Source organism: Peromyscus leucopus, chromosome 9 (genome assembly GCF_004664715.2).
Source record: "Peromyscus leucopus breed LL Stock chromosome 9, UCI_PerLeu_2.1, whole genome shotgun sequence".
Classification (NCBI taxonomy): Eukaryota; Metazoa; Chordata; class Mammalia; order Rodentia; family Cricetidae; genus Peromyscus; species Peromyscus leucopus.
The window spans coordinates 67,902,930-67,970,592 of record NC_051070.1 but is presented as its reverse complement, the minus strand read 5'-3'; the positions used below and the strand labels follow the sequence as shown (position 1 = coordinate 67,970,592).

At 51.1% G+C, this 67,663-nt stretch overlaps 5 protein-coding genes across 12 annotated transcripts in view; 3 read left to right on the top strand and 2 right to left on the bottom strand.

Annotated features, from left to right (window-relative positions):
- Nfatc4 (nuclear factor of activated T cells 4) overlaps window positions 1-5,542 on the top strand; it is a 12,831-nt gene extending 7,289 nt beyond the window's left edge. The window contains exons 5-10 of the mRNA XM_028892217.2: window positions 1,097-1,269; window positions 1,655-1,795; window positions 2,833-2,888; window positions 3,638-3,764; window positions 3,920-4,501; window positions 5,162-5,542. Coding sequence (XP_028748050.1) covers window positions 1,097-1,269; window positions 1,655-1,795; window positions 2,833-2,888; window positions 3,638-3,764; window positions 3,920-4,501; window positions 5,162-5,229 — 1,147 coding nt within the window. The 3' untranslated portion in view covers window positions 5,230-5,542. The remainder of the gene's footprint in view (window positions 1-1,096; window positions 1,270-1,654; window positions 1,796-2,832; window positions 2,889-3,637; window positions 3,765-3,919; window positions 4,502-5,161) is intronic.
- Window positions 5,543-22,016: 16,474 nt separating this feature from the next.
- On the top strand, window positions 22,017-41,167 carry Nynrin (NYN domain and retroviral integrase containing). Its single transcript, XM_037208514.1, has 9 exons — window positions 22,017-22,120; window positions 22,260-22,474; window positions 29,472-30,127; window positions 30,238-32,208; window positions 32,684-32,814; window positions 32,997-33,093; window positions 34,523-34,624; window positions 34,837-34,938; window positions 36,470-41,167. The coding sequence occupies exons 2-9, from the start codon at window positions 22,277-22,279 to the stop codon at window positions 39,330-39,332; spliced, it is 6,120 nt and encodes a 2,039-aa protein (XP_037064409.1). The 5' UTR covers window positions 22,017-22,120; window positions 22,260-22,276; the 3' UTR covers window positions 39,333-41,167.
- A 6,216-nt stretch (window positions 41,168-47,383) lies between these two features.
- Cbln3 (cerebellin 3 precursor) lies at window positions 47,384-51,332 on the bottom strand. The gene is made up of 3 exons (XM_028892226.2): window positions 50,474-51,332; window positions 50,063-50,182; window positions 47,384-49,774 (listed from the first exon to the last, which is right to left on the bottom strand). Exons 1-3 carry the CDS (start codon window positions 50,747-50,749, stop codon window positions 49,577-49,579), a joined length of 594 nt encoding a protein of 197 aa, XP_028748059.1. The 5' UTR covers window positions 50,750-51,332; the 3' UTR covers window positions 47,384-49,576.
- Window positions 51,333-51,498: 166 nt separating this feature from the next.
- Khnyn (KH and NYN domain containing) lies at window positions 51,499-60,875 on the top strand. 4 transcript variants are annotated; one of them, XM_028892140.2, is made up of 8 exons: window positions 51,503-51,737; window positions 52,365-52,582; window positions 53,048-54,177; window positions 54,316-54,446; window positions 54,529-54,625; window positions 59,122-59,229; window positions 59,410-59,511; window positions 59,989-60,875. In XM_028892140.2, exons 2-8 carry the CDS (start codon window positions 52,382-52,384, stop codon window positions 60,245-60,247), a joined length of 2,028 nt encoding a protein of 675 aa, XP_028747973.1. In that variant the 5' UTR covers window positions 51,503-51,737; window positions 52,365-52,381; the 3' UTR covers window positions 60,248-60,875. The 4 variants fall into 4 exon arrangements, 3 of the variants coding, with proteins under 3 accessions (XP_028747973.1, XP_028747974.1, XP_028747975.1); XM_028892141.2 differs by having other exon boundaries at window positions 51,505-51,610; XM_028892142.2 differs by lacking the exon at window positions 51,503-51,737 and adding an exon at window positions 51,802-52,271.
- Window positions 60,876-62,381: 1,506 nt separating this feature from the next.
- On the bottom strand, window positions 62,382-65,234 carry Sdr39u1 (short chain dehydrogenase/reductase family 39U member 1). Of its 5 annotated transcripts, none has more exons than XM_028892144.2 (6): window positions 65,187-65,234; window positions 64,839-64,945; window positions 64,666-64,748; window positions 64,267-64,388; window positions 63,338-63,481; window positions 62,382-63,086 (listed from the first exon to the last, which is right to left on the bottom strand). In XM_028892144.2, exons 1-6 carry the CDS (start codon window positions 65,200-65,202, stop codon window positions 62,674-62,676), a joined length of 885 nt encoding a protein of 294 aa, XP_028747977.1. In that variant the 5' UTR covers window positions 65,203-65,234; the 3' UTR covers window positions 62,382-62,673. The 5 variants fall into 5 exon arrangements, with proteins under 5 accessions (XP_028747977.1, XP_037064407.1, XP_028747978.1 ...); XM_037208512.1 differs by having other exon boundaries at window positions 64,271-64,388; window positions 65,187-65,208; XM_028892145.2 differs by lacking the exon at window positions 65,187-65,234 and having other exon boundaries at window positions 64,271-64,388; window positions 64,839-65,158.
- Between the last annotated feature and the right edge of the window lie 2,429 nt (window positions 65,235-67,663).

Sequence of the window (67,663 nt, the reverse complement as noted above, 5' to 3'; positions counted from 1 at the left end):
TATAATTTCTGTACTATATCCACCCCTCTTTTCCTTTGAGAAAGAGATCCCTGAATCTAATTTCCTTGGTTCATTTTTTTCCTGACCATTATCATCAATACCTTGTAATCAACCCCCGCTAAATGTTTGATGATAAACATCCATAATCCACTGAATGCCCAAAAACCATCAACCCCACCTCTTGGGAATGTGGGTGTTGTGTTCTCTAGACTGCTTCCTGTTGTCTGGGAGCAACAGTATCTTTGGGGGGACCCTGAGAAAATTAGGATAATGGTCAAGTCTTGGGAGAGCTAGCTGTATTATTTTTTGTTTAGTCTCTGTGTAATGGGAAAGTGTAGAGCTTATCTGAAGTCTTGGCTGGATAGTCTGTGAAACCTTATGTGGATACACGTGGACCCACATTGGGCTCCATATGTAGCAATCTTTCTTGTCAGACTGTCTGCAGATCATCAGCCTGCAAATACTGATCTGGAGACTTTTTATTAATTATGAAAACTTGGCCAATAGCTTAGGCTTGTTCCTAACTAGATCTTTTAACTTAAATTAACCCATTTGTATTCATCTGTCATGTGGCCTTACCTCTCTTCCATCTTGCATCTACTCTCCAAGTCTCCTGGCATCTCTCTCGCCTGCCTCAATTCCTCCCCTCTTCCTTTCTTCTTGCCCAGAAGTCCTACCTATCTCTCCTGCTTATCTACTGGACATTCAGCCTCTTATTACACCAATCACAGCAACACATCTTCACACAGTGTACAAAGAATCTGTGACAGTTTTGTCCCATTGAGCTATATCCTCAACTCTCTCCTCCTTCCTAAAGTCCTGGGAGTTGAACCTAGGGCTTTCTATATGCTAGGCAAGTGCTCTGCCACTAAGCCTCATCCCCAGCCAGTTTCTGGCCTTAATATCTATGAAAGTATTTTTTGAGGCTGGGGAGCTTTCTGCGAAGGCCATCTCTAGATTAGAAAACAGTCTCCTTAAGCACCTTAGACAGTCTGGTGGCCTTCGACTGGGAGTGGGAGCTTCCCCTCTAGAAAATGCATCTCTGTCGCACCTTTGGCTAGGAAGGCTTCCCATCCCATCTCTCCTTTGCCTTCAGCATCGACTGTGCTGGAATCCTGAAGCTTCGGAATTCAGACATTGAGCTCCGGAAGGGTGAGACAGACATCGGGCGCAAAAACACACGTGTGCGGCTGGTGTTCCGTGTCCACGTGCCCCAGGGCGGCGGGAAGGTCGTCTCTGTGCAGGCCGCGTCCGTGCCCATCGAGTGCTGTGAGCAAACAGGCCCTGGCCAGTTCTCTGTCCTGCCGCTCTTTTGTCTGTCTGTGTCCCCGTTTCCTCTACACAGCGCCCCGCGCCCTGTGTGTCATGGGTAGCCCTGTAGCGGACTCAGCTCTTGTTCTCCCCATCCTGTGGGAGAGGTGAAGGTGGTGTTTGAGTTGGCCCCTGCTACAGACTCTGTCTCAGGGATGGTCCAGATTCACCTGTCTGCTCTGTCGCTGCTTCAGGAGTGGTCCTTCCACAGTCTGTGTGGTTTCCTGGTTACTGTTAGTTATCTTTTGTATTTGCCCCCGGAAAGAGGGCTCCCCTAGTGGTGGAGACGGTTGTCCTTTCTGCACCCAGCCCAGCCAGGCTTCTTTATTATCCTACCTTGCAGCCCAGCGCTCAGCCCAGGAGCTGCCCCAGGTGGAGGCCTACAGCCCCAGCGCCTGCTCCGTGAGAGGAGGGGAGGAGCTAGTGTTGACTGGTTCCAACTTCCTGCCGGACTCAAAAGTGGTGTTCATTGAAAGGGGCCCTGGTGAGTACCCCCTGGGGAGAGGAGAGAAGCAGAGCCCACAACCAGCAGGGCAGACTCCGACACTGTCACATGGCCACCAAGCTGAGCGTCAGTCTCTTTATCTACCTCTCCTCATCGCGTACAATCAATTTCTCGTGGAAGTGGCCACAACCGAAAACACCAAGGATAGTGAGCAAAAACAAGAAATACGGCTGGGCGGTGGTGGCACACTTCTTTAATCCCAGCACTCGGGAGGCAGAGGCAGGCGGATCTCTGTGAGTTCGAGGTCAGCCTGGTTTACAAAGCGAGTTCCAGGAAAGGCGCAAAGCTACACAGAGAAACTCTGTCTCGAAAAACCAAAAAAAAAAAAAAAAAAAAAAAAAAAAAATACACATCCTGCTTAGTAAAGCATTAGAACTGGCTTTGAGATGTTCACCCTCATGGAAAAAGTATATGAAGTGATGAAGAGGGCACTCAACAGCCGTCGTAGATTCTCCTGGGCCAGTCCTGAGTTGTGAGATAAAAGCACAGCTGTGATTATGAGAGCCTATGGGGCGCCCCAAGATGGAACTGTAGGGGTGCAGAAATGGGAGATAGGATTCGGGATCCGGCCACCAACCTGTGGGCTTCCCCTTCCTTCAACGGTTCTCATGGATGGCCCAGCCCGGAGACCTACATTTAGCACCCTGGGGTCTACATCATTAGTCTTGGTATAGTGCCTCCCTTCAAGATGGGACCTATTGCTCCCCCACTGTCCATCTTGAGGGTACCATAGGAGGGGATGTCTGAGTCTGAGGTGGGAGGGCTCCAGGGCTGCTTCTAACACGAACTCTCTCTAGGTCCCTGCCATTTCCCTTGACCTTTGTTTACCATTTGTCTTCAGTGGGGGCAGTTTTCACCCCGTCTTTTTCATCGGGTAAACATCTGGTATACTCTGTGTCAGACCTGCTAAGGATCTTTTGAATCTGATGTTGACTCCAGCAGGAGGGGGAAAGGGCAGGGGACCGGGCCAGGGGGTGGACCCTAGACCAAGGTGGAGCTCTTCTCCTCCTGCGCAGACGGAAAACTGCAGTGGGAAGAGGAGGCTGTGGTGAACCGGCTGCTGAGCAGTGAGGTACGTGCCAGTGTCCCCGGGGTCCCCAACCTGGCTGTGGGGGGAGGGTGGAAGAGTAAGGAGTTCTCAGGGGGGCCCCTTAGAGCCTAAGGAGTTCTCAGGGGGGTCCCTTAGAGCCTAAGGAGTTCTCAGGGGGGCCCCTTAGAGCCAGGTGGGTCTCTCTCTGTGAGCTCCAGGCCATCGTGGTCCACAGAGAGAGTTCCAGCACAGTCATAGAGAGACCCTGTCTCCAAAACAAAACAAAACAAAACAAAACAAAACAAAACAAAACAAAACAAAACAAAACAAAAAGGTCTTTGCCTGGGTGGTGGTGGTGGTGGGGTGGGGGGGCACCTTTAATCCCAGCACTCCAGCCTGGTCTACAGAACGAGGTCCAGGACATCCAAGGCTGTCCTGTCTCAAAAAACAGAAAGAAAAGGAAGGAAGGAAGGAAGGAAGGAAGGAAGGGAGAGAGAGAGAGAGAAAGAAAGAAAGAAAGAAAGAAAGAAAGAAAGAAAGAAAGAAAGAAAGAAAGAAAGAAAGAAAGAAAGGGAAAAAAAAAAAGAGGGCCCCTTACTTATGGATTTGGACTCCAGAGTATCTTTTTCTGGCCTGAAGGGTCACGGTGCTCTAGTAGAGAGCTTCCTCTCCAGGGAACGGATTTGCTCCTCAGCCGTGGAACTAGGGGATAAGAGTTGGTTGGGTCCATGGAAGGGCTGGGCTGATAGAAGGTCTCTAAGGACTTGTGTCTTATCCTCTGTTCTCACCAGGTGACGCTGACGCTGACCGTCCCCGAGTATAGCAACAAGCGGGTATCCCGACCAGTCCAGGTCTACTTTTACGTCTCCAACGGGCGGAGAAAGCGCAGTCCGACCCAAAGTTTCAAGTTCCTACCTGGTGCGCTCTAAGACTGCCTGTGGTGGGGGCAGAGGGGGGCCCCCATGTGAGGGGAGAAGGGGTGGACGAACCCTCGGAAGGGAAGGAGGTTGGAAGGTATACTGGTGGAATGGCCAGAACCTCACCAGCCTCCTCCTGCCTCCTCATCTTCCCAGTGGTCTTCAAGGAGGAACCCCTGCCAGACTCATCTCTCCGGGGCTTCCCTTCCGCATCGGGTCCCCCCTTTGGCACTGACATGGACTTCTCACCACCCAGGCCCCCTTACCCCTCCTATCCCCATGAAGACCCTGCTTATGAGACTCCTTATCTGTCAGAAAGCTTTGGCTATAGCACACCCGCTCTCTACCCCCAGACGGGGCCCCCACCATCCTATAGACCTGGCCTGCGGATGTTCCCTGAGCCTGGAGGAACCACGGGTTGCGCCCGCCCACCTGCAGTCTCCTTCCTTCCCCGCCCCTTTCCTGGTGACCCGTATGGAGGCCAGGGCTCCTCTTTTGCCCTGGGGCTTCCGTTCTCCCCTCCAGCCCCCTTTAGACCTCCATTACCTTCCTCCCCACCACTTGAAGACCCCTTCAATCCCCAGAGTGCTGTCCAGCCCCTGCCTGCCGAGGGCTACAATGAGGTGGGGCCAGGCTATACCCCTGGGGAGGGAGCCTCGGAGCAGGAGAAATCCAGGGGTGGCTACAACAGCGGCTTCAGAGACAATGTACCTATCCAGGGTATCACCCTGGAGGAAGGTGGGTGTGGGACTGGGGACTGTGAACCTGAGTGAGTGCAAGAGATCGATGTGCATGTGTACTGAGGGGCGTGGCTTGTCCCAGGACTAGTCAGACGTCTCCGGAGCAGGTTCTTGGTGTGTGCGTGGCCACCTGAATTCAGCACCTTAATTCTGAAGGGCACATGGAGTATCTATTCCAGCTTTTTTTCTGTCTCTGCCCTAATCACAAAATTTCAGCCCTAGAAGTATTTCAAGACCATTCCATCTAGTTCCCTGAACTGTAGATTCAAGCATTGAGTTTCAGGGAGGGCCGGTGGCTTGTGGAAAGCTCCCCTTATCTTTCCCCGGAGACTGTAGTCTGCTTTGAGGACGAAGACTTCCCTATTTTGTCCCTTCTTTGTCCGGCTGATGACACCAACGTCTGACCTGCTGCCATTGGCACAGGCCGAGCTGACGGGAGAATGCTAGATAATGATGCAGGGCCGGGAACCCTTGTGGATGGAGTTGGACCAAACCTAGTTAGGAGCAGATGTTAAGAGACATTGGGGAAACTGAGGCTCGGCAAAAGAGGAATCCAGATATGTCCTAGCTGGAGGCCTGCTTGGAGCTGAAGGGGGGGGTCTCTGAAAAAGGAAAAGACCTGCCTTAGCCTTTCAACTGCCCCCCCCCTCCTTTACAGTGAGTGAGATCATTGGTCGAGACCTGAGCGGCTTCCCTGCACGTCCTGGAGAAGAGCCTCCTGCCTGAACCACATGTACTGGCCCCAGAAACCCTGCCTCCTTGCCCTCTTAACTGGGGTGCTGGCTCCAGAAGCTTGGGGGCCAACCCTAGTTTCTCTTGGCCCAGCTTCTATCTTCCCGTCTCCTCTCCCAGCTGAGGTGTGGCCCCCAGACCTGGTGCTGTCTTGAAAGGGAGTGAGAGTGTGGGGGATGGGGGCCGAGGGTGGAGACAGAGGCTGGATGCCAGAACGGACTGGGATGAAAATAATGTCCAGGCTGTGCAGGCTGTGATGTGGGCAGGCTGGACAGGTTGATGGGTAATAAACTGCTCACTGACCAGCGCTTCAGCCTCCAGAGCTCTTTGGAGAAAGGGGTGATACGAGCTTACTCCAGCTCTGGCCCAAGGAAGCTGAGAAGTCGGGAAGAGGTGGGGCATGGCTTGGAGCAATTCATCTTAAGGGTCTCCCAGATGGAGAGGGATGAGGGTATACCGAGGCGCTCCTGAGGCTCCCTGGCTGGAGCTGAGGTTGGGATTCAGGATCTTCACAAACTTCTTTACGTTATCCTCCCTGGAGGTTCCGGTTCCTTAGCTTTAGAATGAGGCCTAGGAATCCTTGTGTTCCCAGGCTCCTGTGTCTTGCCACCCTTGATTTATAGTCAAGGTGGGAAAAGGCCAGTCAAGTTTCTCACTCATTTGGAGAAAGAGGAATCGGAGGTTCAAAGAGAAGCAGGCTTGCCTAAACTCACAGAGTGCCAGCAGCATGCTGGACGTCGCCTTCCTGGACTCCTGCTCCTTCTGCACATTTGGACGACATGCTAACCCAGAAGATTCAGGCCCCTGAGGCTCGTTCTTTGAAGTGAGGGAGGGGATGAGGGAGAGTTGGCATGGGCCTACCAATGGAAGCTCCTCTCCCTTGAAGATTGTGAAGACAGTCTGGAAATATTTATACTTTAGGAGCAGACTGCAGGAGGTCTAGCAGCCTTCCTAAGAGCTCTGAATTCTTGCGGCGTGCACGAGCTCCAGGCTCATCCCGCAGGTATGCCCACGCCGGCCTTCTGCATAGGGGCATCCTTTGTCATTACCCGATCAGGCAGGAAGCTTGGTCTGTTCCTTATCTTGATGGTCTCTGAGACTAAGGCGCAATGAGCCAGGAAGAGGCAGACTACTGCTTACCTGGAGCCTGGTACACAGGTATGGAGCACAGTCAGCTTGATGGGTTCCATTCACCTTCAGAGGGCACACTTAAGACATTCAGAGAGCCAGTCCTTGGAAATCTTGACTCACCTCAAGGCTGTTTGAGTCTCTGCATGCCCACTGAATCTAACCAGGCCTGGGAGTCCCAGGAAAGCCACAGAAACTGGCTTAGTGCTGGAGGATTGAAGAACCCAAGCGACCTCTTCCCTCGGCCCATTGCTGCTTTGTAATGAGTTTAGCCACACACAGTTTGTCTCCTAGAACACAAGCTGCTGCAAACCATATTGACATCAGCTGATCAGGTCACCAGGCTCTAGCAGGGTTTCCAAGAATCCCCTCCGACCCCAATCTGGAGTCATTGCCCTATAATTTTCATGTTGGAGGGGACCATGGGGCACACAAGTTATTTATAGCATTACTCAGTTCCACCTCCAACCTCTTATGGGATGGGTTAGCCTCCATGTGGATGAAGGGCTGTCATGACAGAGATTTGCTGCCTTGTATGGGTTACTTTTCTGTTGTTGTGAGGAAATACTATGGTCAAGAGCAACTTAGAAGAAATCATTTATTTTCATTTATGGTTCTAGAGGGCTGGATGTCCATAATGGTGGGTGAAGTGTGGAGGTAGGTAGGAGCAGGATTGCTGAGAGATCACATCTTAACCACATACAGGAAGGAGAGAGAGAGAGAGAGAGAGAGAGAGAGAGAGAGAGAGAGAGAGAGAGAGAGTGAGATCAGGAAGTAGGGTGAGGCTGTAAAAACCCAAAGCCTGGCCCCAAGGATGAACTTTCTCCAATAAGGCTCTTCCTTCCAAAGGTTTCATCAGTTCCCCCCAAGGGTACCCTTAACAGGAGACCAAATGTTCAGATATATGCACCCATGGGGACATTTCTCATTCCAGTCACCACCACATACCTCCTGAGCAGTTTGTTTCATTTCCTTATGGGACACTAATGCTCAGTCATGGCCAGATAATTATTGAGCAGCTGCTAAGTGTCAGTCTGGAGGACTTCTTAGTCTCCTGGGCTGGACTCGTGTTGTATCAAAGGCATGTGTCACCACATCTGGCATTCCTCTTCTTTTTTGAGAATCGAGTCTTATTTAGCTCGGGCAGGCCTTATGGCGAGAAATCCACGAGTCTGCTTAAAGGGCGAGGAATTTATTAGGGGATAAAACTCACAGCACGGGAGATTTATTGTAGGATCCTGGAAAGCCGAGCTATGGTACACGCTGTTCTTCCTGGCCTGTCTCAGCATCCAAAACCATGAAGGAGAGAGAGAGCGATGCCTATGTGCATCCCAGGTCTTAAGGGTCCGAGAGGCCACGCCCCAGGGGCATGTCCTTCAAGGTCATAGGCAGAGCAGCTACCTACTACAAGGCCTGGAAACTCACTATGTAGTTAAGGATGGCCTTGAATTTCTTATCCTTCCTCCTCCATCCCCTGATTGGGACTATAAGCGCCTGCTACCATGCCCAGTGCCATGCAGTGCTGGGAGTAGAGCCCAGGGCTACGATCCTAGTAGGTAAGCATTCTACCTACTGAGCTGGAGCGCCAGCCCTCGGTCATTTTGTTTTATTTTCCGTGCAGACTTCTAAGCAACCTCCAATCTACTATACAGCTATATTCTTGAAGTTCAGGCCCCAGATCTCTGCATTTTGTTTGTATTTATTTGGGGAGGTACCTGCGATGAACTTGCTTATTTGACAAGCCAGCCTGGAACTCACTATGTAGGCCAGGCTGATCTTGAACTTGCTGCTGCTTCCCTGGGGTTACAGACCCGACGAGTCACTACGCCCATTGGGTTCATGTGCTTTAAAGACCACAGTAAGTACTTCCTCGGCTCCGGAAGGTTGAAAACTAAAAAAGTGTCCGATTCCAGAATGGCTTCGCCTCCCCCATCCAAACCCTGTCTGTGTTGGTCTGAGGGAAGGGTCCTATGGAAAAGTGAGCTAGAGCCTCTTATTGCAACCCATTTCCCCCCTCACCTGGCTCTCTGCACCCATCCAGCTTTGTCCCGATGGGAATACAAGAGAGTTTATTTTGAGACAAATATGAGTGACCACGGCCCACAGATAAGGGTCCGGGATGTCTTGAATGACATTTTCTACTATGGAAGAGGTTATCTGAACTTAAAGTCACATGTAAAAGAAACTTTAAAAAGGAAGTTATAAATCGATGTATTTACATGGGTAGGTACGTGAGGTAGGTGGGCTTCGGCAGAACAGGGGCATTTCTGTTGTACGTTATAAAATTCTTAGTTTTAGGATTGGTGGACCCTGGTGGTCAGCTGCGTTCAACAGTGGATTTCAAGAGCTTTACCCAGAAGCCACAGAGATGCTAGGTCAGGCACAGAGATTTAAAACAGCTATGAAGGGAACTAAAGATAGCCCAAGATAATTTCGCCTCTTGGCCAGCAGCATTCCATCTCTCTACAGGGTGATGCTCTAATGGGTCTCAAGGGTCTTTACCAGAGACGACATTTCTTTAGAGAGCTCCCTTTCACAAGATAATTCAAGGATGGTCCCAAGCGAAGCCTGGAACCCTGGTGCTGTAGCAGCTGCTCTGGGGACTAGCCGAGCTTCCTGTGGCTGGAACTCTGGGCCTTCAAGGTACTCAGGGAGAAGCATCTTGGGCTGCCTTCCGGATGAGTTTTTGGCTGTGCTTGGAGCCAGTTCTGCGAGGCCTGAGATCTCGCTGCTGGACTTTCTGAGTTGTGATGGAGAGAAGGGTCACACAGAAGTATCATCTCACAACGTCCTAGAAACTGCAGGTGCAAAGTGTGTAAGGACTTGACTGCTGTTTTGGTACCCTTGCCCCTCCCAAACTTCTACAAGGCTCTTGTGCAGCTAAAACTCTGTGTTATGCAGTGGGAACATGAGGGTCAGTGTCGTATTACAGCCTTGAGCTAGAATGTCCAATCATGTCCTAGAGGGAAGACCTAGAGGGAAGACCTTCCTGCCTAGAGATTAGGGTGAGGTGGGCGACGGAAGCTAAGAGGCAGCAGTGATGGAATGCTCTGGAAATACTGGGGGGCTGAGCCCACTGGCAAGTTTGAAGAGTGTTAGATGAGTTTAGGCTGGCTGCTGAAGGAAGAAGGAGGGTTTCTGGGTCCACAAGCTAGAGAGGAGAGTGAGGGATGTGCTTGGTTATGAAGTCAAACCCTGATTGGTGGACACACCTATGATATCAGCACGTGGGAGGAAGAGGCAGGAAAATCAGGAGGAGGAGTTCAAGGCCAGACTCGGTAACATATGGAGTTTGAAGCCAGCTGGAGCTACATGGAGCACTTACTTAAAGCAGACAGATAGACAGACACACAAGCAATAATGGGAAGTCAGATCTGGACAGGCAGAAAGGAGTGAGACCCTAAATGCTTTAACTGACCAGATGAGAAGCATTTTGTGATAATAGAGAGGCATTTATTCATTTGAACAGAGAATGTATCTCTGTGTGTGTGTGTGTGTGTGTGTGTGTGTGTGTGTGTGTGTGTGTGTGTATGTGAGTGTACATGACATTTAGGAGTTAGAACCTGTTTGGAGAGGTGGTGTCAAGAAGAGCGGAGAGAAGCGTTTCGCGGTGGTTTGGCAAACAGCAATCAGGTTTCTGCCGTTACCCGGCTGAACAGGATGAACTGAGGTTGGGGTCAGAGGACAGGAAAGGTGGAAGTTCTGGCTCATCCACCAATGAGCCATGTGACCTTCGTGTCACTAGATGGTACCGGACCCTAGCTACATCATTTTTTAAACATTTGTTGATCTCTTGCTGTGTGCCAACCTTTGGGTTAGAGTAATGGACCAGCAAAAAGAAATTTCTCCCTTTTAAAAGTGTAACAGACAGAGGCTTTGGGAACTCATCAAAAGGGCAACCAAGCTGCCTTCTTCTGCTTGTATATAGTGATGATATGTGACTATACTTTGAGATGACTCCCTGGGTCCATCTCTTGTGGGGGGCAGTGGCAGGGAGGGTCGATCATACATTGTTTGAAAAGAAATATATTCCTAATGTCATCCTGAGCCAAGGAGTATCTAGAGTCAAGACTATAGATGTAGACATTGGGTGGAGTTGAAGGAAATAGCTTTTGCTGATCTCTCAGATGCATGCTGAGGGATCTAGTAAGGGCCGAAGACTTCTTTTTTTTTTTTTTTTTTTTTTTTTAAAGATTTATTTATTTATTATGTATACATTGTTCTGTCTGTACGTATCCCCACAGGCCAGAAGAGGGCACCAGATCTCATTACAGATGGTTGTGAGCCACCATGTGGTTGCTGGGAATTGAACTCAGGACCTTTGGAAGAGCAAGCAGTGCTCTTAACCTCTGAGCCATCTCTCCAGCCCCAGGGCCGAAGACTTCTAAGCAGCCTCTACTACAGTGAGCCAGGTATCTGGACGGGGCTGGCAGCCAGGGAGCCAATGTTGGACAAAGTGCCCCAGGTGGGTGCTTTTCTTCTCAGACTGCCCCAGAGGTTAGCATCCAGAAGTGCTGGGCAGGTGACAATCCCCACCCCTGGTAACACACTTCCTCCAATAAGGCCACACCCCTAATCCTTCTAATCCTTTCAAACTGTTCCATTCCCTGGTGACTAAGCATTCAAATATATGAGCCTATGGGGGGGTCATTAAAAAAAACTTTTATTGATTCTTTGTAGATTTTACATCACGTGCATCCCAATCCCACTTATCTTTCCATGCCCTAATATCCACCCTCTGCCCTTGCAACCTCCCCCACAAAACAAAACCAAATTTAAAAGAAAAACCAAAAAAACCAAGCAAAACAAAGAAACAAAGCAAGCAAGCAAGCAAACAAACAAACAAACAAACAACAAACAAAAAAGGATCTTGTCATGGAAGCTGTAGTGTGGCCTGTTGAGTCACACAGTTCACCCTTTAGTCCATTCATCTTTACTTGCTAGTGTTCACTGCCATGAATCATTGGTCTGGTTCGAGGCCTCCGGCTTCTGTTATACCCTCGATAATGGGCTCTCACTGGGGCTCCTCTTAGACATCCTGTTGTTGTCCTGTGTCATGGAGATGTAGATGTAACCAACCGTCTTATTAAATAAGAAACATAGAACCAATGCAAAGAAGAAATCCAAGATATCAGAGCTAAGAGCCTTACCCACCTGCTGCAGCTAGCCAAGAGACCTCTCCGAAAAAAGGGGCCTACTTCCTGTGTGTTTGTCTTTATTTATATAGTCTTTCTGTTCTGCCTTCTCATTGGTTGTAAACCCAAACACATGACTGCCTTGTCACTGTCTGTTTGTACAGACCTCCAGGTCTTCTATGGTATTGAGATTAAAGGCGTGTGTTTACAATGCTGGCTGTATCCTTGAACACACAGAGATCTACCTAGCTCTGCCAACCAAGTGCTGGGATTAAAGGCGTGCGCCACGAACGCCCAGCTCTGCGATGGCTTGCTATTAGCTCTGACCCCCAAGCAACTTTATTTACTAACATACAAATAAAATCACGTTTCAGTACAAATAAAATACCACCATATGGAGATCCTGCTGCTTTGAATATGTAGGTTTGTTCCCTTCACAAGTTCCAATAGTTCATAGATGAGGTGGATGTTGGGGTGGGCCAACTCATGGTTCTGGTTCTGGGCCTGGGTGGTAGCTGGGTTGGTCAGCTCACCAGCTTCTCCTCCTCATCACTACGTACACCAGCTCTCCAGCACTGACCAGGCTAGCTCACCCAAGGCAGCCTACAGCAAAGAGCAGGGCCAGTTCCCTTGCACTAGGGGTCATTTTTATCCAAACCACTACAATCACATTAACCAATTCTAGCAATAAGTCTCAAGGTCTCCTTTGCCTCTGTTTTGTTGGTTTGTTTCTTTGGAGAACTCTGACTTGGATGGGATTGTAAGATGAGGAAAATAGAGGTTCCTGTGGGCTGGAAGGCGGAGTTTGCTCTGCAGCTGCTGTCGTTATCACAGGAGTCTGTGGTACAGCTGTATGAATTTGCTCACAAAGAATTTATTTACTACTAAGTGTTGGAAATGTCAGGATCTGGAGATATCCACAAAAATATGTTTCCCATACTCATGGAGTTGATCTTTTCAAAACAAGATTTCTCTGGGTATCCCTGGCTGTCCTGGAACTCACTCTGTAGACCAGGCTGGCCTTGAACTCAGAGATCCGCCTGCCTTGCCTTGCGATGCTGGGATTAAAGGTGTGAGCCACTGCATCTGGCTAGGAGTTGATCTCTTACTGTGAAGTGTTTGCTTGATTGGCAGGTGCATTAAGGACCTCTGTCTGTTGTGGTGGCTGCATAATGACCTACTTCAGTTCCGTGGCTTACAGGAACATTGATTCGCCTTTCCTCACGGCTTTGTGGTTGATCCTGGCGCTTCTGCTCTAGTCAGACGGCACACTCCCACACAGTGCTCAGTGCCTGGTTCCATTGTTGGGTTCTGTCTCTCAGATCTGAGGCCAGGCTTTGTTTTCTGTGATGATGTGTCCTCATTTCTTCAGGCTCTCTTGGCTCGCTTAGGTGAGGGCAGAACATTCCAAGACAACCAAAGCCCAAGTTGCAAGGTCTCTTAAAGTCTTAGTTCAAGTCACCCTCACAACATCCTATTGGTCAACACAAATCGAAAGCCAGATCAGACTGGGTGTGTGTTCAGTGGACTCCACTCTGAATGCAGGAGGTGTGTGTGTGTGTGTGTGTGGGTGGGTGGTCCAACAACATCACATTGCAAAGATGTATGTATCAGGATGGGAGAGATCTGGGGCCATATTTTACCATTAGCCAGAGCTGCTAACATAAAAATAAAATGAAATTTCACAAGAACATCAAGTTTACTGTACTTTTTACTTTAAAAATGGAGAGACTTAGTGACAAGTCACCAGGATGAGTGAATTTTGACCTGTTTAGAGTGGACATCCCACCTGCAGCTCATCATCGAATTCATGGCCCTTTAAGGCTGAGGGAGCTGGGATTTTTAGAGTGACGATATAGATTCTGGAGAGCACATCTTGGTAGATCAAGTTGGCCTTGAATTCATATAGATCTGCCTGCCTCAGCCTCCTGAGTACTGGGATTAAAGGGGTGCGCACCACCATGCCTGGCCACCATATAGCATTACTTTTTATTCATAACATTTAATGTAGTTATGGTGAAATCATTGTGCAGTTACTACCTTTTCAACTCTGAGACAGAGGGTCCATGAGGGCCCATTCTGGTTCCTACTGGTCTCCTATAGGCTCTCTTCCAGATGCCTGCCTACACAGAGCTTGGCCTGTGATGGGCGCTCTGTAGATGTTAGTTGAAGGAAGGACAGATCAATCTACAGGGCTTCATGTGTGGAGAATGAGAGCTGGGGATGTGAGCGCCTCTGCTTCAGAGTGGCCTTCGATAATCGTTGACACTCTGCATGGCGCCTCTCCCTCCCTACAGTGCTCTGCTTAACTCTGATGGCTTCCGACCTCTGGTCCACACTGGTCTCTCGCCCACCCTCAGGGGCTGCTGTAACCTTCACTCAGTACACCTTGTCCCTTCCCCAGAGACCTCCAGTGTCTACTCACCCTTAAAGTGTCTTCTACTTAGCCCCAAGGCCCCAGCTCAGCCCATGTGGCGCTCCGAGGAGCTATAAATCTCGTTCTTTTGAATCAGTTGTTCAAAGCGCACCAAGGGCTTCATGGTTGTAAATTTGAGGTAGGTATGGGGAGATACTGAGGTCTTCGAGTGTCCTGGTACTTGGGGAATAGATCCTTGTGAGTACAACACCATGACTCTTTCTTTCTTTCTTTCTTTTTTTTTTTTTTTTTTTTTTTTTGGTTTTTCGAGACAGGGTTTCTCTGTGTAGCTTTGCGCCTTTCCTGGAACTCACTTGGTAGCCCAGGCTGGCCTTGAACTCACAGAGATCCGCCTGGCTCTGCCTTCCCAAGTGCTGGGATTAAAGGCGTGCGCTGCCGCTGCCGCCACCACTGCCCAGCTTTCTTTCTTTCTTTCTTTCTTTCTTTCTTTCTTTCTTTCTTTCTTTCTTTCTTTCTTTCTTTCTTTTCACAGACCAAGCCTGGACCCTTATTATTTAAAAAGCTGCATTTTTATTTCGCTTTCTGACTCTGTGCTTGTGCCTTCAACACCTTCACAACGATTTTCTGCTCCTCAATAAGGAAAGCCCGCTATCCTGTCACGGACACACTTGGCACACATGGACCACCATAGACCCTGCTGACATGCTTCTCTGTCTTAGACAATCTCATAAGGACTTTCGGTCTCAGCAGGAACCCCTCGAAGCCTGCCTGGGCACACACCACATGTGGATCCAGGTGCTTTCCCAAGCTTCTTGGTGTAAAGGTAAACAATCCTGTTGTCAGGGGTTCGAGACAGCCCAGTTTTGCTAGAGGCTGTGTATGTCAAACGCTGGACTGTTCTGAGTGCCTCTAAGCACTGTCCCTGGAAGAGGAAAAGGAGGGGGCGGGTGAGTTCAAAGGTCAAGTATCACACCATGACTCTTTTAACAAGGGCTAGAAACAGGCCAGGACAGAGCCAAGGCAGGAATCACTGAATCTGGTGTGCTACCAGGACAGACAATCTTGCCAGCTCAAGCAGACGATAATAGTTCAAGGTGTCTGATTCAGAAACGAGTTGTGGAGAAAGTAGTACAGTGCCTTCATGTCAGTGTTAGAATTCTTTCTTTGCTTGTTGGTCTTGAGACAGGGTCTCATGCTGTAGCCCAGCTGGTCTGAAACTTGGGCTGGGTCCTTTCTGCCTCAGATTCTTTAGAGGGTTACAAGTTGTGAGCCATCACACTGGCAAGACAATTATTAATGAGGTATTTAGGTACTGGAACATTTTGTAATAACACACACACACACACATTGTAGGTGTAAGGGTCTTATTAAATAAGAAGCACAGAGCCAAATGCTGAGTTAAAAGCCCAAGAGGTCAGAGCAGTAGCTGAGAGCTGAGACTAAAAACCCTTTCTTACCCTTCACTGCCGCTGTCGTTCTTCCCCTCCGAAAGAGACCTACTTCCTGTGTATCTGTCTTTTTATTGACTTTCTGTTCTGCCTTCTCATTGGTTGTAAACCCAACCACATGACCTCTGAGTCACTGCCTGTCTATACAGACCTCCAGGTCTTCTATGGTTGGTATTGAGTTTAAAGGCGTGTCTCTCCAATGCTGGCTATATCCTTGAACACACAGAGATCTCTGCCTGTCATGTGATGGGGATTAAAAGTGTGTGCCACCATCACCCGGCTTCTGCTATGGCTTGCTATTAGCTCTGACCCCCAGGCAACTTTATTTATTAACATACAAATAAAATCACATTTCAGTACAAATGAAATATCACCAATTTCTCTTGTTAATATTAAAAAATATTACTGGGAGGTGGTGGCTCACACCTTTGATCCCAGTACTTGGGAGGCAGAGGTAGGCGGATCTTTGAGTTCAGTTTCATACATGGCTGGTGGCTCTTGTCTGTGATTCAGCACTTGAAATGTGAAGGCTGGAGGCTCAAGAGTTCTCCCCAGCAAGTCTGAGCTATGTCAGACCCTGCTTCAAACAAACAAACATCAATAACAACAAAAAGCCATGTAATAATAATTTTTTTTTTTTTTTTTTAGTTTTTCGAGACAAGATTTCTCTGTGTAGCTTTGCGCCTTTCCTGGAACTCACTCTGTGTAGCCCAGGCTGGCCTCGAACTCACAGAGATCCACCTGCCTCTGCCTCCCGAGTGCTGGGATTAAAGAAAGGCATGTGACACCACCACCCGGCTATAATAATATTTAAAAATTATAGCTGTGCCTGGTGGTACCAGCCTTTCATCCCAGGCAGAGGCAAGAGGATTGCAAATGAAAAGCCTGCGGAGACTACAGAGTGAGTTCAAAGTAACTTGATGGGATCTTGTCTCTGATTTAGAAATACAGCAGGGTGCAGTATCACACACCTAAAACCCCAGCACTTGGGAGGCAGAGACAGGTGGATCATGAGTTCAAGGTTACCTTCAGCTATGTAGAGAGTTGGAGGCTAGTCTGGGCTACAGGAAACACTGTTTCAAGAAACAGTAAATAAGTAAGTAAAAAGGTAAAATGTGTTAAGGATGTAGTTCAGTAAAAAGAAATTATAAATATAGAACTTACTTATAAAAAGTCTAAAAACAAAGCATGGTGTTGTAGCATGTGCCTATAATCCCAGCACTTTGTCTGGGGTAGGAGAACCACAAGTTCAAGGCTAGCCTGGACTACATAGCAAGACCTCTGAAAAAAGAGCAAATTAAATTAAATAACCTAAAAATAATGGAAAGGACTTGGAAGCAGGATGATGAACCCTTACACTTCTCCCCCCCACTCACTCTAAAATCAGCACTGTGCATCTAGAATGTGCATCCCTCTTCCCTTAGGAACTGGTCTGTCGTCTGCCTTCACAATTTCCCACAGTTCTAAATGACCACAGTTCCAGAGAATCAGCCTTTTATCTGTGTCTTCTACTCTAGCAAGTCCCTTCCAGGGACTTTCAGGCAGGACACACAGGAATATGAGTTCCAGGACTGCTTGTCAATAGTGACTCCTTCACCAAATCTGTGGAACTATGACCAAAGACAGATGAAGCCAACCGCTTCAGTCGAAAGACATTTATCATTTGAGACAAAAGGCTTTATCATTCAGTGTACACATGTTTCCTACTAATAAGTTTCCCGTTGGGGCAAAATAGACAAGGAAGTCAGGCTATCTGACCTATGAACTAGACTCCTAAGGTCCCAGCAAATAGCAAGGCTGTTGCTGATAATAGGTCTTTTTTTTTCCCCCTTAAAAAAACCATACAAATAAACAAGGCAGGGACTGGGGATGTGGTTCAGTAGGTAGAGTGCTCATTCAGAATGCATGGAACCCTTGGTTTGGTCTCCAGGACCACATTAACCAGGTGAAATCAATCTCAGCATGCAGGTGGAGGAGGAGGATTCGTGGTTTAAAGTTATACTTCAGGGAGACGGAGGCTAGCCTGGGCTACACGAGACCTCTCACCAAAAATTAATAAGTGAGTAGATACAGTAAAGGTGGGGTTGGAAAGAAGGGCTTAGCCAGTAAAAGTGCTGGCTGTTCAGGCCTGATGACCCGAGCGTGAGCCCTAGACTCACAGTGAAAGGGGAGCGTCAGCCCTTCAAAACTGTCCTCTGCACACCTGTGCTGTGGCACAAGAGCGCCTGTACGCACGCACATACCATAACAATAAGTAAAGCACTAACAGCTAAGGGCAGAGTTAGAATGGTATCCTGCATCTTATCTTTGACTTTCAGTTTTAAATTTAAAAAAAAAAAGGTACATTTTATGTGTGTGTTTTACCTGCATGCATGTATGTGCACTGGTGCACGCAGAGGTCAGAGGAGGGTATTCGATACCCTAGGGCTGGAGTTCGGGGTGGTTGTGAGTCACTGTGATGCTAGGAACTGAGCCTGGGTCCTCGGCCAAGAGCAACAAGTGTTCTGAACCACTGAGCCATCTCTCCAGCCTCTTGTCTTTCTTTCTTTTTTTTTTAAGCATAAAATTGAAAAATATATCTAGAACTGGGTGTGGCAGTGCACACCAGAAATCCCAACACTCAGGAGGGTGAAGAAGGAGACCCTGACTCAGAAGGGTTGTGCCTCAGTTTCCTGGAAACTGGTGCATGCCTTTAAGCCCAGCACTCAGGTGTAGCTAGAGTTTTTCTCTCTGGGTCCCGCCGGTCCCACCAAGCCCCGGCAGTCCCGTAGCCCACTTATAAAATAAACATACAGACGCTTATGCTTATATTACTTAAACTACTCGGCCATTAGCTCAGGCCTACCATTGCCTAGCTCTTACTCTTATACTTAGCCCATTTCTGTTAACCTATATGTCACCACGTGTTGTGTGGCTTTACCTGCTGCCTTTACATGATGCTCCCTGGATGCATCATGTAAAGGCTGGCGGCTCCTCCTCTCTGCCTTCCTGTTCTCTCAGTTCTCCTCTCTGTTAGTCCCGCCTATACTTCCTGCCTGGCTACTGGCCAATCAGTGTTTTGTTTATCAATCAATCATCCACAGCCCTCAGGAGGCAGAGGCAGGTTGATCTCTGAGTTCAAGGTCAGCCTGGTCTACAGAGTGAGTTCCAGGATGGTTTACACAGAGAGAACCTGTTTTGGAAAAAAAAGAAAAGAAAGAAAGGAAGAAAAATACATCTAAATTATAATTTTTAAAATAAAAGCAAAAAAATAATTTAGAACCCCAAAAACTTGAACCTTGAACTCCTGATCCTCCTGCCTCTTCCTTGGGAGTGGTGTGTTACTGGCTGCAGCCACCATGCCTGGAAAGAGCCCTTCTATAAAGCATCCTCAGCCACCTTTTCTGAGAACAGTATGCTTCCCACCTAGGTGCTGAGCACTCTGGGAAACCGCCCATTTACTGACAACTGCTTTCTTTGGCTCTTTCCTCTAGCTGCTTGTTGGAATCTCCTTCGACTCATGATTCTGGATGCCTCCAGGAAGCCACTTGTGTTCCGATGGGAGTCCTCCATGAATGAAAGACACCCAGTGACTTCCACAAAGTCCAGGCGACGCCTGCCTCCTCTCTTAGTTACTGTCACAGAAAGGTTCCAGGCAGGGCCATGTGGTTCATTTGCAAAGCTCCCCACCCCATCCCTAGGGACTAGATGGGTGTGGATCTGGGCTAGGTATTTGAGTGACAGAACTGCCTCTCCCTCTGAAGCTTTGCAAGGATAGGATCTGTCAGTCAAGCTCACAATGCAGGCCCCTCCTTAGTCATGCTGATCTTCTGGCTTAGAGGCCTCTTATTCCTCACACAAACATCTCGGGGCTTCTTACACGGCGCCAGACCTGCTTTTTACTTTCTCTTAGCCAGGATCCTTCTACTCCAGGTTGATTTGGGCCAGGTTTCAGGAGGCCTCTAACACAATCAAGCAACTTTTAACCTAATGTTGTAGGTAAAGAATTAATGAATGTAGGCCAGGTGTGGTGGACAGCCTGGTTTAGAGTGAGTTCCAGGACAAGCAGGGCCACACAGAGAAACCCTGTCTCGAAAACCCTCAACCTTCAGAAAATTAATGAATGTGGTTAAGCTGGAGCTGGGAAGAGACTTGGTTCGAAAATTAAGGGAAGGTGGGTATATTGGAGCATGCAAGTGATCACAGTCCTTGGAAGACAGAGACAAAGAACCGTTTAAAGTTCAAGGCCAACCTGAATGAGATAGTGAGTTCTAGGGCATTCTGAGTCATGTAAGACCCATTCCAACAAGCAAGGAGATAACCCAAGTCAAAGCTGTACCCCAAGAGCCTGGCTCACAGCCGGTAATAAGTAAGTGTTGAAATTGTTGAAAGAACTTGGCCCAGTGAATGCACTAAGAGAAAGAAGCTCCAAAGGCCTGGGAGATTTACTGACTTGCTCAAGGGTTCACAGCTCATTGCTGACAAAGGGGGTGATAACCAAGCTTTTTGGCCAAATCCTTTGCATCCAAGTGGATGGATGAGCAGGCAGTAAGGGGTGAGTCAAGGAAGAAGAGAATCTCTAGGACAGACTGGCTTGAGCTGAGATGGGGAGGAAGACAAGATCTGGGAAAGAGATGTGACCAGTAAGCAAGTGCCAGGTTCTTTACCTGGTCCATAGTGTGCAAATGGGGACTGTTATCCCTATTTTTATGAGCTAAAGCAACTGAGCACAGAAGTTGAAATAAATTACTTTCTTTTTCTGTTTATGAAGTGTCTTATGCTTGGCTTCTTTCTGCCCTCCACATGACCTCTTTGAACAGAGGATTAAACCTGGGGCCTTTCCTTGACAATAGTAACTGTGCTTGAAGTCCACAGTCAGTAGTGGAGGTCAGAAGGACTTTAGCATCATTTATAGAAGGAGTGGGGAAAAGGCTGTGTGGCTGTGACCTTGCTAAGGAAGGGAAACTGAGGCACAAACCTTCATCCCCTTCTGAGTCAGGATCTCCTTCCTCACCCTCCTGAGTGTTGGGATTTCTGGTGTGCACTGCCATGCCTGACCTCGGCTAAACAGAGCAGCACAGGTAGAGATAAGTCTGCAGGAGGGGCAGGTCTCGGGGGTTGACTAGCCAGAACCCCACAGATGGCCTTTTCCTTTTCTGGATTCCAATACAGGCATAAGAATTAAAGGTAGGGCTTGACCATCTAGTCTAGCCTGGAAGTAACCTGAATCTTTTTCTCTGGTTGGCCTTTTCTTTACAGCATGTCCTGCCCCACTGGCCTGGGGACCCTGGTCTCTCTCTCCCTCCCTCCCTCCCCCCTTACACACACACACACAAACACACACACACACACACACAGCTCTGTAACACATATGTCCCAGGTATACACACACACACACACACACACACACACACAGAGCTCTGTAACACATATATCCCAGGTACACACACACACACACACACACACACACACACACACACAGAGCTCTGTAACACATATGTCCCAGGTACACACACACACACACAGCTCTGTAACACATATGTCCCAGGTACACACACACACACACACACCTCTGTAACAGACATCCCAGGAAAGGACTTAGTTAAAATCAGCTACCCTTTGTTAGCCTGGGTTGGGCCACACTTGTGTCTGTCAGACTGCTACTCTTGGTTTGTTTGGAAAGTAAGGTCCCCCTGAGGCCCCACATGCAGACTCTGCTTTCACAGCGCCAGGCGACTTCAGGCTACAGTGCATAGAGTGTTCTTTGTACGGAGGATGCCTCCCAGGGCAGCCAGGGTTTTGAAGGTGTCCCCAGCCAGGGGCTAGTCTTGGACCACTGAAGCCAGCCAGCTGGCGGTGGATAAGGGCGGAAGGCGACCCTGCCTCCTCCCACCGGCTCCTCACAACCTGACTCACACTGGTTGAAAAGGGGCTCTCACAACTCAAGCCTGAAAACTCGGGCAGCTAACTCCCTTGCCCCTCCAGCCCCGGGGGGCTTCCGCAGGGTCTGGGCTGTGGGCCAGTTCCAGGCAGTCCCCAGACTTGAGTCGGGGGTGAGAGAGCTCGTACCCTTTACTTCCTGCTTGGTCTCCAGCCCAGAGTTTCTAGAGGCCCTAGCCTCTGTGGGCTCTCCACCCCGTTCTCCTTTAACCCTTTCCTGCCACAGAGGTGGGTCAAGTCCGGGGTCTATAGGGAGGTGCAGATCAAGGAGTGGGCTGGTGTGTGTGTGCGAAGGAGTGGTGTGTGTGTGTGTGTGTGTGTGTGTGTGTGTGTGTGTGTGTGTGAGTGTGTGAAGGAGTGGTGTGTGTGTGTGTGTGTGTGTGTGTGTGTGTGTGAAGGAGTGGTGTGTGTGTGTGTGTGTGTGTGTGTGTGTGTGTGTGTGTGTAGAACCCTGCTTGAAATCTCAAAACAGGGTCTCAGAGACCAATTTTTCTTTCTCTCCCTTCCTTCCAGGAAAGGGGAATTGGAAGGAAATTCACTTGGACCCCTGGTCACAAAGCTTGGGTGGAAGGCAGTTGTTTCCACGACCCTGCCTGGCCTTCTCCCTCCTCCCCAGCCTCCCCAGCCTCCCCGCCCCCTGCTCTCCAGCGCCCCTTTAAGCCATCCAGCAGCCTAGGCGCGTTGATCCTGGGGGCCTGGCTTCGAGATCGAGGGGGAAGGCGGGGTAGCGGGGTGGGGGATAGGGGGCGGAGGAGGAGGGCGGCGGGATCCCGCCCGGTCCCACCCCCAGCTACAACGCCGAGCAGGAAGGGCTTGTCTCCTGAGCAGCGGCGGAAAGGGACGACTGAGCTGGGAAGGCGGGCGCGGAGCGCTGGCGGGTGGGTGGCAGAGCCCGCAGCAGGGAGGCGGTGGCGGGGGGCGCGCCGCAGGGAAAGGGAGGCGTGGCTTAGGCTGCAGGGCTAGGTGGCTGGGGGGCCTCGGCGCTGCGATCGGTGACACTTGTCTCTCGCTTTCCAGGGGCAGGAGGGGCAGCCATGCTCTTGTCTGGGGGTAGACCCCCGGCGCAGGAATGGTTCATGGTGCAGTCAGAATCAAAGGCTCGGGTACACCGGCAGCGGCTCCAGGTCCAGCGCATCTTCAGGGTCAAGGTGAATGCCTTCCAGAGCCGCCCCGACACCCCCTACTTCTGGCTGCGGCTGGAGGGGCCTCCGGAGAATACCGGCAAAGCCAAGGTAAACCGCTTCTCTTCAGCCCCCCCCTAACCCTTCTAGTCAACCCCTCTCCCTCACCCCTGGGGAGTCAGTGGTCCACAGAGGTCTTCAGCTTGGGTTCTGTCGTCGTTTGGCTGGCAGGTACTGGGCCTCCCTCCCTCCAGACCTGCTGCGCCAGCTCGGGCCCCGTGCTTTCTTCTTTCTCTTCTGCCCCACCCCTCTCTTGCCAGTCACGTCAGCCCCCTTCTCGTGTCCCTTCTGTCCTCCAAGGGTTCCGTCTGTCCTTTCAAGTGTGCTGGGAGAGCCCCTGCCCAGCGAACATCTCTTTCTGGAGCCCTCTCCGGCCAGGCCTCAGTGCTCAGAACCCTGATTTTTCCATCTTGGGATCATTTAAGGGCCTGCATTTTTTGTGGCCTCTGCAACACGCGTCTTTGTTCTCCTCAAGACTCTGGAAGGCCTCCATCCTTTCTGTCTGCTTAAATCCTAGGCTGCTTCTCTGGGTCCTGGGACTGGAGGAGGGCCCTAGAGACACTTTGAGAGCAGTGTCGGCATTTTCTCGATGAGACATTTGGGCTCAGAGAGGGTGAGGGCCTGAGTCCTCAGAGTCAGGTAGGAGGAGGTTGGTGGAGGTTGGATTAGAACCCAGGACCCGGCCCCATTTTCTTGCTGTGCTCAGCAACCTCTCACAGGGGTTCAGGGTGGAATGCATCTGTTTGGAAGGCACTGCCTTGGGAAGCCAGGGAGTCTGGGAGGAGGACTGTGGACTTTTGAGATGAAAGGGCCTGCTCTGTGTAGCTGGGTGTTAGACAGGCCAGGGCACAGCTTGTAGTTCTTGTGCTGGGCTAGGCTTCTCTCACCAGCTTCTCTGCTTGGGCTCCTCCCTCTGCCTCCATCACACCCAAGGTCCCCCACTCCCTCAGATTCCCTTATCTTTTCCGGTGGGAATGGCCTAGGTTCCCTTCTCTCAGTCTCTGGCTGGGGCTTTACCCATATCCCAGTTAGAAAAGGCCTCGGTCGGTCGGGGAGGCCCAACCATGCCAACAGGAAGACAGGGAGGCTGGGAAATCTCTCTCCTAGCGCTTGTAGGGAGCTGCTGCATCAGCAGTTCTCCAGTTCTGCCAGAGGTGCTGGGGGAGGGGAGAGGTGTCTGTCCAGAGAACAGATGTGCAGGAGCCCGTGGGCTGCAGAGGGTGGGGTAGGGTAACAAGAGGCTTTCGGGTTCTTTATAGTCTTAATCTTTCCGTTACTGTAAAGTACAACGGCTCAGTCTTCTTGGAGAACCAAGCAACTAAGTGCGTCCCTTTTAAAGGCCCCTGCCTTGTGATGGGGGCAGAACTCAGAGCCTGTATACGTATACTTACAGGCCCTTTGCCACCGGGCCACTGCCTCCCCTGCCCATCGCCTCCCCTGCCCACCACTGCCTCCCCTGCCCACCGCCTCCCCTGCCCACAGTCCCAAATAGCACTGTTCGGGATGCCTCACTTGGTGCTTTGTTTGAACCTCAGGTCAGCTTCTTCAAGCTTGGCAGCTCCAGTCTGCACTGCTGTCTCTCGGGGCCACAGAGTCTCACCCCCAAGGCTCTCACTCCAAGCCCTGCCAATCCAGGGGCCCTGCCAGCTTCCCCATGCTTCCCTCATTGCCCTGGAGAGAGAAGCATTGCTGCTGGTGCGACCATAGTTTGCAGAGATTCTTTCTTTCTTTTTTTCAAGACGGGGTTTCTCTGTGTCGCCCTGGCTGTCTTGGAACTCGCTCTGTAGACCAGGCTGGCCTTGAACTCATAGAGATCCACCTGCCTCTGTCTCCTGAGTACTGAGATTAAAGGAATCCTCCCCTCCCCACCAGCTACCTTGCAGGGATACTGGGTGACTTCCTTTCTTGGACTGGTGGTGAACAGAAGGAAGGATTTCGGGGGCAGGAGAAAGTGGAATGTGGGGAGGATGAAGTTTTGTCCTAAGGGTTAGGAGATCTGGATGTGACATGCTGTCACCACATCATGGCCCAGATAGAGGAGCCAGGTCTTTGAAGAGGCTTAGGTCTAATCATCTTGAGCCTTTTTCCTCATTTTTTTTTTTTTTTTTTTTTTTTTTTTTTGGTTTTTTGAGGTAGGGTTTCTCTGTGTAGCTTTGTGCCTTTCCTGGAACTCACTTGGTAGCCCAGGCTGGCCTTGAACTTACAGAGATCCGCCTGCCTCTGCCTCCCAAGTGCTGGGATTAAAGGCGTGTGCCACCAACGCCCGGCCAATGGCAACTCTTATAAAGGAAAACATTTAATTGAGTGGCTTACAGTTCAGGGGTTAAGTCCATTATCATCATGGCAGGAAAGATGTTGACATGCAGGTGGACATGGTTCTGGAGAGGTAGCTGAGAGACTGCCACGCCAGGCCTAGCTTGAGCATGTGAGACCTCAAAGCCTGCCTCCACAGTGACACACTTCCTCCAAGAAGGCCACACCTACTCCAACAAGGCCACACCTCCCAATAATGCCGCTCCCTGTTGTCCAAGCATTCAAACAGATGAGTCAATGGGGGCCATGCCTATTCAAACTACCACGCGGGCTCTGTGAGCATCTCCTAACGTGAGGATGTCTTGTTTTTCATATGACTGTGGTATAGCCGAGTCAGGTTGTACTGTAGGGCCTGGAGTTTTGCATTCTGACAGTGGCCTTTATATATAGGTCACCTGGTTGGAGGACTTGTGGAAATTAGAAGCCTAGGGAGTGGTGGAGGGGGAGCAGTGGGGTCATTTGTTTTGGTCTAAGTGGGAGAGGGGTCAAGAAAGATGCAGGCTCACTTAAAGAAGGACCCGGGTGTGTTTTTATATGACTTGTGCTTGCCTTTCCAGAAAATGTTCTGTTAAACTTGTGTGTTTAAGTTCTTGTGCTTGGCAGGATTTAGAAAATATCAGAGATGCTGCTGTGTATCACACTCTAGGTAGAAAAACAAGCCCGGGGGAAGCCGCTTCCTCGAGGTGAGGTCAACAAGAGGAAAGGGGAGTCGAACAGTGATTAAATGAGCCAAGGGCTGAAGCCTGTACATCCCTTCGGTATTATTTGTCAACTAACTGCGGGAATAGGTTGAGTGCCAGACAAGAGAGGTGACGTGTTTGCTTCTCTTATTTTTGGAGAAGATGGATGGAGGTGACAGGGAATCCAAAGACAGTGGCCATAAAGTGGCTTCTGGAGTCTGTGTTCTGGAGCTCCAGCTTAGTTCTGAGATGGAAGCTGGCCTGTCCCTCGTACAGAGCAAGCAGAACCATGGTTGTGGTTGGGTGTGTGCTGGATTTGGCTCACACACACCCATTGCTAAAATGTTAGGAGCCGTGTCAGCTGGTGGAAGGTTAGTTACAGCCACTGTGAGGACATTTACACCACAGAAATTGGCAAACGCTCTCAATAAGGGTTGTGCTCCTTCTCCATGTTGGCCTACATATATGTGCTGTGACTGAGCACCTAATCTCTCTTTTTGTTTAAATGTAAGCTTTTTTTTTTTCTTAACCAAAGAATTTACATTTCAAAATTCTTGTCCTCTTTCTAAAAGTTCAAGTCCTTCAGGACCCTTCTGGCATTCATGGCTCTCCAAGTTCCTCATACAGCATGTAGATAGCCTTGTCTTTTGACTTTGAGGCTTCAGCTTACTTCTTTCTTCAGTCAGCATTCTGTTGGCTTTCTTTCTTTCTTTCTTTCCTTCCTTCCTTCCTTCCTTCCTTCCTTCCTTCCTTCCTTCTTTCCTTCCTCCCTCCCTCCCTCCCTCCCTCCCTCCCTCCTTTCTTCTTTCTTTCTTCCCCCTTTTTTTTTTGTTTTTTGAAACAGGGTTTCCATGCGTAGCTCTGGCTGTCCTGGATCTTGCTCTGTAGACCAGGTTGGTCTAGAACTCACGGAAATCCTCCTGCCTCTGCCTCCTGAGTGCTGGGATTGGTGCCCCTGCCTTGTAAATGCTGGGATTGAAGGCATGCATCACCATACCTGGCTAACTCTGGATTATTGCCTACTCTTTTTTTTTTTTTTTTTTTTTTTTTGGTGGTTTATTGCTGTTGTTACATTTAAATGTCTCGGAGTTTTGTGTGTTCTATATTCACACGGTGAAATGGCATGAAAACTAAAAACTAAAAATTTTCACACTAAAAACAGTGTCCTATTTACTGTGTCCATATTGTTTAGTGTGTTTCTGAGAAGAGTAACGGTAGTAAGACTTTTGAAGGCAGAGAAGTCTGTCTGTCTGTCTCTCTGTTTTTGTAGTAATAGGTTTTCAGATTGATCTCCTCGAAGAGCTTAGCCTGTTTTCCTCACTCCCTTCACTCTTTGAATTCAAAGCTTCTTGGTTCTGTCATTTTTCTTAGCCTTTTTAGTTTTTTTCCATGTAAATTGGGGTGGCCCTTGAAGGCAGATGATGAATATTGACTTACAAGAAGGAAGGAGAGCCAGGCAGTGGTGGCACACACCTTTAATCCCAGCACTCAGGAGGCAGAGCCAGGCGGATCTCTGTGAGTTCGAGGCCAGCTGGGCTACAGAGTGAGATCCAGGACAGGCAGAACTACACCGAGAAACCCTGTCTCGAGAAACCAAAAAACAAAACAAAAAACCAACCAAACCAACAAACAGAAAAAGGAGAATCCTGTGAAGTTGTAAGCACTCTGACACCCATAGACTGGTATAATATTGTTTGGTGCTAATATTTTATTTAATTTCAAAGTGACAAAGGATCTATGGAACATTAGGCAATATATTTTTATAAATAATATCACTCCTTTTTGATGTTTTACCTATTTTTCTGGGTCAGTTATCTATAGATGGGTCAAATCATTTTCTGGACTGTAAATGTCTGCTGTTTCCTTATCTGTTTTTGCTTTTTCAGTGTAGGTAACATCATAGGTAAGATCCTAGACTTTGGGGTCACTGTGCTGGGTATCCCTGCCTGTAAGTGAGCTTGAACACGTGACCTTCCTTTCTCATCAAAAAGGAAGATAATGAAGATTTCCTTTGTAGGATGGAGAGAGGAATATATCAGATCATCTATTGGCCTGGCATAATAATGAAATACTTGTTCATATTTATTACTTTAAAAATTATCTCAATTGCTATACTTTTCATAAACATGGTGAACTGTTGATGGAACAATAACTATTTAAGCTCTGTGTGTGTGTGTGTGTGTGTGTGTGAGAGAGAGAGAGAGAGAGAGAGAGAGAGAGAGAGAGAGAGAGAGAGAGAGAAGAGAAAGTGTACCATGTGAGTGTGTGACGGTGTCCTCAAAGGCTAGAAAAAAGTTGTGAGATGTCAGATGTGGGTGCTGGGAGTTGAATCTGGGTCCCCTGGAAGAGAGCAGCAAGCACTCTGAGCCTCTGAGCCATCTCTCCACCCCCTTCCACCTTCCTACCTTTTGAGGTAGCGTTTTTTCATTGAACATAGGACTCAGACTGGTTGGCTGGTGAGCCTCCAAGATCCTCTGTCACCCAAGGGGCTGGAGCTCTGAGCTCAGGGCTTCATGTTCGTGCAATAAGCATAGCACCCCCAGGCCTGTATCCCCAACCCCATTTAAAGAAACCACGCACAATCTTCTTCCTTAGCTTGCCTCTTTGACTTTATACATGGTTTTTGTGTAGTTGGAATGTAGGGCGCATGGGCTGGGGAACATTTGTGAAGATGAGAGTTATCTGCACCCGGTCACGTTTGCTCTTGCTTGGTAGTGGGACCAGGTGAGGTTTGGGTGGGATAGGTTGGGGTGTCCATCATATTTTGCTGAAAGAAATTATACTTGGGAAGGAGGTAAACACAGGATAAGCAGGAGAAAAATGTTCTCTGCCCTGAGCAGAGGTGCTAGTGTGGCCTTCAAGATGGCTGCTGGAGATTTAAAAAAAAGTGTGTGTGGGGGGGAGGGGCATTTGTCACTGAATGTAACGGTCAGGGAAGGCAGGAAGAGGCGTGATTGTTAAGGACATGGATGTGGAAGGACATGAGAGTGAACTCAGTCCACTCGGGCTAGTGCTTTAAGAGACTGTGTAGGAGTTCGCAAAGGTCCTGGGATTATGCTGGTAGGTAGACAAAACCAGCTGCTTTCCTTGAAAGCATGAGGGCTGGTCAGCCAGAGAACTAGAGGCTTTTCTTCCGGTTAGACAAAATGTGATTCTGTGTGTGTGTGTGTGTGTGTGTGTGTGTGTGTGTGTGAGAGAGAGAGAGAGAGAGAGAGAGAGAGAGAGAGAGAGAGAGAGAGAGAGAGAGAGTCCTCTGGACACTAGCCCCAGCAACTTATCTACATCACTAGGCAACAGTTACCATGGTTACGGGTACAGGTTGTGCCTGAGAGCTTCTGGAAGGGGATTAAGGCAGAATCCTACAGGGTTACCTGGAAATCATGTGTGGTCAGCCAGAGGAGGTGCAGAGAGCTCTGCTTTTAGTCAGGTAGACATAGACTGTGATGCAGTGCAGACGCGGTGGAGCCGTGTGCACTTGGGCAAGCTCTTACGAGATGGGAGAATGGGAACAGGCCATGCCAGGCACCATCCTAAGTAAGCAAAGCTCACTGAGCTCACTGATGCTTGGCTGATGAGGCAGGGACGGACGGGAGACACCCATGGGAGGAGGGAATTATTAACTTGCCCGAGGCTGCCCACGTTCTCGGCACATGAATGTAATAAATAGTGTGTAGCTCCCTTCCCCCAAGGTGCCACGCAGCTCCGCAGTGCCAGGGGGGGCCAGGACCCAAACATATCTAGTTTAAACTGCCATGCTATAGGTGAAGAGGCCGAGGTCCTGAGAAGATGGCGCATTTCCTACAATCCTTCCCCGTCGAGTAAGGCCAAGTCAGAGCTAGTGTGAGGTCTCTTGATGCCACACTTGGATCTTTTCTCGTCTTTCCTCTGCGTCTCTTTCATTCTGTCACCGTTCCCTGGAAAGAGGGGGCGGAGGCAGGTGGCGGTGTCAGCTGTGGGAGGCTTAAGCTTAGCAAGGGGTTGGCCTTTGAGGGGCAGAGGACAGACTAGGGTGAGCCGCTCACAAATGGCTCCCTTTGTTTCTCCTTTCTGCCCAGGAATATCTGAAGGGTCTGTGCAGGCCAGAGCTGTGGAAGGAGGTCCGCTATCCACCGGTCCTGCACTGTGCCTTCCTTGGGGCACAAGGCTTGTTCCTGGACTGCCTCTGCTGGAGTACTCTGGCTTACCTGGTGCCTGGTCCCCGTGGCTCCCTGATGGTGGGTGGGCTGACTGAGTCTGTCACCATGACACAGAACTGGCTGGAGGAGCTGGTGGCCCGGCTGTGCTGGGGGTCTGTCCCTATGGTCACCCCCCGGGGGGATTGGGAGACAGAGGTGACCCGGGCCTTTGGGGCCCTGGTGTGGATCTGTGGTGACAAGTATGCCGGAGACCTGCTGCAGCTTCCCCCCACAGTCCAGGAGCTGCTCCTCCGCCTGGTCCGAGATGCCGCTGGCAAGGAAGACATCATCGAGTGGCTGGGCCGCTCTGGCATCTCCAGTACCTGCTCCATCCCAGAGGTGCTGATCTCCCCTGCCCAGCAGCAGAAGGAAGGCTCATCCCTGGGGACCATAGGAGAGAGCCCTGAACCCTTCCTAGAGATAGGAACCTTCGATCAGGCTTCAGAAAATTCAAAGAGGTTAACTAGTGTGGGAGCAGCTGGATCCCTGATGCCAGCCCGGAGCACTGAGCTGGAGACAGAATGCCAGCTAGTACAGTAAGTACTGGAGCATGGGCCTTCTCCACCCCTGCCCCTACTCATGATCCCAAGGAAATAGGAGCCAAACTACCTTTCTCACCTTTTCAACCAACTTGGCCTTTTTCCAGGATCCGTTCCAACAAGCAAGGTGAGGTGAACCGTGCTCAAGAGGAAGGGCCCATTGTGCAGGCCATCAGCAGCCAGGACTCCACAAATCCCACACAAGCCCTCTTGCCGCGAAGGCAGGTACAGAGGATGGAAGATAGAAGAATCTCATTGCAGTCACCCGTGTCGGCTTTGAGTGTGTGTCCATCCTGGAAGTCCCGGGCCCCGAGGCCAGCCTTTGGGCTGTTGTGGCCAGGGACCATTGCAGCGACTTTCAGGAAGATCAATGAGCTACATTCCCTTCACCTGGCCTGGCTCCTATCCCAGGCTTGCTTCAGTTTGCCGTTCTGGCAGAGATCCATGGGCCCCATTCAGCTGAGGCTGCCAGGACCGAGTCCTCTGCCCTTACACCTGGAGTGGAAACCGAAAGAGCTGACTCCTCTTCCCAGTATAGAAAACCAGCCTTGTGGAGAAGATGGGGAGCTAGAAAGGGAGACAGCCCTAGAGCATAACCCGAGGCCAGAGGACCCCCCAGAAGCCGTCTGTTTATCGGTGGTGCCAGTGGATTGTGCCATCAAAGAGGCTGTTAGCTCAGGACTTCCACAAGCAGGGCCATCCTTGACATCTAAACCCCAGGATGCAGTCGAGCAGGAAGATGAAAGAAGTGCGCCGTCGGATTGCAGAGGCCTAGAGAAGTTGTCCTCGTCTGCACTGCCCAACGAGCAGAGGGGACCCGCAGCTCAAGAGAGGCCAGTGGCTCTAGCGGGGATGACAGGCCAGTCAGCACCCAAAGCTCCAACCGTGTCTGAAACTCTTGAAATGCCCGTGGCTACAGCAGTGTCCAAAGCTGAACACCCACCCGCTGCCGAGGAAGGGCTGCCTGCTGCTCCCAAAGGGCTTCCAGCCCTAAAGAAGTCAGCAGTGTACGCGGAGCCTCCAGCTCCCACAGTGCCTCCAGCGCCACCAACATCAGCAGTTCCTGTGGCACCCACAGCCCAAAAACCAACGGAGGGTCAGCCAGCAGCTCCCGTGGCACCCACAGCCCAACATGCAGCAGCGGATCAACCAGCAGCTCCCATGGCACTCACAGCCCAACATGCAGCAGCGGATCATCCAGCAGCTCCTGCGGCACCCACAGCCCAAAAAGCAGTGGTGGGTCAACCAGCAGCTCCCGTGGCACTCACAGCCCAACATGCAGCAGCGGATCAACCAGCTGCTCCCGCGGCACCCACAGCCCAAAAAGCAGCGGCGGTGGGTCATCCAGCAGCTCCTGTGGCACCCACAGCCCAAAAACCAACGGAGGGTCAACCAGCAGCTCCCGTGGCACTCACAGCCCAAAAAGCAGCAGCGGCGGCGGCGGCGGCGGCGGCGGCGGCGGTGGCAGCGGTGGCAGCGGCGGCGGCGGCGGCGGCGGGTCAACCAGCAACTCCTGCGGCACCCACAACTCCCCAGACTCCTACAGCTCAGAACATGCCTGCAGTCAAAACCCCTGCAGGTCCCCAAATCCCCAAAGTTCAAACTGGAAATGCTGCTAAAGCAGGTTCTGCGACTCCCAACACACCCTCGACCACCAAAGCACCCGGAGCTTCTAAAGCCTCGGGAGCATCTAAAAAGTCTGCAGCCCAGACGGGGTCCACAGTTGCAGGACCGGCCTCGGATGCAGCCAAACTCCTGAGTGAGGCCCAGGCTTCAAAGAGTAGAGCTGCCACGCCGCCGCCGCCGAAGGGCCAGGGAAAGGCTGGAAGGCAGGCGCTGCAGGACAGTAGCCCCGTGGCCTCCGGAAATAAACATCAGTTCCTGAAGGAAGGAATTCTTGGGGCTTGGGAGGAAGCCCAGAGGCAGTCACCTCACCACCCACAGGCCAGCAGCACAGTGACCAGCTTCCAGAGGTACCACGAGGCCTTGGACACACCCTTCGAGTTGAACTTGTCCAGCGAGCCTGGGAATCCGGGGCTGCGGAGAGTGGTCATCGATGGCAGCAGCGTGGCCATGGTGTGAGTAGCCAAGGGCTGGGTGTGCAGGGGTGGGGGTGGGGGTGGGGTGGGGGTGTGGAGCTGGGCAGGTATTCCTCGCTGACCTCATATGGGTAACAAAAGATGAGGCCACTGGCATGTATTGAATGGCTACCGCATGGCAAGGAGTGTGCGCAGTGGGGCTGCAGGCCAGGTGTGGCGGGCGCATCTACATTTAATCCCAGTGTTCCGGAGGCAGAGGCAGGAGGATTTCTTTGAGTTCCAGACCAGTCTTGTCTACATAGTAAGCTCCATCCAGGACAACTAGGACTTCATAGAGAGACCTTGTCTCGGAGGGTGGGGGTGGGGCGGGGGGATGGCAGGAAGTGGATGGGGGAGGGTATTGCTGGCATCCTTGGCACTCTTGGGACATTACCTGCTTGGGTCCCGGCGCGAGGGGATGAGTGGTGAGGCGTGGCCTTCTAGAAGGAGTTCCTTCTCTTCCACCGCCCCACAGGCACGGCCTCCAGCACTTCTTCTCTTGTCGGGGCATCGCCATGGCGGTGCAGTATTTCTGGAATCGAGGACACCGAGAGGTCACCGTGTTTGTGCCCACCTGGCAGCTGAAGAAGACCCGGAGGGTGAGAGGTGAGGTGCCCGCTGCTGCCAGCCTTTCCAGCACCACCGGACTTTTCTCCCCCTTGTCTCTCTGCCCTGTTCTTCCACACACACGCGTGCACACACACACACACACACACACACACACACACACACACCCTGCCCCGTTCTCACTCAGCCCTCCCGCTGACTCTGTGTTCTGTCACCCCCAGAGAGCCACTTTCTGACGCAGCTCCACGCACTCAAGATGCTTTCAATCACTCCCTCCCAGCTGGAAAATGGCAAGAAGATCACCACCTATGATTACAGGTGCGCCATGCCCCAGGTCCCTCTGTGGGGCTCGGGGTGGTCTCGGATGGTGTCACGTCTCATCTTCCCAGGGGGGAAATGGGAGGCAAATGCCATGTCCGAGAGGAGGTATTGGCGCACAAATGAGATGGCTGAAGGTTGGCTCTTCCCAAGCACAAGGTCGCTGACATCTTTGGAACTCTGGTGCTGTGCTTTCCTCCAGCATGACCTGTGGGCCCAGGCTCATCGCCTTGCATAGGATGAGCCCCATCCTTCAAATAAGTGGCAGTGGTACCCTAGGCTTTCTGGCGCCAGTTTGGGTTAAAGTTCATATCTCAAGGAATGCCTTCAATCTTCCCTCCCCAAGCTCGGATGCTGGGAGGCGGTGTATGTGACCGCATGTAGATGGATCCTTGGGCAAGGCTCTGGAAATGCAGTTAGATGGACCTGGTTTGCCTAAACATTGACATCCCCTCAGGATTCATTGTCTAGCATGGCTATAGCGCTGTTGTGTGTAGGGGAGTCTGTGACCCTGCCTGAACTAGGGCAGTCAAGCAAGGCCCTGCCATAGTCCTAGGCCAGATGCTCAGCCGACTGTTCTTGGCTTCACTTGGGCACCTCGAATGCTGGGTGGGGAGAGGTTCTGTTTCTTCCCTGTGTTCCCCACAATCTACCCAGGCTTCAAGGTTGTGAAGGGCTGGGGCAAGGCCACTCCAGCATCCCAAGCTTCCAGAGCTGAGTCCTGGGTGAGTTTGTTAAATCCTCCAAATCCAGCCAAGGCAAAGGTTTAAGGGGAAATGGCTTTTTTGTAGAAGAGCCCTCTGCTGGGCACTTGGGGAACAGCATGTGAACATTCCAGGGAATGCTGAGAAGGAGGTAGGTAGCTCTTTTTCCTGGTCACAGCCCTCCTTAGAAGGAGAGTGATCCTCAGAAGAATGGATTTGTTTATTAAGTCACGTGATTTTATGTGTTAGTATATATGTGGATGTACACGTTGGCACAAATGTGAGTATTGTGCTTCGATGAAGAATATTGTGCGCTGTGTGCTAGGCGCTGAATTAGACACGTAAGCATCACCTCGGTTTAATTATTGCAGCAATATGGGGTGGGTATTTTATCTACATTTTACAGATGCAGAAATGGGAGCAGAAAATACCTGTACGTGAATGCGAACCGGAGGATGGGTTCTGTGTTGTGTGAGCCTGTGTGTTTGGGAGGAGTGTGTGCTTGTATACACGTTTGGGGGTCTGTGCAACCAGGTACACCTTCTGGGGGATGCTGGGATCCCAGATGGCCACATGGAAGAGAGGATATGCTGTAGAGCCTTGTCTTGGTTACAGAGGGTCGAGTCTCTGTCTGGCCCACTGGGGAGCTCTAGCTCATTTTCCAGAGGGTCCAGAAAGTGAGAGGGTAGTTCCTAGATGGTTAGTGATTTCCTTTTCCCTCGCAGGTTCATGGTAAAGCTGGCAGAGGAGACAGACGGAATCATCCTCACTAACGAGCAGATTCACATCCTAATGAATAATTCCAAGAAAGTGATGATCAGAGATCGGTGAGACATTCCTTGGGACTTGTGCCCCTATTTCTCAGTGATGTCAGGGCAGCCCGTGGCAGAAAGAGATGCTGGGCCAGGAAGAGGAGCCTTAGGACAGGGCTCTCCAGTACCTGCTGGTAAATGGGGAGTCTCGGCCCCTGTGAAGGCGAGAGAGTGTGGCTGAATCTTGGGCTCAACAATGTTCTTGCCCCTTTCTCTTGTGGGTCTAGCCTGCTGCCGTTCACCTTTGCGGGGAATCTCTTCATGGTACCAGATGACCCCCTGGGCCGTGATGGCCCCACCTTGGATGAATTTCTGAAGAAGCCGAACAGGTAATTTCTCAGGTCTTCTCTACCTCCCAGACGTTCCCGGGACTGACCAGAAGCTCCTCTTGGTGTTAGCCAACATTTATCTAGCAAACAGAGTGGTTGGACCGTTTTATATCCTTATATATCCGCCACATTTTGATGCTTCTACCCACTATTCATATTATGATTTTAACATTTCACACACACCTTTTTATGTATTTCGCCACAACTGGCATTTGTGCTTAATCTTTTCTTGCTGTCTTCAGACCTACACCGTGCAAATTTGTGTGGTGCACTGTTGCAGCCAGGTAGCATTCCACTCCACGCAGAAGAATCTCTTCTCTGTCTGGGGCCATTTGAGTGTTTTTGCTTTATGCTGCTGGTGATGTGTGACAGCAACTTTTTTTTCTTTCGTTGTGTCCAAGAGAGCTGTGTGTACACACGTGCTGTCATGTTCATTATCTCCGTTGGTCCTTGCAATCTGAGTTAGATGGAAATGACCATATTCCTCATTTTGTAGACGAGGAATCGGAGGCTCAAGTGACCTTTTCAAGGTCATTTTGGCGGAGCTGGTTTGTAGCATCTCGGATCCTCTGGCTTCTATGTGCCTTGGGCCACATTTGCTGTCCCCCTGCCCCCAGTGTTCTGAGACCTTCAGGGGAACGTGGTTGGGATCCTGTGGACAGGGCAGTGCTTCCTAGACCCCCTCTCCACACTCCCCCACCCCCAGCTCATCAGTTTGTCCCCCACCCCCAGTTCATCAGTTTGTCCCCCACCCCCAGTTCATCAGTGTGTGGAAGTGAAGCCGAGGTTTCTCCATTGTGTGCCAGGCCTCCTCTCCAGGGTTGACCTTCCCCTGGAAGGTTCATCCTGGGGCAAGAGCGGAAGCTGCCAGTCATCTCTTATCAAGCCATTGACTCAAAACCAATTTAAATGTTTCACGGTCTTAGTCTATGTAGCTTTGTCACCTGTCGTTGTGATAAAATACCCCAGCAAAAGCAACTTTAATGGAGAAAGGTTCACACTGTGGGGAGTCACAGGGGCAGGAGCTTGGGAAGAACTGGTCACGTCGCGTCTGCAGTCGGAAGAGAGCAATGGATGTGTGCTTGCTAGTGCTCAGCTCACTTTGTCCGCATGGCACAGTCTAGGAGCCTCTGCCTAGGGGATGGCACCACCCAGGGTGGGAGGGTCATCAAGATGATCCCTCGCAGATCTGCCTCCAGGCTACCCGATCCACACAGCCCTTCACTGAGCCTGCCTTCTCAGTTGATTCTTGATTGTGCCAAGCTGGCGATTCAAAGTGACCATCACAGTCAGTAAGATTTTGGCTTGATAAACTTTCAAAGCACGGAAGAATCCTTGTTGAAGTTCTAGCACGTCTTAAGCTGGAGAGCAAGTAGTTATGGGCTGGCTCCTGGCTGATCCCTGCCATGTACGAAGGACTCCTAGGAATGAGGTGGGTTTCTGTGGGGGGACCACACATGTGGCTTTCCCCACGGATAATCTGTGGGGGTGGGGCTGCCCCCTCTCCTCCTTCTACTTGTTTTGGTAATAGGTTGGACATGGACATCGGCAACTTCTTGAAGGTGTGGAAGACCCTTCCTCCCAGCTCAGCCAGTATCTCAGAGCTGAGTGATGATGCTGATCCTGAGCCGTTGGTGGCTCCACAGAATGGGGAAGCCGTCAGGGAGAAGAGGGAGGAAAGCCTGGACGAGGAGCTGATGGAGGAGCCAGAACTATCAAAGCCTGAGGAGCAAGATGACCACGGCTCTTCCCTGGGGTCGGCGTTTGGAGTCGAATGCCTTGCCTTTCCTGAGGAAATCCTCCGGTGTCTCAGCCTGCATGACCCCTCTAAGGGGGCTTTAGACATTGACCTTCTGCCAGTGGTATCCTCCCCCTACCTGGATGTCCCCTGGGATGGAAAGGCTCCCTCTCAACAAGTTCTCGCCCAGCTTGCTCAGCTCACCATCCCTAGCAACTTCACCGCCCTGTCTTTTTTTATGGGCTTTATGGATTCCCACCGGGATGCGATTCCTGACTATGAAGCCCTCGTGGGTCCCCTGCACAGCCTCTTCAAGCAGAAGCCAGACTGGCAGTGGAACCAGGAGCACGAGAAGGCCTTCCTGGCCCTGAAACGGGCCTTAGTGTCCGCCCTCTGCCTGTCAACCCCCAACTCCCATCTGCCCTTCTACCTGGAAGTGACCGTCAGCCAGGTGTCACTGACGGCCATCCTGCAGCAGGAACACTCTGGAAGGAAGCACTCCATCGCCTATACTTCGAAACCTCTCCTCCCCGATGAGGACAGTGAGGGTCCTCAGTCAGGCGGGGACAGCCCCTATGCTGTGGCTTGGGCCCTCAAACACTTCTCCCAGTGCATTGGAGACAACCCAGTGGTTCTGCGTCTTTCCTATGCCGCCCGGACCACGGCGGACAATGAGGCGTGGGAAAGCCGTCGGGTTTCCAAAGCCTGGTTGATTCGATGGTCTCTCTTGGTGCAGGACAAAGGCAAGCGGGAATTGGAACTGGCCCTTCTCCAGGGCCTGCTGGGGGAAAACCAGCTGCTGACACCGGCTGCCTCGATGCCTCGTGTTTTCCAGCTTCTGCCTCCTTTGACTGACCTGTCTACTTTTATCTGCATCCATATATCTGGCTATTGCTTCTACCGTGACGACGAGCTGTGTGCTGGCTTTGGTCTCTACATCTTGTCTCCCACCAGCCCCCCGGTCTCGCTCACCTTTTCCTGTTCCCCTTATACACTCACCTATGCCCACCTGGCAGCTGTGGCCTGTGGCCTAGAGCGCTTTGGCCAGCCCCACCAGCCGGTGGTTTTCCTCACCCACTGCAACTGGATCTTCAGCGTCCTCTGGGAGCTCCTGCCACTCTGGAAAGCCCGGGGCTTCCTCTCATCCGACGGGGCTTCGCTACCTCATCCAAGCTTGCTCTCCTATATTCTGTCTCTCACTTCCGGCTTCTCATCCCTTCCCTTTATCTACCGCACCTCTTATCGGGGCTCTCTGTTTGCTGTGGCAGTGGATAATTTGGCCAAGCAGGGTGCCCAAGGGGGCGGGCAGTGGTGGGATTTGCCGAAGGATGTGCCAGCACCCATGGTGACCCCCCATACTAAAGGCAGGAAGCCTAACTTGCTGTCCTTACAGCTGAGCGACAGCACCTTGGCTGATATCATCACCAAGCTGCAGACGGGGCAGAAATTGCCCGGGTCGTCGCCGTTCAGTTCCGCCTTTCATTCCCTCAGCCTCGACAAAGACACTGGCCTGCTTATGTTCAAGGGGGAAAAGCATCCCAGGGTCTGGGTAGTCCCAAGGCAACTTCGGAGGGAGCTGATTTTTTCTGTGCATGACATCCCCTTGGGGGGGCACCAGAGGCTGGAGGAGACTTACAAGAAGTTGCGCTTGCTGGGATGGTGGCCGGGGATCAAGGAGCACGTGAGGGATTATTGCAGGAGCTGTTTGTTTTGCACTCCCCGTAATCTCGTAGGTGGTGAGTTGAAAGTAATTGAGTCTCCGTTGCCTCTCAAGTCAACGGCTCCCTGGTCAAGTCTGCAGATCGAGGTGGTGGGTCCGGTCTTTGCGAGTGAGGAGGGTCATAAGCACGTGCTCATTGTGGCAGATGCCAATACCCGGTGGGTGGAGGCGTTCCCTCTGAAGCCCTATACGCACATGGCTGTGGCCCAGGTGCTACTGCAGCACGTGTTTGCAAGATGGGGTGTGCCCCTAAGGCTGGAGGCAGCCCAAGGTCCCCAGTTTGCCCGGCATGTCCTGGTGAGCTGTGGGCTGGCCCTGGGAGCCCAGGTGACCACGCTGAGTAGGACCCTCCAGTTCCCCTGTTGGATGAGTTCCGAGGCCTACTGGGAATTCAAGAGGGCCCTGAAGGAGTTCATCTTCCTGCATGGCAAAAAGTGGGCAAGCTCCCTTCCCTTACTGCACCTGGCCTTCAGGGCCTCCACCCCAGATACCACCCCATACCGGGTCCTGACTGGGGATGAGACGAGGCTGACGGAGCCCTTGTGGTGGGAGCTGAGTGGTGCAAACATTGAAGGGCTCAAGATGGATGGTTTCTTGCTGCGGCTGATGCGGGAGCTCTTGGACCTCCACTGGCGGGTGGCGGAAACAGCAAGTGAAAAAGCTGAGAACAGACGTCTCAAGAGGGAGACCCAGGAGAAGGAGTGGAATGTGGGTGACCAGGTCCTCTTGTTGTCTCTCCCCAAGAACGGCAGCAGTGCCAAATGGGTGGGTCCCTTCTATATCGGGGACCGGTTGAGCCTATCCCTCTATCGGGTGTGGGGTTTCCCGACCCCAGAGAAGCTGGGGTGTGTCTATCCTAGCAGTCTAATGAAGGGCTTTGTCAACAGTGACACAGCCCTGCCCCTCAACGAGCCCCTCAACGACTTGGAGCAGTGAGGTGGAGCTCTCTGCTCCAGGGGTCCTGGGTTTCCGCTGCTAGGGCCTCCCTCTGCTCTAAGAAATGCTCTTAGCTCTTTGGGGGCCCTCGGTTGTGCCTTTTGTGGAGAAGTTGCTTCATAAAGCTTTGCTGAACTGCCTTGACCTTGGGATGAATGTCCCTATGGAAACATCCCCAGCTTAGGGTTTTTGGAAACCTTGCCAAAGGTTGTCATATGTGGGCTCTGGCAGTTTTTACACTTGGGAGCAGAAAGTCTCCTTACTAATGTAGGCCAGGCTCACAGTCTTCCCCAAGTGACGTCTTGTCCCTTCATACACATGTAGGCGTATATTGGTGTGTGCACCCCTCCCCCCAGTATCTTAAACCTGGTATACTTAATAGTGTGGATCTGAACTTCACAGTGGGTACCACCGCTCGCTCTCATGTGAGGGCCTCCTCTTACACTATGGGTTTGGTGAGCCTTTGCCCTTGGAGTTTTCAGTGGCACAGACCCATGCTGGCAGCGGAGTGGCGGGGGTGAGGTGGGGGTGTGGGTGTGGGGTGCGGGACACACACACAGCGGCTCTCCAGTCAGCTTCCTTTGCCTTCTCAGCTGTCAAGAAAGGGTTTTAGCCTTCGTGTGCCTCCAGGACGATGGCACCTACCTGTGTAAGGGGAAGGGAGGGTGGCCTACCTCATTTGATTCCAGTTAAGGGAGACGACGGCCGCCCCCTGCTGTGATGGTGATCACCTCACAGAAATCACCGACCTCGGTGCCAAGTGTGGCACCTCCACCAGAAGAGCTGCTTCTATTAGGTCAAGTGGTGCCCAGGCTTTGCTTGAAGAGGAGGGCATTGGCATGGGTAGTTTGACACGTGGCCAGGTGCTGGGTAGCTTTTACCTCTTATTCTTCTCATCCCCTCCCAAAGCCTACAGCCCTCTCCTGCCCGCATGGTCCCCATCTCCTTAGATGCCTTTGTGTAGAGTTCCCTTAGAGCCAGCCGCGCCGTGGGCGCTCCCGCGTGGGCGCTCCCGCCGTGGGCGCTCCCGCCGTGGGCGCTCCCGCCGTGGGCGCTCCCGCCGTGGGCGCTCCCGCCGTGGGCGCTCCCGCCGTGGGCGCTCCCGCCGTGGGCGCTCCCGCCGTGGGCGCTCCCGCCGTGGGCGTGGGCCTCTCGTAGACATGAGTGCTTCTCACCCTTCTGCATGTCCACACTGCTGAGCTGTCAGTCTGCAGAGGAAGGCAGCACCTTGCCACTCGGGCTCATTTCTTCAGGAGCCAGTCCAGTTTCCCAGCGCAGCGCAGGTCGCCAGACAGGACATCGCCGAGTGCCGGGTCCAGAGAAGTTGCCATTGAGTCCAGCTTGTTTCACGGCAGAGGAATGAGGGCCACAGGGGGAAATGACTTGTCCAAAGTCATACCGCTGGGTGGTGGCTGAGGTGGGACCCGGACGAACCTTCCTGACTTCCAGTTCATCACGGACAGGAGTTCTAGCAACAGGTTCAAGCGGGAGAATCCTTCCAGGTTGTGGCCCTCCATTCCCTTGGATGCCATTTCCCAACTTTTCTGGATAAATGACCTGGATGCTGTTCTTCAGTCAATCCAGCGGTCAACCCTGCCCAGGATCGAACGCTGGGCGCCGCCCGAGTCGCTGGCGGGTTAGCTGTAGAGTTTTTTAGCAGGTACTGTATTTCCTCACCTGGGCCTCTTTTCCCCCCTCTTCGTCTAGTGTGCCAGCCTCACTCTCCCACCCCAGGGCTGTATTCAAACCCCTCTTCCTGTCAAGTACAGTTTTTATCATGTGCTCTTTCAAGTGATTTTCATTGTATTTTTCAATAAATCAGTTAAAGTGGAACCCATGTTTTGTTTGTTTTGTTTTGTTTTCCAGAATTGGGGGGTAAGGTGGGCGGGGCATCTGTGGGGGTATAGCTCATTGCCCTTCTTCTTGTACCTGGAACCCTTGTTCTTCCCCCTCCAGCTCAGAGTCCTTACTCTTGGCTAAGCTTCCTGACTTAGGGCCTTGGCTTCCTGCTGCCTTTTCTACATGCCCAGACTTCTGCTTGGGGCTGGCGTGGTTACAGAGTGTAGGAGGAAGGTGCAAGCCCCCATGAGACCTCCATCCATTTCCTATTTGAAGCACACCTGCTATGTGCCATGTTCTGTCTAGGAGTGGAGAGGATGACAGGTACAGTGACCGACGTGGTCTCTGTCCGATTGGAGCCCGGAGTCAGGTGAGGGAGGACAACAGTGACACAGCCCTGTCCTTCAATGTGTCCCTCAATGACTTGGAGCAGTGAGGTAGAGCCGTCCTGGAGCTCTCTGCTCCAGGGGTCCTGGAGTGAGACACAATACAGTGTGGTTTGAGATGAGGCACACGAGAGCCGTGGAGCAAAGTCCTGGGCTTACAACTTGTGTGGTATTCAGGAAGGTCATCCCAGAGCCCCTTCTGCAAAAGCAAAGGTCTCTACTTAGTGCAGGCCCGAGAGCAAGAGATCAGGGATGCTGAAATGGAAGGCCATTTGGGAAGGTTGGCAGCCAAAGTCCTATCATTTTCTATTCCAGAGAGCTTGAAGCAATGGTCAACTCTTACCCACGCTGGCTTCTAAGAATTTTCTTTGCCTGTAGATACTTGACAAGGTTTTAGTAGAGATTGGAGAGTCTCCTATTTATTTTCTTTTTTGAAACAGGGTTTCTTGCAGCCCAGGCTAGCCTCCAACTAGCCAAGGCTGACTTTGAATTCCTCACCTTCTGATTCCACACCCCAAATTTTGAGACCGCAGGCGCAGTCCACCATGCCTGGCTGAGATCCCCTTTATTTTGGGAGAGTCAGTAAAGTTTGCCCACAGTCAAGTACTGTGGACACTGTCAGCCTACAGCCACAGCCGCTCTCATTTCCACCCGCCACATTCTCATTTAGGGCATGGGTGGGTGGGCTTTCTCATCTCTGCCAGAGAAGAGGTTAAAACAGTCACCACATAGACAGTCTAATGCAAACCATACAGCCCTCCCATCCTACGGTCCAAACTCACATAAACATCTGTGAGTTCTGTACCACCCCACCGTCCCAGGCGAAACACGTGTGCTCACTGTAAAATTGAACACACCTGGAAGACAGAAACATTGTAACAGGTAAAGGGCCACTAGAACTCAAAACATCCTGCCTGCTTTGGGAGATTGCCCAGGAACCCTGGGACCGACCCCACAGCTCTCCGACTGTTTACTAATTTATACACTAAGGACTCACATAGATTGTTTGCCAGGCACTAGGCTAAGCGCTTTCCAAACCTGATACAGTTAATAGCTCCGATGTATAGATGGGGAAAATGGGGCACAGAGAGGCGAGGGGAACTCCCGGAAGGTCACATGCAGCTAAAGGAGGGGCTGGGCCTGCATGCCTATCCGATGCCACTCAGGAACCGTTGTTCATGCTGTCTCTCATGCAAGCGTTTTTTACTTCGCTGTGGAATTACTCCCCATGCCTATGAAATCTATGCCTAGAAATCTATAGTTTTTCTGTATTTTATTAGTGCATCGTATAGGGTTAGTTAATATTTCTCCATTTTGGGACTGGAGAGATGGCTCAGTGGTTAGATCATTTGCTGTTCTTGCAGAGAAAGGTACCCAGATTTGGTTCCCAGCACCCACAAAGCAGTTCATAGCTGTCTAACTCTAGTTCCAAGTGATCCAACACTCTCTTCTGACTCAAGGTATGCAGCTAGGGCACATACAGACATGCAGCCCAAACACCTATACACATAAAATAAAATTTAAAAATCTAAAAAAGTCTCCATTTCAGTTTGGTCCCGATTAAGATGCTTCACAGAGTAAAACTTATCCTGAGGACTGGAGAGCTGGCTCAGTGGTTAAGAGTACTAACTGCTCATCCAGAGGACCTGGGTTCAATTCCCAGCCCTACGTGGCAGCTCACAACTATCCATAACTCCAGTTCTAAGGGGATCTGACACCTTCTTCTGGCCTCTGTGGGCACTGAACACACAAGGCACACAGAGATGGTACACAGACATTCATGCAGCCAACACACTGATGTACATAAAATCAAAATAAATATTTTTTTTAAATGTCTGGATTTTTTTTTTTCTGTTGACTCCTAGAACAGTTCTCTTGGGCCCATGACGTTTTGACTTAAATCTTACACTTTCATTTCCTAAGGAGTGTCCGCTGAATGGCGCAACTTCTGATGTCTTCACGCTCTTGCAGGTGATGAACGCGGAAGCCGTGGAGACTGCAGCGGCTGGACTGTGAGACAGCTCACACAACGTGTTAAGGATTATGCACTCCATCCCGACACCCACTAAGTTTCCAAGGGCTTTATGCTGTGATGGAGCAGTGAGGCGGTCCCCAGGTGGAGAGAGCATTGGGTGCTGAGGAGACCTGGAGGTGGTGGCAGCGGGGGAGGGGGGCATAGATTACGGGGCTTTTCTAGAAATCTAGCCAACAGATTGCTAGTTGCTAACCAGGGAGATGGAAAACATTGGACAGAACCAGTGGCTGGGGTGGGTGACAAGGAGTCCTGGGGAGGAAAGCTGGTTTCTAGTTTGGGTGACAGGAAAGTTCAAATTACAAAGTGAACAGGGAGGGAGAAAAGACTTGGTGAGTAAAGCCTGTAATTCATGTTTCGGCAGGTTGAGTAGAGGTGGAATGTGGGAGTCTGCTCAGAAGAGCCACTCTGCTCAGGAAGTCTAAGAATGGGGAGATTGTGGATAGATGCGTGTGCTGCTGGGAGTGTGTTAAGGCCAAGGAAATGTAGGACAAGAGCCTGGAGAGAAACCACGGTTTAAGAGTGAGTAAGAGTATGGTAGTGCACACCTGTAGTCCTAGCACCTCAGAAGGCTGAAGCAGGAGGATTGCCGAGTTTGACACCCGCCTGGTAAGACTGCCTCAGAACAAGCAAAGGAATGAACAAAAGTGGCAGGCGAGTCTAAAAAAGGGTCTGGGACATGCTCAGAAAGTACTCCAGCAACGTCCGTTAAGAGGACATGGGCAACAGGATCTGACCTTAGGGACAGCCTGCTTAGGGGGGAGGTGACTGCCAGGGCAGTGTGGGTGGAGCAGCAGAGGCAGACTTCACCAGTGACTAACAGGCCAGCAACTGGTCACATGTCTAGATTATGAAATTGAGGCCTAAAGAGGAGGCAAGTTGATGCTAAGGGCTTCAGAGCTTTAGAGAGCTGGATAGCTAGCTACCTGGAGCTACAGCCACCCCCATTCCTAACCTTTTCTCTTTTAGTTTTGAGAGACCCAAGCTCTTAATCCTAAATACTGAAGGGAAGGCATAGGGAAGAACAAAAGGCAAGGGGTGTGCTTAGAGGAAACAGGGTCCACGCTGGTGGGTGGAGGCAGCCACCTACCTCACCAGGAGGTGAAGTCAGCTGAGCAGCACAGGAAGAGGCAGATGTGGGGGGAAGGCCAGCGTGGGAGTGGTTGGAGGGTGGGGCTCTGGTCTCAGTCTGCATTCAGTGGAGCAGAACCTGAGGCTCCCTGCTGTTGGCAGCTGGCGGAAGCTGGTAAAGGATCCAGAGAACTGCTTGACCACTGAGGACCACGTGTGGCTGGAGGCTGTGGGTTTAGGACTACAGTGGATTCTTCATTGGCCCATTTTCTCTGTGTAAATTAGCTGCCAGGAAGAGGGGCAGGGTGCAAGGCGACATTGGATTCTATTTTTAGCATCCCCAAATCTGAGGCGCTTTGGTCCCTACAAAGGAATACCTATTGCCACACGGACTTTACTTACTATTTAATCTGTGTACTTCATAAACCTACTTAAGCAAAAACTGAATACAAAAACACACAGCCAACAAATCAGATTCTATACATTTTACAAGTCAGATCACTTAAACATTGATTACAAATTCAATTAAATCCCGAATATTTTAGTGGAATCACACATCTAATTGGTCAGCTCCTTTAAGAGCTCTGAACATTTTGATAAAGCAAACACATCACTACAAGCATTATACAAGTTTTGTGTGTGTGCGCCCATGTGTGACTGAGTCTAGGTAGCCCAGGCTAGCCTTCAACTTCAGGTCTTCCTGCTTCTGCTTCTCAAGTCCCCAGTTTACAGGTGTGTACCATCACACTAGGCTGGATTGTCCAGGTTTTTTTTTAAATTTATTCTTATTTTATGTGCATTGGTGTTTTGCTGCATGTATGACTGTGTGAGGACGTCAGATCTTGGAGTTACAGACAGTTGTGAGCCGCCATGTGGGTGCTGGGAATTGAACCCAGGTCCTCTGGAAGAGCAGCCAGTGCTCTTAACCACTGAGCCATTTCTCCAGCCCCATGGATTGTCCAGTTTTAAACCTCCACTCTCGCCATAATAAAAACTAGTTTGTAGATTATGAAGTGTATACTATCTCACTCAGACCAAGTTTTGAATTTGGTCTTCAAATTAAAAAAAAAAAAAAAAAAAAAGAGGGATGCACAGCTGTGTGTGGCCTGAAGATAAGCCATCTATCTCTGGGCCAAAAGAAAAGAGGGCATTCCCTCTGTGCCAAGGAGTTCTGGATGGGCAGTTAGTGGAGTCTTGGTTGGAAGTAGGAACTGATTTACCTTCTAAAATGATTAAAACCTGAGTCTCTCTCTCTCTCTCTCTCTCTCTCTCTCTCTCTCTCTCTCTCTCTCTCTCTCTCTCAGGGAGCTGGAGAGACGGCTCAGTGGTTAAGAGCCCTGGTGCTCTTGCAGAGGATCCAGCTCACATTACTCATGGTAGCTCACTGCTGGCTCTAACTCCAGTCTTAAGGGATCTGACATGCTCACCTAGCCTCTGAGAGAACTGTATGTATGTGGTGCAAAGACAAAACACCCATACAAGTAAAAGTAAACTTCTGTATCCCAGAATCTAATCAATATTTATATGTACAATTCAGCTATCATTTGGCTTAAAAGGGCTTATTGGGAAATGTTATCATTTATACTATTTTCTACAGAGAAAATATTTTACTGTTTAAAATAACCCTGGACTTTTAAATTATAACCTGTTTTTATGTTTAGGCTATCTAAGTATTATTTCTCCTACAGTTGTACATAAAATGTTTTTACATTCAAGAAAAGGACAAATACTACAGAACTGTATTACATGAAATATATAGAATATACAAATTCATAGAGACAGAAAGATTAGACGTTATTTCAAGACAGAGAAGAAAGGAATATAGAGCAATGATTTCCTTAGAATATAGAGCAAGTACAGAATCTCTGTTTTGTGTGATGGAAAAACCCCACAAATGGACAGGACATAATATCATGAATGTAATAAATCAATACAATTAATATAATTAATGAATATCATAAACATAATTATTGAATGAATACTGCAAATATAATCAATGAATACCACAAATGTAATCAATATCATGAGTGTAATTAATATCATGAGTATAATTAAAAAATAAAAATAAATAAACTAAAAAAAAAAAAACCCATGTTGGTGTTGATCTTCTTTATGTTGGGTATCTCAGACCCACATCTTTCCCTGCAATGGGTGAACTGTGCCCAGTGTTTTTCTCAACATTCAAAGTCTGTGGTATGCAGATATCTCAGAGCCTATGTGAGATGTCACCAAGACATCTCAGTATGCTGTTACATGGAATGGGGACTTTGCATATGCATGCAGGTGGGGACCTTAAAATAGAAATATTATTATGTATATTCTGGGAGGGTCTAGTCCAAGCACTGAATCCTCAGACTCCAAGAACTCTTCCCTTGGAAGTCAGAAACAAGTAGCAGGCATAGGTCGGGGAGAGTCAAAGGGTGGGGCTGGGCCGGCAGCTTTTGGCTAGAAAACAGGAGACTGGGGACATCAGTGCTACAACTCTAAGGAGCCGCATTCTATGAGTTTGGAAGCGGCTTCTTCCATTCTAGTGAGGAAGACCGCTGCCGTCCACCTTATTTTTGACTTTGTGAACCCTCAATCAGAGAATAGTCACACTCTGTAATACGACTGACATACAGAAACTGTGATAAATAAACAGCATCTTAAACCAGTTGGTGTTTACAAGCTGATCTAGCCTATTGTATTTTGAAAATCTTCCAATGTCCAATTACTCTTCTTTCTTACTGTAAGACTCCTGACTTTTAGCTGGAGACAGTTGCCTAGAATAAAGTACAGACTATGGAGGCTATGGAGATGGCCCTGTGGTTAGAACACTTGCTGTGTGAGCCTGATAAGTTGAGTTTACATCCTTAGAATCCACATACAAGCTGGCCATAACCCATGCATCTGTAATCCTTGTCTCCTAGGGGAAGATAGAATTCCAGAAGCTTCTAGACGAACTAGCCTGATGTACACAGTGATACATTAGAATCACTGTCTCAGACATGGTGGGAGGTGAGGACCAACATCCAAGGCTGTCCTCTGACTCTCTCTCTCTCTCTCTCTCTCTCTCTCTCTCTCTCTCTCTCTCTCTCTCTCACACACACACACACACACACACACACACACACACTCACACACAGAAAATACTACAAAAAGGTAAGTTTGTTTCCTAGTCTGTCCTGGCTTGGTGTGGCCTAGTGTGACTACATTCTAGCAAAGAGATGTAACCAGGAACGGTATATGCAGCTGTCAGGAAACCTTTCAAGGAAGGAGTCCTGCCCTTTCTTCTCTCCTGCTGGGCCGATGTAATTGCTGAAGCTCAAGAAGCCCTCTTGGGCCACAAGGTGTCAGGCCAAGGACCACTGCAGAAGGGGAGCCTGGGCTTTTGCGATCATGAGCGGCTGGCTGTTCATCCTGGACTCCCAGGGGCAGACTCGTCCATGTGAGACAGAACGATCTCTTATCTTGTTTAAATTATTCTTCCTGCTCACAAAGTATGGGCAAATGCTGAAAGAAAATGCTCCCCCACCTCTTTCTCACCCACTCCCCACCCCGTACCCCAGTGCTGGAGTTCAGTCCTGGTGCTTCATGCACATTAGCTCTGCCTCTGAGCTCTCTCTCTCTCTCTCTCTCTCTCTCTCTCTCTCTCTCTCTCTCTCTCTCTCTCTCCTCTCTCATTCCTGGTATTTGTTTAACTTGAGTACTATTATAGCCTTTTAAAAATTTGGCTGTTATGCTCAGTTTGAATTTATTTTCTCTTCATCATGCCATATGTGCTCCAATCCTGCTCCAAACCAAAGTGAGAAGAATAGCGTCTCACCGACCACAGTTCTCCAGATAGACCCATTCATGCTGGACCATGGGATGAAAGAGAGTTCCTGATGCTGGAGGAAGAGGGATGAACCACGGACTCCTGGGTACCAGGAAACTTAAAAAGAATTAGACAGTATGGATCGAGGGAGAGTGGTGCTATGAACAGGCTGCAGGTACAGGGAAGTTAGCTGAGACGTAGCTGGAGGAAGAGAGGTGCTAACAAGAGTGGGGAGTGACTGAAACTCAGATTCCAAAGGTGGGGCAGTTCTAGGAGGTGGCCGAGCGGACACACGGTCACTGATGTGTTGTTCTGTGGCTCATATGTGACCTTTGACCGTGCCTCCGGCTCTGTATACCTGCTCTGGTTTCACCTGTTGGTCAGAGCAAACACACACCCACACACCCACATACACTCCCCCCCACACCCACACATGCCTCGTGTCAGATGAGGGCCAGAGTCCATTGGGACCTGGCCCAGATGGATGGCAGGATTCCTGCCTGCTGACTGTCCCAGTTTATCTGCAGCATGTTGATCATGTTCAGGGTAGGCACATGTCCCCATCCCATCTCTCCAGCTATGGATGCTCTGTGGCCCTCCCCGCACTTCTTTTTATGGCTGGGCTGTCAGCTCCTGTTCACAGGGTGCTGGCTGAGCTCTCTCAGGCTGACTCCTGACAGGATGGAGTCTGCAGGTATGATGTGGCTGGTCCATCTGGGCCCCTGTGGGGAGCCTGTCAGGTTTACCTGTGCCACCTGTCACCAAATAGCACTGCGCGGGGTGGAGAACAGGAGGAGTGGAGCCTGGGGAGTAGTGTCAGCTTCTCTCCTGCCAAATCCTGCTCTGCCAAAGCCAGAACTGAGGCAGGAGAGGGGCAGCAGGAGGCTGGGAGGGCAACCGGAGTGGTAGTGGTGAGGAGTGTTCCATCTAGAGAGTCCATAGCTCAGCTCTTGTCTACTCTTAGCCTCGGGTGTATGGAACAGGATCTCATGCAAGGAGGTGGGCTATAGGCAGCCTGAGGGGGCCTTTCTCTCGCTCCAAAGACGCTTGTTTCTGGGGCGGGGCAGGGCAGGGCAGGGTGGCCAGATGCTAGATATCTGTCTTTCAAAGGCTTGAGTTCTCAGAGTGGGAAGATGAGGAAGCCAGAGAAGCTTGAATACTTCCAGCCACCCAGGAGATTCCCCCGACGGAGGCGCAGGGACACACGGTCCCCAGGGTCCAGGGGAAGCAGCACAGAGCTTGTGGCTGCCTCTCGGGTCACATCAGGGTCATTGGCAAAGGCTGAGACGACTGGCCATGTATTCAGCATCAGGCTCACCTAGGGAGGGGAGCTCAGTTAGGATCTATTTCCAAGCCCTTAGCTCAGGACCCTCATCTTCCCAGGGGCTTCCTTTTGGGAACCAGAGGCTTAATGGGCTCTCCTGTGAGGGCTGAGGGGTGGCCGGTGTTGGGCTCTGCATATCTGCCATACCCTGCTAGCCAGGACCCTCCCTCCTTTGCTCATGGTCCCCAGGATACAGGTCAACAGAAGGGGTACCCAGGGATGTGCTGCATTCTGCTTATGACCCTTCATTCCCCCTGGAGATGGGGCTGGCCCTCGGTTCACCTGGACAGTCTGTCGGTTGTACACCTTTACCACATGGAATCGGAAGCTGTAGACTCCACGGACAGGGGCCACGAAGCATCCCGAGGTCCGATCAAAGCCACCACCCTCATTCACCAGCACCTGAGGGAAGCAGATCCTATTGAGTGGGATTCAGGGACATCACTGGGGTTGGCATTTGTGCCATGAGTAAGGGGAAAAGGGGTGGCAAGCAGGTGTGACAGGAATTTGTGGATTCAAAAATTATGAGACGTGGCTAAGTAAGATAGGTGTGTGTGTGAGTGAAAGGAGGCAAACAGCTGGCCATCATAGGTGAAGGGATATGGTTCCCTTGAAGGCTGAGGGATGCAGAGCGGGCTTGGACAGGAAAGCCCAGGTCCTGGCAGGTCCTCTGGGCAGGGGCAAGGGTATTACCTGGTCGAAGTAGATGGCGCCGACGGTGCCATTGCCGGTTTCCCCTGCTGGTTCATGGTGATGGCTTCGGACTGCAGCAAACGCCACTCGTCCTGGGGGTGCCTCTCCCAGGGCTGCTCCTCCAGGCCCCCCCGCAGCAGGTCGGCCCGGCTCACAGACCACCAGGCACTCCCCCTCCAGCAGGACAGGCTCCGACCCTTCTTGAGCCCACCCAGCCCCTAGGGTCAGAAGCACCAGGGCCAAGGGCAGCTTGGGGTTGGGCCGGTTGGTGGCCATCCCGGCTCGGTACCTCTGTACCTCTCAGCTTTCCCTGTCTTCTGCTCTCCCTCCTCTGCTTCAGGCTTCCAGTTCCTCCTGCCCTGCTCCTCTGTCCTCTCTATGGGTCTGTCACCTAGTGTGGGCACCTCCTTCCCTCTGTTTGTGTCCCACAGCTCTGCCTGGCCTCTCCTCACTCCCGCTATCACTGCGGTTCCCTCCTCCTTGGCAGAGCGCGGAGTGACAGCAGTTGGGCTCTGAGAGGGAGAACAGGGACAGAGACAGGACGGGAGGGCTCCAGCCAGATTCTGAAGCAGGGAGGCGGGACAGTGGGTGATGGAGAGCAACCTCCCTCTGTGTGCGTGTGTACGCTAGACGAAGTTTCTGCAGCTCCTTCCTCATCCTCTCCTTTCCAGAACTCCTCACGGTCTTTTCCCGTGGAATCTCTCTTTTTGTTGGAAGGCGCGTCCTCCTCTTCCCCACAATCTACTTGGTGAAAGTGCTTGTGCCAAGGGCAGTATTCTCTTGTGACTCTGGACCAGTCACTTGCCCTCTTGGCACCTTCGACGACTGTGCAGAACACGCTGGGAGGCGAGCGGGAGAGTTGGCGGGAGGCGTTGTGGGCGTGGGATGGAGAATGTTGGCGACCCGCTAGGCCCCGCGGGGAATGTGGAGGGCGGGCTGGTCGGCCGCAGGGCAGCAGGCGGAGCCGGGGAGGGAGGGAGGGAGGGAGGGCGGTCGGGCGGGCGCGGGAAGAAGCACGCAGCGCTGCCCTGAGCCCCAGCCAGCGCAGCCCTGGCGGGGGAGGAGCCGGGCTGACTCCGCCCCAGGCCGGGAAGTGGAGTCCAAAAACAGAACGCAATGTTGACGAGACCCGTCTAGGTAGGGTGAGGAAGCCCAGAGGTCCTCCCAGATTCGCCCCCGGCCCCAGATCCCTGGGGCGCGGGAGGAGCGCGGGGGCCCCCCCTCCGGGCACCCAGAAGAGCAGGAGGAACTCGCGGCTTGGGCGGTAGGCGCGCCCCTTCCCGGCGCTGGGGAGCTGGAAGCCGCGGCCCGAGGGTGGTCGGGCTGGGGACGGCCACCACGGCCGTCCGCGGGAGGGCGGGCCTGCTCCCGGGCCCTGGGTGGGACGCTTGGCGGTGGACGTCTCCGAGAAGGGGGGCGGGGAGGTGGGCGTGGCTAGAGAAAGAACATGGCAGACAAGGGCACCCCCTCCCAGGACTACCCAGTTACAGCCTCCGGCGGGTGTTCGTCTCCAAAGAGGCTCTCTTCTACTCAGAAATTGCAGAGACCTCTGAGCTTTGAGGATTTCCCCCCACCCACTCACTTCTTAGGATCCCCAGAATGAGCTGGAGGCCTCTTCCCCCTTCCTCTCTCAGGGCGGTGGTCATCGGTGTTCTCAGGCCAGTCGCCCATCCCAGATAGCCTTGTTTACGAAGGATTTCCTCTCCGGGAGAGGCCTGTGTACAGATCATTTTCCATCCTCTCCACCCGCGAGGTGGACGTGCCACCTCCTGGGGTTGTTTACCGGGCCTGTAACTAGGTGCGACCTGTTGATTGTTGGGTGTATGTAGGCCGCGTGATTAGGATTCGGGTTGAAGGGAGACGGAGACTGAGCTTGCCTCTGCCCTTCCAGGACCCCAGGAAGAAGCCATGTCTACTTGGGGGTTTGCTTCCCCGACCCCTGACCGCTTTGCGGTGTCTGCGGTCGCAGAGGACAAGGTTCGGGAGCAGCAGGCTCGCGTGGAGCGCATCTTCAGCGTGGGAATGAGCGTCCTTTCCAGAGACTGCCCAGAGAACCCTCACATCTGGCTGCAGCTTGAGGGCCCCAAAGAAAATGTCTGCAGAGCCAAGGTGAACTCCTCTTCCAGCGCCTCTTAGGAGCCTGCCCCTCCCCTAGGCAGAATCGGAGGAGGGGTTGGGGAGGATCTCTGCCTCTTGGCTGCCTTACCGACTGCCTCTGACCTGAGCTTTGAGGAACTCGGCAATTCTTTTCATGTAGAATTTTGGTTTCACTTCTGCCCTGATGGCCCAGGTACTGCAGGCATTTGGAAACCGATTACTTTGTGCTCTTGGGGATGGATAGTAGAGTAATCCCACTGTGTAGGTAGTCCTTGCCAAGGAATTCACTGGGAGTGGGTGTAGGAGGAGGCTGGCCACATTGCTTTCTTTGGCCTCGAGGAGGACTTGACAGCCTTCTGTCTACAATGGGAATAATAACAGTAGCTACTTGGATGATGCAAGCCCCTGGGGCTCAGGGAGAACAATGAACCTGAGGGGATGGCTTCTAGAAGTTTCCTCTCTGACCTTCCCATCTAGGAATACCTGAAGGGGCTCTGCAGCCCAGAACTGCAGAGTGAAATCCGCTTCCCACCCAGACTGCACTGCGTCTTCCAGGGAGCCCAAGGCCTCTTCCTTGACTGCCTGTCCTGGAGCACGTCTGCCCACCTGGTGCCCCTGGCTCCCGGCTCTCTGATGATCAGTGGCCTCACTGAGGCATTTGTGATGGCCCAGAGCCGGGTGGAGGAGTTAATGCAGCGGCTGAGCTGGGATCTTCAGCTGCCGTCTTGTCCTGGAGCCTCTGCCAGTGCTGGAGTGCTGAGAGACTTCTCGGCCCTGCTGCAGACCAGGGTGGATGCCTACACAGAGGCCCTGCTGCAGCTGCCCCTGGCTGTCCAGGAGGAGCTCCTAAGCCTGGTACAGGAGGCATCCAGAGAGCAGGGGCCACAGGCGCTGCCCTCTCGTGAGCAGGGGAGCCCGGGCCTGTGGAGTGCTCAGTTCCAGGGAGTTAGGGCTCCCTTGAATGAAGGTGGGGAACCCCCGGGCACTGGAGTGGCGGGGTGGGGAGAGTCAAGGGCAGCAAGAGGAGAAAGTCACACTATGGAGAAGAGGGGAAGGAAACAGGATGGTGTCAGGGACATGTATCCAGGGCGGAAGGAGCCGCCTGGGGAACACGTCTGGGAGAGAGGGGTGGCTTTTAAGTCGCAACCGGCAGGCGCAGGAGCAGAAGAGGCAGCAGCACCCTTGAAGGGAAAGGCCTCGGGGAAGGAGGAGGGGCCTCAGCAAAGAGGAGGGTTCCCTATGCAGGATGAACCTTCCGGTGCCCATGTGCCCCCTCAGAGGGCAGCTCCAACTCGGGGAGCCTCTCTCCTCCAGCGGCTCCATAATGGGAATACCTCACCCCCAAGAGTACCTAGCCCCCCACCTGCGCCGGAACCCCCGTGGCACTGTGGGGACCGAGATCGGGGAGACAGGGGAGACAAGCAACAGGCTGGCGCTAGAAGTCGAGGGTCTCCATGGAAACGAGGCACTCGAGGGGGCAACTTGGTGACTGGCACTCAGCGGTTCCAGGAAGCCTTACAGGATCCTTTCACCCTGTGCCTTGCCAATGTGCCCGGCCAGCCAGATCTCCGTCACATTGTCATCGATGGCAGCAACGTGGCCATGGTGTAAGTAGCTGGTGAGGCGGAGGTCTGAGGAGGGAGGATGAGCCGGGCATCTTGGTTTCTTCTGGAGACCTCTGCCGAGGGGCGGGGCGGGTAGTGCGGCGTCCTCTGGGTCCTGAGTGCTGACCCTTTCCGTTGCAGGCACGGCCTCCAGCACTACTTTTCAAGCCGAGGCATTGCTCTTGCTGTGCAGTACTTCTGGGATCGCGGGCACCGTGACATAACCGTCTTTGTGCCGCAGTGGCGCTTCAGTAAGGATTCCAAGGTCAGAGGTAAGTTGGGTCTGGCCATCCGGGTCCTGGGTGAGACTGTGTCTGCCTCGAGGAGAACCCTGTTGTATATCTTGTTCTGTAGAGAGTCACTTCCTGCAGAAGCTGTACTCACTGAGTCTGCTTTCCCTGACACCCTCACGAGTCATGGATGGCAAGAGGATTTCTTCCTATGATGACAGGTATTTGCTCCTCCCCTGGCCCCAAGTTTGACATTTAAGGAGTCTCAGTGGGACTTTGAGTAGGAGAGAGATACTCCTGACTTCTGTCTTCCAGCCTCAGAAGGGGAGTTAGTGTCCGTGGGACCTAAGATGGGAGAGGTAAATGAGCTCTGCAGGTGACATGAGACGGACTGGAGACAACTCTGTTTGCCTGCTCATCATTCACCTTGTGTTTACTGTCTAGAAAATGCCGGTGTAACGGAGAGCTAGGAAAGCCGGTGACATGAATGGCTGGCAGAATTTCCAAACGTAGAGAAATTCTTCGAACATTCTGGGAAAGGGAGAGTAAACCTTCAAAATAAATAAAATGCAGAAACACAGTCTTTGAATACTAGGACTGCCTAGAACACCGTTCAGTGAGAGATCACCAGACGCAGAATGGAACAGAATGTCAGAACTAGGGCTCCAGGTTTCATTATTGATCTGCTCTCCATGGCCTCGGCCCCACCTCTTAGTGAATCAACCTCTTTGTCTCAGGATCCTTCTCCATTCATTCACCCTCCTTGTGAATATCAAAAGAAGATAAGGTATGTGCTTGCCTCATTCCTGCAGCTAAGCAAGAGTCTAGTGACAATTCCCTCTTAACATTGCATGGGCCCAGTTAAGTGTTGCATGAAGCTGGGTGTGGTAGTCACGCCTGTAATCCCAGCACGTGAGATTGAGGCAGGATAATCCCTATGCATTTGAGGCCAGCATGAGCTACAAAGTATGTTCCAGGCTAGCCTGGACTACAAAATGAGACCCTGTCTCAATAAACTAAAAAGAAAAAAGAAAGGAAAAAAGAGATGCATGAAATATTATCACTATTTACAGAGGCAGATACAAAGGGTAAGTGGTTAACTCCCTGGACAAAAGTTACCATATAGGCTAAACAGAAATCATAGGGTGTCCTCCTGCTACACTTGTACACACATGGTGTGGAAATATATACATTTTAAAGCTGATTAACTAGTTTAAGTTTTCCTAATTTTTGTGTAAAATAAAAAAAAATTTTTTATGTGTAGTAATGTTTTGCCTATATGTATGTATGTGCACTATGTGCATGCTTGGTGTCCACAGAGTCCAGAAAAGTTAAAAAAAAAAAAAACAAAAAACCTTAAGGAGGGTTTATTTTAGCTCCCAGGTCCAGGTTACAATCCATTATAACTGGGAAGTCACAGTAGCAGGAACTTACGGGAGCTGGTCACATCGCATTCGTAACCAGGACGAGAGAGCACCAAATGCATACACGATAGTGCTCACCTTGCTTCCTCTACTCGTAGGGTCCAGAATCCCCTGCCTAGGGAATGGTGGCACTCACAGTGGTCGGGTCTTTCCACTGTAATTAGCCACATCCTTACAGACTGCCCAATCTAGACGATCCCTCAGTGTGAACTCTTCTCAGGTGACTGTGTTAAATTAAGTTCACAATTAAAAACCAACCAGCTTAGTGGTGTGTTTTATCTTTCCAGACATTTAACTTTTACTCCTTAGAAGTCAATAGTATTTTACAAGAGGTACTTAACTTTCTTCTTGTCTTAGATTTCTGATACTGTGATAATTACTGTGATCCAAAGAAACTTGGGAGGAGGGGGTTTATGTATCTTAAAAGTTTCAGGTAATAGTCCATCTCTGATTGGAAATCAGGGGCAGGAACCGGTGCAGAGACCACAGAGGAATGATACTTACTGGCTTGCTCAGCTCACTTTCTAATACCACCCAGGGCCACCAGCCTAGAGGGGGCAATGCCTCCAGGTCGCCAGACCTTCCTCTATCAATTAGCAATCAAGAAAATGGCCCTCACCCTTGCCTACAGGCAATCTAATGGAGTCATTTTCTCAATTAAGGGTCCCCTTCCCAGATAACTGTATATTGTGTCAAGTTGACAGAAAACCAGCCAGGACTCTCCTGATGCCACTGTTACTTTTTTGGACAGGATCTCACTTGGTAGCCCTGGGCTGGACTGGTACTTCACCTGTGGGCCAGGTTGGCTTTGAGCTTGTGGTCATCCTTCTGCTTCTGCCTCCCAAGTGCTGTTATTTTGTTTTAAGGCCTAGATTTTAGTTCATCTAAGATAGTAACTTTTTGTCCACATCGACATTGTAACAGAATTGATAGTGAGGACTGAGTCAGTTTTAATGCATAGTGGTGTAGAACCTAGTGGATACATGATACAGACTTGGACGTTCTCTTCATTATGGTGTAAGTCAGCACAGCAGAGCACAACAAAGCCTGCTGAACGAGTGTGCTGAGCAGGATGTAGCCTAACATGAGAGCCGGAAGTCCTTAACTAGAAAGCACCTTTTGTGTACTTGAGGTAGCACAGCACCCCCTTAGCTTGTTTCCCACACACCTGTTCTACCAAATCCCGATTCCCGGTCTTCTCTGTACCACAGTGCCTTTCAGACACCGACTGCCCACTTCAGACTAGGTACATGACTTGGAGAAAGAACCCTGGGGCAAGAGTTGGTCCTTGGCTTCAGAAGGCCCCAAACGAAGTGAACAACAATAAAAACTCCTGTAAATCAAGCACTACAGGAACTCACGGAAGGGAGCCTTGTTGTGACTGGGTGTTACAGGAAGGAAGGGGTTGGGAGTTTTGATTGAGAAGGATGTGGGATGGGCTGGATCTCTTTGATTTTTAAACCTTTCAAAAGTTAGTTCATTCCCCACCACCTTGTGAATCTTACTCTGTGGATGGAGAATTAGTAAAATGGGACCTGGCCATGGTGGCAAATGCCTTTAAATGCCAATACTTGGGAGGTAGAGGCAGAGGCAGGAAGTTTGAGGTTAGCTTCAGCTATTCAGTAAGTTGGAGGCAAGTCTGGGCTATGTGAGCTCATGTCTCAAAAATAAAACAAAACCAGAAAGTTACTAAAGTGGGGCTCAGGTGTCTTTAAAAAACTTTATAGTTTTGGGGTTGGAGAGGTGGCTCAGCAGTTAAGAGCACTGGTTGCTCTTGCAGAGGTCCTGAGTTCAATTCCCAGCACCAGCGCGACAGTTCACAATCTGATGCCCTCTTCTGGTCTGCAGACATACATGCAGACAAAGCACCTGTATGCATGAGAAATAAACCTTATAACTGGACCATTTTATTTTTCTATTTATTTTTTGAGGTAAGGTCTCATGTAGCCAGGTTGGTCTCAGGCTCATTGTGTGACTAAGGACAGCCTTGAGCTTCTGATTGTCCTGTCCCCACCTCCCGAGTGCTGGTGTATGTTTCCATGCCCAGCCTATGTGGTGCCGGAGATTGAACCTAGGGCCTGCTGCAGCTAGGTGAGCGCTCTGCCAGCTGAGCGACACTGCCAGCTCCCAGAAAGCAAGTTCCTTAGGTGGCTGCCATGGTAAAGGTTTGGGGTACACTCTGAGATGGAGGGGATAGTTTGAGAAACTGAAGCCAGAGAGCGGAGGACGTGTTAAGAGTGCAGTCTGATCATTGATCTCAACTCCAGTTGAGGGTGCATTAGGGAATACCGGCAGAGAAAAGGCTGTAAAGGGGACGTGGAGGTGGATTCTAGAGGCCTTAGCTGCCAGCCTGGACATGTGGACCTTATTCACGGCCGCTCACTTGGGCTGGGTTGGGGTGAAGGGCAGGTGGGGAAGAGCTCTGTGTAGGGCAAGAGCAGGTGAGACCGGAGGATGGTGAGGTGAGGCAGGTGAGGTGGTGGGAGCCTGGTAGCAGTCTTAGTTTTAATGTCTGAATTATTAAGGTGATTGTGGCCCTGGAAAGAAAGGCGGCGTGGGAAGGTCCGAGGAGGAATGCAGATTTGTGAGTGACTGGCGGGGCAGGAGAAAGTTATAGCTAGCTTTTACTGTTTCTCAGTGTTCAGTAAAGGCCTGTGGTGAATGGGATGCTGTTGGGAGACTACCTTGGGCTCATCACTGTTCTCCTCTAACTCTGGTGCCTATGTCTCGTTAGTCACTTGTGGCTGGGGGATGGAGAGGGGAGGAGCTTAATATCCCAACTACTTGGAAGGCTGAGGCAGGAAGATTGAGAGTTCAAAGCCTGCTGGGGCTACAGAGTGAATTCAAGGCTAGACCGAGTAACTTAACAAGATCCTGTCTCCAACTTTTTTATTTGTTTGTTTTTGAGACAGAGTCTCCCTATGTAGCCCTGGCTGTCCTGGAACTAAGTAGACCAGGCTGGCTTAGAACTCAAGAGATCCACCTGTCTCTGCCTCCTGAGTGCTGGGATTAAAGGTGTGCGCCACCATACCCTGCCTGTCTCTGATTCCCACTCCCTTGGTCTGTCTGTCTGTCTGTCTACCTACCCATCATCTCAGTGGTAAAGCACTTGCCTAGGATGCATGAGGGTCTGGGCTCAATTCCCAAGAAGCCCCCCATCACCCTTCTTCACTTGAATAAACGAGTCTGGAGATGGCCTCCATCACCAGCATTGGGTCACAGGCATTGATAGCGTATTGTGGGATCGATCCTTGGAGAATCCCAGAATGGTTTCTGTGTTTTTTTGGAGACAGGTTCATGGTGAAGCTGGCTGAAGAGACTGATGGGATCATTGTCTCCAATGACCAGTTCCGGGACCTGGCAGAGGAGTCTGACAAGTGGATGGCGATCATCAGAGAGCGGTGAGGATAGGGCACCGACTCAGGCCTTTCTCTAAAACCAGCTCTTCTCAGGCCACTGGGTGAGAATCCTGGGGATGGGCTTGAAGATGCCTCAAAGGATGATAGCCAGGAGCTCCGGGTGGTGTCGGTCTCGGCAAGGTAGGCAAGGTCATTTCTGTGACTCCCTCTTTCCTCATCCAGCCTGCTGCCTTTCACCTTTGTGGGGAACCTCTTCATGGTCCCAGATGACCCCCTGGGGCGAAATGGCCCCACCCTGGATGAGTTCCTGAAGAAGACAGACAGGTAATGCCCCTGCTTCTGCCCGCAGCCTGTCGATACGCTCCTCTTAAGGATCGGAGGCTTGGATGGGAGTGTTGCAGTTTGGGGCCAGCTTAATTCTGCAGTAGTATTGAGTTTGAGGGGCTGCCCTTTAAAGTCCCCCCAGAGAACCCTGACACAGAGCTTTGTACTAGGGAGAGAAACTTTGATTTTTCTCTCTGGTCAGTGTGTTTGATGGAGTGATTTGGGAGATGTTTGCACGTCATGCTAGCCAGTTGTACCCCCACACCTTTTTGTTGGCTCATTAAGCAAGCGATTAAGCAGGACTACTTCTCATTAGGGTTGTCTTCCTAGTGGGTTGATACTGCCACTCGGTGGCCGGCTTAGGAAACTTCACAAATTCATCTCCTGAAGCTGGACATCGTCGGTCAGTCTGGATGAGGCTCCCTGAGACCGAGTTTTTCTCCAGAGTGCATCCATGTTTACTCTGCTTTTCTCCAGGAAACAGGGCTCTTCTAAGGCTCACCAGCCCCCCAGAGGCCCCCCAGAGCATGGGAATCAGCAGCAGGGGAAGCAGGGGAAGGAAGAGGAAACAGGCAGCGGGGGCATTCGGAAGACCCGGGAGACAGAGCGGCTCCGGCGCCAGCTGCTGGAGGTGTTTTGGGGTCAGGACCACAAGGTGGACTTCATCCTGCAGCGGGAGCCATACTGCCGGGATATTAACCAACTTTCGGAGGCCCTGCTGAGCCTCAACTTCTGAGCCTTACTTGCTTGCCTAGCTGCTGCCCTACCAGATTCAGCGTCCCCCAGCCCAGCCCAGCCCAGCCCAGCCCCTTCTTTACAGTCCCCTCTGCTGCTCAGACTGTGACCCAGATGGTGCTTTGGCTTGAGAAGGGGATTTGAGTGTGGGAATAATCTTGCCTTGGGGTACTTTGAGTACAGGTCCATAAAAAGTGACTCAAGCTGAGCCAGGACCGCAACCAGCTCTTAGGTTTGATCAGATCGAACCCCCCGAACCTCATCTTTGCAAAGGGTTTCTGTAGGGTGTAGACGCTCCTCCTGAAGACTGGGAGCGTTGGCCTCACCTCCAAGGTAAACTGAGTTGGAGCCTAGGGTAAGCTGGAGGTGGCACAGAGGGCTAAATTGAGGAAGGCGGCATCCTTCTGGGTTCCTAGGAGAGGCTGAGCTGGCTGGGATCTGCAGGGGCCACAGTGCTGTGTGGGCTGTTGCATTGGGACAGCAGAGACCAGAAGGCAGAGGGGCGGGGGTCCCAGTCTCAGGTATGTCTGCCTGTGACCTGGGCGGAGTCGCTTGGCCTTTACTATGTCTAGATATTAGGCATAAAAAAAAAAAAAAAAAACCTTTGAGAGGAATGATGAGAACAGAGGCAGGCTCCTGTGAGGAAGTGATCTTGGATCATGTCTCAGGTGTGTCTGCCTGGGGCTGCATAGGCTCCCTACCCTACACGTCCTGGTCAGAGGTGTCCACAGTCCGTACCTCAGTGTAACACTGGGTTTTCAGCAGAACGTGCCCTGCAATGGCTGCATCCTTTTCCAGCAACCTTCAAAACACATATTAACAAAGTAGTTGTTAGGGTTGATTGTCCAATTACCTAAATACTCTCAGGGTTCCTAGAAGTGGCAGCTGGTCAGCTGCATTCAATTGTTTGTTTACAGACTCATAAATGTGTCAGAAAGGCCCTGGTTAAACCCTCTCTCTGGTGGTGAAGCCATGCTTTACAGCAACAATGTTAGTGGGCTCTATCTAATATTTCCTTTATGGAAGGCGGAGGTTGCATTGGGCTTTGTGTATGGTGAAGAAACTAGTTTCTGGGAAAAGACACCTGATTGGTCACAGATCAACTCCACTGACCTATCATGACCAACTGTTTACATCCTGATTCCCACAAGTCATTGTGCTGCATCTGCTTGATTCCTCTGCCAGGGAATTTACTCTGTAAGGTGGCACATTCCTAACCTGGATGTAGTTGTTCCAGTAGCTTCTTGTCCAGTGTAGTAACATGCTTCTATTACTTTTACCTTCCCCAGGAATAACTCAGAGCTAGTCAACTTCTCAGATCAAGAGGTAAGGCAGGTGCCCCTGGGTTCAGCTGTTTGGGACCTTGTAGCAAGCCCCTGAATTAGATTCTTTTCTGTTTGGCTGACTTCAAGTGACACAGAGAGTTGACTGTGTGTGGAGCTCAGTGATCAGAGAGAGGGTCCCTAGGTGCCAGTGTCTTTGCCTGTGTCATTGGGCAGTTTTCACCTCTATCCCAGATAGAGTCCCAGATTGACTCAGGCTGGGACAGCTGCATTGGAGACAGACTGATCAGGGAAATGACAGTGACTCTTCTCAGTGCCCAGGAAACAGTGACTGGTCTGAACTGGTTGCCAGTCGAACTGCTTTTCAACTGCTCTTTTCACTTGCCATAGTGGTGGGTGTAGAGAAGGCCAGAATTAGCTTCCTTTTTATGCTGTGGGCCCTGGAAGGCTGAAGTGTTCCTAGCAGATGAGAGACAAATCCTAGGCTTATAGAGGGACATTGGCTCTGTGTTTCTGCAGTATGAGGCGGGACCTGCATGTGTTTGCTACATTAATTCACTGTCACTGTGAAATGCTGAAGGCTAACGTACAGGGCCTTCCCCCACGTTTGCTGGCATCCTCTGAACTGGTGGTTGGGGTGGCACCGGAACTCACTGGAAATAGATCCTTATATGTATTGTCTTTAACCTCGGTCATAACCTCATTTCTCACCAGCTCATTTGGAAAGAGATACCAAGAAAGAGAGAGATTGCATGTTATACCATTCAGAACCTCATTTAGGAAGAAGAGCCATCTGGAGTAAAATCTAGTTCTTAAGAGAAGTTCTAGGAGAATCTAAGCCAAAGAGACAGCTGAAGCTAGTGATATACTTTATTGCCATAACTTAGAACTTTCTCCACACAGCATAGAGGAGAACTGGGGCAACAGTGTGACCCACAAGAAGCTGAAGAGGTTAAGGTTAGAATGAGATTGCAACCTTGACTGGAGTTCCTCAGATGGGGATGGACCAACAATTCGGGAAGGAAGTGAGGAGCAGAGGTTCGAAGACCCAGATAGATGGCTTCTGTTCACAACTACAGGGCTCACCTGAACCCATCCTCAGTATGTAGGAACAGGCCTCAGCTCCTGCCTTGGGGTCCTCCACTTAGGTGACAACATCTTTCAAGGCAGCCCCCAACTCTGGGAAGGAATACTGGTAGCCAGTGGCCAGTGTCCGCCGTGGGACCACTTTCTGGCCTTCCAACAGCATGGTGGCACGTTCTCGTCCAAAGACTGCTTGTACCACAGTGCTGGGGACAGGTATGAAGGCTGGGCGGCCCAGGGCAGCACCCAAGGCTTGGGCAAACTCGGCATTGGTAGTGGTGTATGCTGGAGCCACCCCATTCAGGACTCCTTGGACGTGGTCCGCTTCAAGGGCATGAGTCAGAATTCCTGCCAGGTCACCAATATGTATCCAGGGGAAGAACTGGTGACCTGAACCAATGGGGCCTCCCAGGCCCAGGCGGAAGGGCAGAAGCATGTGGCCGATGGCACCACCCCCTCGGCCCAGCACAACCCCTAAAGCAGGCAAGAGAGGTGGTACAGGAAGGTTGCTTAGCCCTGACAAGCTGCACTACTCTGATTTCTCTTTTCCCTTCCTCGCTTTCTTCCCGTGTCGATTTGGAGTGGAGAGAGCTGAGGGTTATGGACCTTCCTGGGACGTTCCCTCTCTAGGTTAGCTAGAGTGACGTGTCCTCTCACTGTAAGCTCAGCCCTCCCCGGCCCACAGATCTTCCACTTTGCCTGGTTCCCAGGCCCTCGGTCCTCACCTGAACGTACCACGACCTGGCGTGTAGACTCTCCAGGAAGCTTGGCTGCTGCTTCCCATTTGGTTACCAGGTTGGAGAAGAAGTCAAAATCCCCTCCCGGGCTGTCTTCGTCATACTCCTCCGTCAGGCTTGGCTGGTAGTAAGCTGCCACGGGAGAGCAGTCATTTGCTCTGGCTGGCCCTGTCCCGCTGGGCTCTCCGCAGTTCAAGGCTCCCTAGCCTCATTCTCTCTGACCCTTTGGCTCTCCACAGGAGAAGAAAGGACCGTGACTTTCCCCCTTGAGCTTCATGTGTTCCTGCCTGCAAGTCTAGCCTTTGGCTGCAGGGCTATACCCAGAGGCTGCTAGCTTGTAGTGGTTAGGGACAGAAACCTGGGTGCCAGGCTGCTTGAGCTCCCCCATTCCTGATGTCTGTGACTTTCTGGCAAGTTACTTCTCTGTGTGAACCATTTGTATCTTCAATATGGGAGTAACTGTACCTACCTCATAAGGTTGTTGCAAGGATTAAAATAACATGTATAAATTACTTAGTATGGTGGCTACTACTTCCATTTTAATTGTTTACAATGATGTGGTCTCAAGGGCGACACACCGATAGGAGGCTGTTCATAAAGAACTGTGGTCCAAAAAGCAAGGGACTTGGGAGTAGGTAGACTACCTCAGCATTAGGACTGGCATCATTCTGAGGGCTTCTGATAAGGACTTCTAGCTTTGAGTCTCTAGCCACGTACACTCCCCACTCCCTTCACACCCAGAAATACCACACAGTGAAAATACAGAGGTTGGGAGAAACCTGCTGTGGCTGGAGGGCCTAGAAGCTATACCGGAAAGGATCTACGCTCTAAGGTGCTGCAGTGGGGGGTGGCTAGCCCCAAGGGCCCGAGCTGCTTTCTCCCTGTTAATGGAAGAGGTTGGTGATTTGGGGGCATACCTACACCTGTGACTAGGATCCATGCCTGGGGAGGGTGGGCGGCTTGGGTGATGGCTTCAGCTAGCAAGTGGGTGGTATCCAGGCGGCTGGTAAGAACCTCTTTTTGGAAAGTTTCGTTCCATCTGGAGAGAAGATAAAAGGTCAGAAGTACAGACATGCATCCAACCCATATCGTCACAACTTGCCCTGACTGTTCGAATGCATAACTCAGGGTGGCTAGGAAAGGTTAAGACTTTCCCCTCTCCATGATAGGCATGGACTATGTATGTCTTTCTTAGGACACGGGTATAGAACAGGCTCCAAGGTCAAGCGAGGCACAGTACATGTCTACCATTTACAGCTCACAGCAGTGGACCCTCTCCCTCTGGGCAGGCGATACTGCTTTATGGCCCCGCTGACCTTCGCAGAGGGTTGAGGATGTTCTCTCCAGCCAGGTTGATGACGACATCGCAGAGGGGCAGCCCCGACCTAATGAGCTCATTCTGTTGGAGAAAGGCACAGAACCTCCTGGCCCTGTCCTTCCCTGCCTCCGCAAACTGCCCTCCCACACACCTTGCAGAGGCTGGACGTACCCACGTGATCCGACCCGGCCCTGGCTGCCGGGAGACCCACGTCACGGTGTGGCCCCGGGCTTTCAGCAGGTGGGTTAGGGCTGTGCCAATGAACCCCGTCCCGCCACCTGATGGGAGAGCACAACGTGTGTATACCCCCGAGTGGAGGCAGGCCTGTCTCCTCTGACACCAGGCCTCTCCTCCACCCCACCCCGCCCTGCAGCGGGGACACAGGTCCCAGGGTGTCAGGGCTTCGGCCCTGGGGGCTGGGGAACCAAGGCTAGGTTGCTTGCTTAGAAGATCGCGCCCAGTGGGGCTGGTCTCCCAGCTCTCAGCCCGCCCGCGACTCCTCTCTCCGCCCGCCCTCACCCACGAGCACCCGCATAGCGACAGGAAACTAACACGCCTGCGCGAGATTTAAATACCGGTCGCGACTACGCGCCTCAGTTCACGCGAATTTCAGGACTAGGTGAACTAACCGCCCCCCCTCCTCCCTACCCCCTCCACCCCACCCCCGACCCGGAAGGAGTTATATAGCAATCGCCGCGAAAGACGAAGCTTGCCCGGGAGGAGAGGTTGATGACGCAGGAGAGAGGGGAGTACGAAGTGCAGAAGGGACCCGCTGGGCGGCGGCACCGTGGGGTTCTTTGGTCGTCTGATTCTCCCTTGGCCGTTTCTCACTGTTCCGCCTCTTCCTGGCAGCGCTCGAAGGTGCCTAAGTTCCTTCTCCAGTGGATGATGTCCCCGAGGTTCTCACCAGCACGCGTTCCACCCTCTGCTTCCCGGTTCATTCCATTTCCCGGGCTTTCCCCGAACACATATTGCCCATGTTTCACCAGGTCTAATGCCCAGTTTTAGATCATGTTGACTGGTCGCCCAGCCAGAATCACTGACACGTGCTCTCTCCTCCTTTTGGAAACGCTGCATTTTGGGCCTCAGTGGAAACCATCCTGTCTTCTGGGACTTTAAGAACCAATTTTGGCGTGTATTGATTGCTCCACTTGCTTAAAATTCTTAAGATGTAGATAACCTTCCCAGTTGGATCCTAGGACCCTTTTTACGCCCTCTATGCGCCCTTGTCCGCTTGCCCCTCCCCCTTTTCCTTCCGTTTTTGAGTTTGTGCATCCTAGAGAGTGCGTGTGAGGAATTAGTCCTCTATCACCCTCCACTTTAATTTTTGAGGCAAGGTCTCACTGAACCTGGAGCTCACAATTGGCTAGACTGGCTGGCCAGCGAGACCCAGGCTCCTGCTGTGTTGGCTCAGAATAATGGCGCAGGTTACAACTGGCTTTATATGTCCAGCTTTTCACAAAGGTGGTGGCGATCTGCTGTGGGACGGTCTGTATGTCAAATTGCTCTGATTGGTCAATAAATAAAACACTGATTGGCCAGTGGCCAGGCAGGAAGTAGGTGGGGGAAGGATAGAGAATTGTGGGAAGCAGAAGGCTGAGGCAGAGAGACACTGCAGCCGCTGCCATGACCAGCAGCATGTGAAGACGCCAGCAAGCCACCAGTCACATGGCAAGGTATAGACTTATGGAAATGGATTAATTTAAGCTATAAGAAGAGTTAGCAAGAAGCCTGCCACGGCCATACAGTTTGTAAGCAATATAAGTCTCTGTGTTTACTTGGTTGGGTCTGAGCGGCTGTGGGACTGGCGGGTGACAAAGATTTGTCCTGACTGTGGGCAAGGCAGGAAAACTCTAGCTACAGCGATCAGAATTCAAGTCTTGATGCCTGTGCAGCAGTCTACGCACGGAGCCATCTCAGGTCTCTGTTTCCATCCACCGTCATCCTGGCTGCCCACAACACACAGCCCCTGTCCATTACCATCTATGTTGTGAATTCAGTCACTGATTCCTCATAAAGCCTCCCAATGTATGCAATTCAGATCTCTTCTCTGAGTTCCTGACTCCCATAAAAACCTCTCTAGATCTCTCATTTTAAAAAAGAGAAGTATGTGTTTGGTGGTTTTGCCTGCATGTGTGTCTCTGTACCACGTGGGTGCCTGGTGCCCTTTGAGGCCAGAAGAAGTTATGGGATTCCCCAGAACTGGAGTTCAGACGGTTGTGAGCTGCCATTTGGACGCTGGCACTCCAGCCCAGGTCCTCTGGAAGAGTGTCCAGTGTTCCCAACCACTGAACCATCTGTCCAGCGCCTCTAGAGCTCTGGTTGCCTGAAATGCAGTTGATTTTACACACTAAATATCTCTCAGATCTAGTTCTGTCTCTGCTAACTACAACCCTGATTCCAGTTATTCTCTCTAAATTCCTGAATGCTTTATTAATAGGCTTCCTGATTTTGAGTTTTTTTCTCCACCTACACATTGGAAGCTGAATCATCATTGGATAACACGTGACAGGACAACTGTGTTATGTGTCATATGTTCTAAGAAAGCCTACGAGGACAGTTACTCAGTGAGTCAGATAAAACATAAACACCTCCACCACTTTAACGGCATTGCCAACTTAGAAAACCAAAGGGAGTCTCTGGAGACAAAAAGTATCTCCAGGCCTGAGCCTCTGCTGAAGATGCATTGCCCGACCAAACTCCAGTCAGGCCTTTGAGCCTTCTTTTAGGTTTGTCTGCGTATTTCCTTACAAAATCCCATCATCAAATCTTCCTGCTAAAACCATTTAGCAATAATCCCCATTTTGATAATCTGGTTGTCCATATTCAATTCAGTTTTCCAGCCTTCAAGTGATGTCTGATCACTTTGATTGGTGCATGTATATAAGCTGCCTTTCTCATTGCTGTGCCCAAGTACCCTACACAAGCAACTGAAGACAGGAAGCGGTTCTTTTGGCTCACAATTGGAGAGTACGGTCCATCAAGGTGTGTAAGGC

Bases quoted from the DNA above. Each gene is read 5' to 3' on its own strand.
- Khnyn (XM_028892140.2), top strand. From the start codon at position 52,382: ATGTCTACTTGGGGGTTTGCTTCCCCGACCCCTGACCGCTTTGCGGTG. The intron at 52,583-53,047 runs GTGAACTCCTCT...CTTCCCATCTAG, and splicing joins AAAATGTCTGCAGAGCCAAG to GAATACCTGAAGGGGCTCTG. The intron at 59,512-59,988 runs GTAATGCCCCTG...GCTTTTCTCCAG, and splicing joins TTCCTGAAGAAGACAGACAG to GAAACAGGGCTCTTCTAAGG.
- Nynrin (XM_037208514.1), top strand. From the start codon at position 22,277: ATGCTCTTGTCTGGGGGTAGACCCCCGGCGCAGGAATGGTTCATGGTG. The intron at 32,815-32,996 runs GTGAGGTGCCCG...TGTCACCCCCAG, and splicing joins GAAGACCCGGAGGGTGAGAG to AGAGCCACTTTCTGACGCAG. The intron at 33,094-34,522 runs GTGCGCCATGCC...TTTCCCTCGCAG, and splicing joins ATCACCACCTATGATTACAG to GTTCATGGTAAAGCTGGCAG.
- Cbln3 (XM_028892226.2), bottom strand. From the start codon at position 50,749: ATGGCCACCAACCGGCCCAACCCCAAGCTGCCCTTGGCCCTGGTGCTT. The intron at 50,183-50,473 runs GTAATACCCTTG...TGCTTCCCTCAG, and splicing joins GCGCCATCTACTTCGACCAG to GTGCTGGTGAATGAGGGTGG. The intron at 49,775-50,062 runs GTGAACCGAGGG...TCCCCTCCCTAG, and splicing joins ACAACCGACAGACTGTCCAG to GTGAGCCTGATGCTGAATAC.
- Sdr39u1 (XM_028892144.2), bottom strand. The intron at 64,749-64,838 runs GTACGTCCAGCC...TTTCTCCAACAG, and splicing joins GGCCGGGTCGGATCACGTGG to AATGAGCTCATTAGGTCGGG. The intron at 63,087-63,337 runs GTGAGGACCGAG...TGCCTGCTTTAG, and splicing joins CCAGGTCGTGGTACGTTCAG to GGGTTGTGCTGGGCCGAGGG.